This window comes from Mastigoproctus giganteus, chromosome 10 (assembly GCF_048544385.1).
Source record: "Mastigoproctus giganteus isolate SK-2022 chromosome 10, ASM4854438v1, whole genome shotgun sequence".
NCBI lineage: Eukaryota > Metazoa > Arthropoda > Arachnida > Uropygi > Thelyphonidae > Mastigoproctus > Mastigoproctus giganteus.
The window spans coordinates 32,913,996-32,979,409 of record NC_143584.1 but is presented as its reverse complement, the minus strand read 5'-3'; the positions used below and the strand labels follow the sequence as shown (position 1 = coordinate 32,979,409).

Below are 65,414 nucleotides of genomic sequence, written 5' to 3'. Positions count from 1 at the left end.
TCCACTGGTGTGAAGCTGGTTACATTGTACTCGGACTGTACACTTGGAGCGAAGAAGGCAATGATGAATAATAACCACTGTCCTGTATAAATTAAGTCCCTCATTTTTATTCTGTTTCAGTAGATAAATCAGTCGGTTATCCCAATGACGTAGCAGTCTCAGATTTCTTAGAGATCTGCAATAGAAAAAGTAAATAACAGCAAAACGTCAGAAATTCGTACGTCAGTGATATAAATTCTCTTAATAAATATGCTTATTAAAAATTATCTGTTTCATACAAATAAACATGACATTCAATTTATGTTTGGAAGGCTGATGGAAAAATGCTGGTGTTTGAAAGTTTAACAAGCTTAATTGATGGTACAGTATTTAGTTCAGCGAGCTCCCACCTTGTTCTTAGGGAGGCGCTGATTTGTCACCAATTAGGAATGCAGTTAATCTGTTTTTGGGAGGGGGGGGGCTGAATTTCAAACCTACAGCACACTAGCTGACCTTGACCTGTAGCTGGCAGCGGCGACTGGTGCTGGTCAACGGTCAGCGTTAATACAGCTTCATTGTGTCCACTTGAGATTCTGCAATATGAAAAAGAACTGCAAATAATAAATACCTTGGTGGGTGCCTTGAAGTTGGTGTCTTCCTCTTTGTAGTCACTTGAGGAGCACAACGACACTAAAATCGCCGTATAAATTTAGGCATAACTATACTGAGAGCAATACATATGGCAACGTATGTGTTGGTTACGTGAATCGCCTGATGACCATTAAAGAATTTGATAATAAAAATAAAAGTAGATAGATATATAAACGATAATTGAAATCGAAATAATAATATGCGCATATTTGGTGATTATTTGCATATATTTCTAATAATTTATGAATTATTACACTTGTGAAAAGGTGAATTAAATAAAAATACATATAGTACTTAATGCTATTGATATATATATATATATATAACAATTTTAATACCAACTAGATAAATTGGAGAATTCAGCATAAAAGTATTAGGAGTGAAAACTATACTCATTAGTTTAAAGGGCCAAGTTTAGGTGAAATATTTCACAACTTATTACACATATAATAATCACAAAATACTCATATTATTATTTTCAGGCAATACAAAATATATTACCTGAAAATAATAATAAAAATTACCTATTTCCATTATCGTTTTTATAACCATCTAATTTTATTTTTATAATCAAATTCTTATGTAGTCAGCAAATTGTTTATTCTTTCTGAAAACTAAAAAAAAAAAAAAAAATTACTGCACGTACTACTAAATGTCAGTACAGTATATAGTCAGTCGCGCATGCTCAGTCAAGTCGGAACTACCAGTCACAATACGATTCACGCCAGGTTGGAGCTGGCGGTGACTCACGACACTGAAGTGCAGGATTACCAATACTGTATTTATTATTGAAGTATATTATTAGTGAAAAATAATTCTCATTCGGAATAATACATTACTAATTGCTTTCAAGAGTCAGCCTGATTTTAAAAAACGATAGAAGGACTATACGCTATTTAAATTTAAAAAAATAATATATGCAGAAATGACTGGAATGGTGTGATATATTTAATTACATCTGTAACTGTAAATCGATTAATTATTTCAATGTTAAATATAATTACTAACTGATTAATAATAATTGCATCGGCACTGTTAATATTAATGTAATTAGTTATTGATTAATTTGTTATTAAGCTGTTTTTATTACCTTTTCTTAAACACTGCTTTTGTTTGGTTATTTTTATCGCTTACATGACCTTGAATATAATTTATAAAGTGGTAAAATTGTAATATTATGCATATTGCATAACAAACACTTTTTTCTAGTCAATACTATATTGAAAACGTTCAGTTTTTTTTTTTTTATTAATCATAAAAACAGCAAAAAGCCTTACATTTGTGAAAAACAGTTTGATATATAATAACACATAAATAAAAGTAAAGTAAAACCTATAACCTTCAGCAAAGTTAAAATATAAAGATTTAATACAAAACTTGAATGGCTATAACAACAGTTTGTGATATTAATTTTTAGTACTGGTTTTATTAATAAAAACTGAATTTTATTTTCAATTAACAATGCAGCTATTCAGTTGAAAATTTCAAATTTAAGACAATTTGTCCTAAATTTGGAAATGTGAAATAATTTGTTCCCTCAAAGGCTTAGGTGGACAATTGAAGTTAATACATCACAGTAGCAATGGAGTATCTATTTTGCATTGAAGAATCGAGTGTAGGAGGCAATCAAACATATTCCTTCTATCTCACAACATGGGAAGGTTTAAAATTTTCCACCAATCATTATATTTATGCATAAAATAGTCTAAATCTGATTTATAAACTAAGAATCTGATGACCGATTTTTGAACCCGTTCAAGCGTATTAATATTATTTATACCAAAAGGGGTCCACACTTGTGTTGTGCATTCCAGAATTGGACAAACAAATGATGAATAAGCAAGTTTTGGGATATCAGGGCCAACAAAGTCAAAACAAGCCTTTTTGATTAAGCCAAGTAATTTAGAGGCTCTGGCAGTTACTTTATTAATATGAGTTGTCTAAGAGCCATTACTAGTTCTTAAAATCCCTAAATCTTTATTTTCATGAGTTCTTTTAATATGCAAAGATTCTAAAGTGTAATTGTAATAGATGGCAAATTGTTTATGAGGATCTGAAATGGTAATGGCATGACATTTATCAATATTCACATTTAGTCCACGATTTTTAATCCATTGGTATATCAACTGAATGCATTTTTGCAGCTCCTCACAATCCAAAGATTGACTAATTTCATGTCATCGGCAGTGTAGGTAAGGAAACTGAATTTAGCTTTCTGTAGACAAGAAGATATATCATTAAGACCTATTACACCCAGTTGAGCAAGTTTATTACATAGAGTTTTATTGGAAACTGAATCAAAAGCTTTTTGAAGATCTATATAAATGACTTCCAGCTGTCTTGTTTTTGTCATGGGCTTCCCTAACATTCCATTGTAAGTAAATTTGTGATTGTCAACCTTGTTTCAATAAAACCATGATGAGATTTATTGTGGAAGAAGGCAGTAAGCTTGATAAACAGTATGTTCCACAGTTTTGGTCATTGGGCTAGTTTTGTGGACAGGCCTAAAAGAGGCAGGATTATTCTTATCACCTTTCTATATAAGGGACAAATTGTAGTTACCTTGAGATTGATGGGTAAATTCACAGCTTTGAATATAGTGTTATTAAAGTTTGTCAATAGTTTACTTAATACAATATAACAATTTTTCCAAAAACCCATTGGAATATTATTCAGAGTGGTGTTATAGTTCAAAAGAAATTTACTAATAGTTGCAACTCAGTCTGGGGTGATTTCAAAATTACAGATATGATCATTTCCCAAATTATTTTAAAAAATATCCGTTTCATTGTTTATATCATCATTTGATGAATATAATTTTTCAAAGAAATCCACGAATTCTTCAATTGTAGATATGATGTATTTTTTTCTGTTTTTGATTGCTGTTTATATCTGTTCCAGTGATTCCAAAATAGACTGAAATAGTTTTTCTTAATAGCTGAGGATTCTATTGAAGATAAATATTTTTTATAAGCAGTTTTAATTCTATATTTCACTTCTTTTCTAAAATAAGAAAATCTGTAATCAATGAGACTATTACTAACTTTGAATTTATTAAACTAATTTTTCTTTATTCTCAAAACTCTGATTATATCTTGAGTAAACCAGATATGATATTTAAGTTGCTTAACATTTTTTATCTTAATAGGAACAAACTTTTTATCTTTATAGGAATAAATTAACAAACATCATAGAACAAATGGTTCTTGTATGATGTTTGTTAATTTAAGATATCTAATAGTTTAAATTCGTTCCAACCTAAATGAGAGATAGATTTATATCTTTAGGTTTATTTGACTGGTTATCTAAAGTTAAATTCAAATGTAGTGCAATATGATCAGAGTTAAAATAATGTTCGGCATAATTCACATCAAAGTTTGAAAATTCAAGCTCTAGTATGTTTTTCCCTCTAGTTGCTAGTGAATTTCTTTGAGTTAAATTTAAGTCTTAAAAACATTAAAAAGATGATTAAAGAGATAACAATTTACCACAAGAAATTATTAGGGTCCCCCTTATTAGAGTCTGAAAAGGTGCATTAAAATCTCCCATCACAATGGTATTAGTATCCAAATTAACAGAGTTAATAATTGACTCCATTTGGGCCTCAAGTGGGTTATTGTAGAAACTAGAACAGTTATCCAATTTACATGTTTATTTTGTTTTTATTTTGCAAGTATACAAAATCTAAGAAAAAATTTAGAACTAACTTACCTTTGTAATTTGCAGGATAGAAGCAACTTGCCTTTGCAATTTACCTAGCGGGTTGACAGTTACACTCGTAACCTGCTTGAACTAGCGCTTATTAAACGAAATTATACACCAGGCATACAGAAGTAAACGCTTCCGAGAATAAGAACCTTTCCTCCAACTAAGCGATTCCTTTGTTTCCTCACTGTCCTGGAAGTTTCTTGTGGATCACACTTTACTGCCGTCAGATCTTGTTGCAAACGAGACGAGAAGACGCCAGGACTGGTCCTTCCATCGTCCGAAGGGGGGTGGTAGGTGCTTGTGCGGAAGTTCCAACTCTGACCTTCATATCGCAGTAAACAGCAGAGAGGGAACTAGACAATCCTACGCCTGGGGCAAACGAAAGTCCCCTTTATATATGGGTAGTCAATCTTTATGAATTTACAAAAAATTGCTGTTGGAACGATGTATGATTTGCATATATTTATTAATAAAATAATTTTAAAATACAATGAACATAACGAAACAAAAATATCAAAAGGAAAAGACTTTGTTTCTAAATAAACTACAAAGAAATAAAGAAAAAATCACAGATAGTTTATGTTTATATATCTAGAATACAATAATATAAACAAAATATCGCGAAATATAGTGCTTTTAATGTTTTTAGTTTTTTTAGTTTAATATAAACTAAAAATAGGCAATGAAGAATTATTATTTAAATTGAATTTTTCTCTCTTTTGCCTAAGCAAAATCATCTATAGTTTTATTACAATTTATGTTTTTGCAACCTGATTTTCAATGGATATGCAGTAATTGATATGTTGGTTAGTCGTTCTTAGTCCAGTTGTTGATCTAAGGTAAGTTTTAATCAATTTAAGTTTACAGAAGGATCTTTCACAAGAAGGTACTGTAACCGGCAGGGTAAGAAAAATTGGTAACGTTATTTCCATGTTTGGATAAGATTCTACGTGTATTAGACAATACTCATGAATGAATTGGAGAAGTTGAAAGGAGGTTACAGAATTGATAAACATGATTTTGAAACTTTCCTTTTCCGTTGAAATATCTGACGCATTTAAATCTTTGTTGTATTTTAATGCAAGTTCGGAAGCAGCCTTCTGCAAGTCAGATTTATTAATCAATGCGAGTGAAATTCCAAATAGACAACCAAACTCTGAAGAAATAGTATTCAGTTTTTCAAAACTAGTGCTTAAGTCACTCATAAGAACAGCCAAAACGTATTTAATTTCAATACGAAATTGTTTTCGGCAAATAAATTGAAATCGTCCAAAGATTCATAAAGCATCATTCCGTTTTTTCTTTCATCTGGAAATGTAGTTGGTATATTCATATTTTTTTCTACTGTGGTAGAAGCATATCGAAAATATCTTGAAATTCACTTTCCGTATTTCTTGTAGATTTTTTTTATCAATCTGCTTATAAATTGTGAAGAGTTACGTATTCAAAGCTTTTTAGCTTGCAATGCTTTATTTACGCAGTCAATTTCATTACGAAGAATTTTATTCCATACAGCCAATGTCAGGATTACGCCTTAATCTTCTGACTGGCTATGGAAAGCGTATTCTAGCGCACTTCTCGGTATGTGTGATAGGTGGCTGCATAGGTTTTACTGACACCACTAACTTAGCAGAAGAATAATCCCTTCAACCCTTAATTCGCACTTTATAATTGCCTGAAGCAAAAAAGAAATATCTGATACACCGATCCCCTTTTTCGCCTTATTGTATTCAGTTATCATTTCTGGTTTTACTTGTTCATTTCTTCCTCCACACGCCTTCATTTCATCACCAAAACATGTTGACAACATCTCTCTTATCATGCCACTTAGTGATCACAATATTATCTTTTTGCATTGTTATTTTTTCACCCCTTTGTAATTTCTTCTGGATTATTTCCTTGGGAACTCCCAATCTATTACTACGAAATGTACCACACAAATCTGTATTATTTGATTTCAGGTAATTCGCAAGAGGTACGCTAATATAATAATTATCTGAATCGTCCTTCGTTTATTAGTCTGTCTAATAGCTTTATAACCACACATACAGGTTTATCGATAGCTGGCAGAGTTTGACCGTTGTGAACATCGAAAGACCAAATGTAACCATCTTTTGTACACAACTTGTATACTTTCAATCCACATTTGTTACTTTTTGAAGGGTCATATTGCCTGAATAGAAGCCGACCTCTGAACAATGTCATAGATTCGTCCATGACAACAATATCCCCGGGGAAGTATAAATTACGTATATTTGTAATTACTAGATCAATCAGAGGTTGAATTTTATACAACCGATTACAATATTCTGCTGTATTATCTGCAAAATACCAGCACCTTAGTAGGCCAGTAAAACGATTATAAGTCACATTTTGAGGAACAATGTCCCAATTTGTCTGAAACGTAAAATAATGAACCAATGTATACTCCCCACCATGACTTATGGAAGTGAAACTTGGGCACTCACCAAAAGAATGGAAGAGAAGCTGAGAACTACACAGCGAAGAATGGAACGAATTATATTGGGAATCAGACTGGTAGATAAGAAGAGAAACACGTGGATTAGGCAGCAAACTCAAGTAAAGGACATTCTTATCAAAACTAAAGAACTAAAATGGTCTTGGGCAGGGCACATAGGCTGAAAGACATGATGACAGATGGACTAAGAAAATAACAGAATGGTATCCAAGAGGAGCTAGAAGAAAACCTGGAAGACAACAATGGAGATGGACAGATGAAATTCATGAGTTTGTGGGTAGTAAATGGATGTCCATTGCACAAAACAGAAGGAACTGGAAAGTTGCTGGAGAGGCCTTCATCCTGCAGGGGATTGAAAATGGCTGATGATGATGATGTCATTCCAAAATTATGTAAAAATGGATGATAGTACAGAGGGTCTGTTTTCCAATAATACTCCCACCTCGGATATGAAACAATACCTGAGAATAGAATGAATCCAAATTTTTTTTTTTTTTTTTTTTTTTTCATTTCACTTTCATTAGCATCTTTTCATCGTTGCTTTCTTCCTTTCACTGTTTCTTGACTTCATAACCTGATGAGCATATAAATTTGTCTGGTTCACCATATGATTTATGGCGTCTTCATTTATAAATTTATAATAAATGCGGGTTAGAGAAGCTTTTCCATTATATTGTAATTAAATCAAAAATGAAGGAATTTTAAAATGCATAACTGCACCCTTAAAATGCTGCACCTAGGGCTGGGAACCTCTCGTCCCACTGTAGTTCGGGCTCTTGTAAACAGTACACTTTCCCAGTACAGCTGTGAGTAATGGGACGGAAATTAGAAGGATTTGCTTGTAAGTTTTAATAACGTTCAGAGTTTAACAAAAACCTTGTCTAAATTCATTGTGGCAAACAACCACCCTTACATAACAAAATTTACTGCAAATGAACTCTTACATCAGAATAGACTCAATAGTAAGTCGTTTCTTGAAGAAAAGGAAACATCACCCATTCTCTTTTCGTGTTTCTCGGACATTGTAAGCTCAAAACAGAAGGTTATTGCAGCAATCATAAATGCATTCTGAATTGTTTTCTCCATGTCGATGTATCCATAACACATAAAATTTTATTAGAAAAGTCTATTTATCCAAGGATGTTTTCCAAATGTAGTTGGACATTCATTACTTTCCTATGTCCATTAAATCTTTCTCTGATTTTTTGAGCCCTCAATTTTTTTTTTTTTTAATTTTTTTAGGAGCATTAGCAACTAAGACCTTATTGCTCTGTGTATATCAGTGTAAATATCAGCAACTAAGGCCATATTGCTCCGTGTAAATTGTCTGTAAATTGCGTTTGCCTTCTCAGGTCGATTTTATGTTAGCTAGGAAAAAAAAAAAACAGAGTTTCCGGTGATCAAAAAATCATGCAATCCTCGCATGAGACCAACTAACCCATCCATATTGTGAAAAAGTCCATAAAAATTCCTCACATCACCAACGGGACTCGAACTCAAGTCTTTTCCACCCCTTCTGGGAAGGAAGGCGATCCTACCAACTCTGCTACCCACAAGGGAAACCCACCCTGTACAGAACAAGGGCAGAGGTGAGAAAAATTTATAACCTGCTTGCCAGATATGAAATGAACACATTCGGCAAGCAGGTTATCCCACTTAAGAGAAGTAAAAAATAATATGTAGCTGAGATTTGAGCAAAGCATTCTGCAAGGGCATTTTCAATTTCCATTGGAGGCTGTCTTTCCAACTTGGAATAGGCATTGATTCCAGGGGATAGATTTGCTATTCAGTTTTTTTTATTTTGTTCCAGATTTTTCTACTGTCGTATTTGCTGTAATGGTGCAAACAAATGAAATCCACGATTCTTTTTTGTCTAATTCCGCACATAACATGCCTTAGCTTTAAGTTTCTTGAAATTAATCAGGTTGTCAGTTGTTGGGTACTTACTGAACGTTCTATGCCTTATTCTGTAATTTTTAGCATCATGGCATTCATCATTCCACCAGATATTGCATGTCTGTTAGGACCAACTGAGGTTTGAGGTATAGCACAGATTGCAGCTCTTATTATCTGTGTGATTAACGTCATCAGTAGGCTAGCTTTTGATGACTTGATCATCAAAGGAAATTGCAATGATAAAGGCGTTCCAATCTGCCTTGGAAAATTTCCATTTTATGCGGCTGACTATATAAGATTCTATTTGTTTACAATTTGCAAATAACGGGTAATGGTTACTGTTCTGTGGGTTACTTGAAACTGCCGGGCGAATGATTAGAAACAGTTTTGGGGAACATATTGATAAATCTATGGGAGTAGATGCTCCTGTGGGAAATTGAATATAAGCGTCAATTAATGATGCGAAATTCTGCTTGTCAGGAATTGTTCAATGAGTTTCCTCGTTTATCTATCTGAGATGATCCCCACATTGGATGGTGCCCATTGAAATCCCTTAGCAGGATGAAAGGAGTTGGAAGCTGCTTAATACGATCCTCCAGTTCTTTCAAGTGAATTCTTTGTTTTGGGAGAGGTATATAGAGATTATGGTTAACGAAAAACTCAAAACTAAAAACCAAAACCAAACGAAACTATTATATTAAGGTCACCCAGTAATTTCTTACATATATCCATAAATGTTTTTATGTCTGTAAATTGCGTGTTCTCTGGTGGATTGGCCTGGTTTGCTGGCCGAAAAAATCTTGCTATCTACGCCTAAGACCGACGAACTCGGCCACGAAGTGAAAAAAGTCCAATGAAGTTCCTTGCGTCATCGATGGGATTCAAACCAGGACCGTTTCCACCCAGTGTGGAGAGGACGGTGGCAATATTACTCAGCGAAAAGCTACACATTCTCTTGTTAAGGTAGTTATGTTTCTGTCTTGTTAATAAATGGTATAGTTTTTAATCACCGATGGGCCCCAGTTGGTTTCATGAAGGCTTATTGGAATGTGCTGTGTCATTAGATCATATTTATCAAATATGTTGCTGCGTAGACTTCTACAGTTCCACTATATAATGTTCTCCTTTATTTAGTTTTACAGATTGAAAATAGTTCTGTCTTTTTTTTATAATCAATTTATATCGAACTAGTTACAGTGTCCAAGTCCATGTCATCTTCTGTATGTAAATTTAAGGTGGGCAGGTTGGCTCTGTCGTGTTTGCAGTTGATGCTTTCAATTTTACAGTTTCTGACAGAGTATCTAAAGCAGATTGTGAAACTGTTAGTGGAGTGTTGCAAGCAGACCTTGTATTTTTGCATCTTGTTTTCCTACTTTCCAGAGTTCGCTGTTGTTATTCGTGGTATTACGTTTAAGTGGCCATTTTTCTGGCATTTAAAACAACGAATTGGGTTCGGGATGTAAGGGCGAATTGGCAGTTTAAATAGCCAGCTTTTACTGTACCTGGCAATTTTGGAGTGGTAAATGTTAAAATGATGGATTTAATAGGAATGAGATTTCCATTTTCCCCCCATTATTATTCGTTTGGAATCGATTACTTTTTGACTGCTGAGTTGTTGAATTTTTGCTTCGTCAGAGGCTGCAAGAAGGTCCTATTCTGTGATAGCACCTTTAGATGAATTTAAAGTATTGTGGGGAGGAATAGCTACTGGCAGCACACCAAACGTCGTTGTTTATAGCAGCCATTCAGAATGTTTTGATCAGGAAGTCTCCTGATTGCAGTCCTTTCATCATTTTTGGTAATCCGGCGGTGGAATCCAAATATTTTTCAATTAAAAATTGTGATAACTTGCCCACAGGATGGGTGTATAGGGAGTGTATTACCAGAAAGTTTGTGTGATGGCACTATATTTCCTTTCGAAGCCTTTTGGGTTGGTTCAAGTCATTATCAGTGGATGTGTCGAGTCTTTAGCTTGAATAGTCATTTATGTAATCATGGTTACTCCTTTTTTCTCTAGAGGATAACTTTCCTCCCAGATTACCAGCCGCGCCACATGGAGGCAGGAACGATTCCATCTAGTGGCCAAGCGGCTGGAGAAGTTAGTTTCAGTTTGTTAGTGAAAAGTTGTATAAATATACAGTACTAAGCCAAGAAAGGGGTGATTTTCCTTTCTGGGTTCTATCCATACCAGGGTGGTGTTATATCCATACGTATGCTAAGTAAACGTAAACACCTATAATCATACAGTTTCTGTAGGATGAGTAACGTTTTCTACATTGAAATTCATTGAGTTGGCACCACAAAATAAATACAATGCACAATCGTATACACTTTTATTACACAGAATATGGATTACAAGTATTATTCACAGAATGCTAGTATTTAGAAATTATTATATAGTACCTAAAAATTTAATCATTAATTTAAAAAATAAGTATACATAATTTGCTTTTATTGGGACATTTGCATTTTCCATGGTAGGATAACTCTTTCTCCTGCGTTTTTAGTCTAAGTACAGTGTTTATACAAAACAGATTTGAACATCAAGCTTATATAAAATAGATCTGAACACTACGCTAATGAAAATAATAAATATAAATAAAATTAGTAACAGGTTAGACCTTTCTTTCATATAATTGGGCCTTCTTTCGCATATGCATAAAGCGCCTGTGGTCTTCTCCAGGTCGCTGTGGCTGCTTGTCCGTCCACCAGTCTAACAAATCAACTCCAAGTGGTCATATTTTGAAAAAAAAAAAAAATATATATATATATATATGTATATATTTGCGCCTTTCCGAAAGGTTTTCAACCCATCCCAATTTTCATTAAAATCAAACCAATAGGAAGTCAGCATTTTTAAAATAAAATGTCCGCTTGTATATAAATCAGAGGATGTTTCAGATGTGTGGGCATTTCTGATTCGATACTCCTGTGAAATTTATTTACAAATCCATATCAATTCAGAACGTTCGAACGAGCTTCAAACTAGAGGAAAGATTCGGATCGATAATAGATATTGACATGTGTGTGGTTGGTCCCTGAAAGAGGTCTTAAACGGAATTCAGATTCCTTTCTGGTTCGCCTCCTATAGAAACAATTCGATAAATTTTAAACGCCAGCTCGAACCCTTTTCAAAATTTCAGACCTTATTTACAATATCCTTAGGGTTGTTTTAACTGCCAAATGAACCAAGATTTTTTTTTTTCTCCCTTGGGAAAGAGCTGAAGACCAAAGACGCTGTTTCCACTTATAGAAAATTTCACAGTTTTTTTTTATTTTCTTTTGTCTGGCTATCTGCATATAATAACTCGACTCCTAATGGATGTCTCTCGATGGAAGAGATTAAGCTCGAAGGCCAACCCCCCTTGGGTACATCCCTATCCCTTTCCTTAACAAATAACTGCTACAAAAATCCCCATCTCACGGCTATTCATCATAAGATGATACTTGGTTAACACTTTCTGATTATGGAATAGAGACTTTTAACCCCTAAGTTACATTATTTGATAATTGAACGTACCTGAAATGTAGCGCAATGCGTACATTACCTAATTTTTTACTAACGAGCGTGTAAGTAGGCTTGATATCTCGTTAATATCTATTTATAAAATATAAATGAGCGCATATTGACGCGATGGAAGGCTGTCATATTTGAGATAACAGATATTACAAAAAGGCCCTTTCAATACATGGATAAGAATGTTATTGGAATTCAAATTAAGCATAGTTAGGGGATATGTTCATCGCAGTGTTACAACTCGTGCTCTTGAACGTGAAGCCAACAAATTACATAATAAAAATACTTCTCAAGGTCTAAAAAATGAAAGACCATCTTCATCCTAGTCTACCATCTTGGAAAATTTACGTGGACTAGTTCTGTCGTCGATTGTCTTGTTTAAAAGATGGAAGGGACATTAGGAAGAGTAGGTTTGACAAATCGTATCACACACATGCTCAGAAAGCCAAAAAAGTTAGGATTCTGGACATACCAGTAGTTTAGAAAATCAGCTGGAGACTCTAAACAGCTCTTGTTCCCTACGGTGAATACTACCTTTTTTTTTTATGGGTTGCAAAACGTTTTGTAAACGTAGCATAGTGTTTCTCTGTTTAGTACGGCATCCTACCCACTTTTGTTCAAGCATATTTAAAATCAAACTACATCGATTTGTAAAGGGAAATCTTTTCATGAAAATAATACATAACATTCTAAGAATAGAAAGGAATCTAATTTCTCAGCATGTGGTTAAGATTGCAAGAAGCAATCACCTTGTGAGAGAAAGTAGGACAGTGGCACATTATGGAGAGTTCTGTTTTTTGTATTAGCAAGAAATTCGGATCACAAGATTTGGTAATTATTAGCTGTAAACTGAGAGAGAGCGAGATGAGAACAGTAGTACACTTTTTTGCTATGTTGACGATCATAGATGCGTTTATCAAAAGCATTATCCTTCTCCAATGATAAGAAAATCATAGAATGAAGCCATTTTAAGACACGTACCACGTTAAACAACTTTTAAGTTACCTTCGTGGAAGATGGCGAACTGATGGAGGGGAAAATGGTTGTCGCCACATGGAACCCCTCTCAATAGAAACCCATGATAGCATTTTTTTCCTTATATTTAAAAGAAACTGTTAAAGCACGGTGTGTTATCTACTACAAGTTGAATAATCTACGCATTGCGTTATGTTTCAAGAACATTCGATTATGAAATAATCTACTTACTACATTCAAATCCTTACCATTGAGATGAATTTATGTTACATTTCCTTTTCTTGAGGGGAAAATCGCAGAGCATATAGAGCACCCTATTCACGTGATATTTCGTATAAAGATCTAGGGGAATAACCTGAAAATGTCCTGAAATTATGAAAAAGATTACAATTGATGATCCACATTTATGGCAATGTTTCTGTAGGGGATGATAATTGGGAGTGAGATTGGACTTAAAAGCTCCCTAAGGATCTATAAAACATGCTCTGAAAATCTGGCTATGATTCAAATTTTCTCTTTTCTAGTAATTCGCTACCATTCAAACTACTGATGATTTATGTGGGAAGAGGTAGGATTATCAAACTGATATTGATTCTGGAACTTTCCGAGAGACGAACAGCACATATAGTAAAAATTTGATATCGATCTGACTTTTCCTTATTCAGTTATACCTAAAGTTCTGAAATAAATTCTCATTTACGTAAACCGATAATTCAAAATTCTACAAAACAAGAGCGAAAAATGTCCAATTTCAATTCGTTCTATGATTTCCTTCATGAGGTAAGATGAAACAACTGTGGCGAAAGTGACATCTGAGTATTTTAAGCCGGTGAAAAGTTTGCAGTTCTCCAGAACCATCCCTCTTCTTATACCACAGTAGATGCTTGGGAGTGTGTATTACTCGAAACAACTGATGGATATTGCCTTTTCACTTTGTGTAAGAAATATGTCCATACTTTTTTTCTACACGAGAAGCCTATGAAAATGAATAGTCCCTGTAAAGTATTCAAAAACAAATAGATGTAAAACAAAGCTGGGGTATTTGTAACACCACTCAATATGCCGAACAACCACGTCAATCCCATAATGCAAGCTAACTTCATGAACATGAAACATCGGCGTTTCAGCACCTTTGTCTGGTGTTGATCTGTCTTCATTGAAGAAGTCAGGATGATGCGTGCGCATCCTACAAAGAAGAAAACATTAAGTGCCATGACTGTGATTAGCGGAGCGACAAAAAAGACAAGCAAAGCATCCCTGTACTTGAACCAGCACTGCTCACTGAACGATGGACGGTAGGTTTTTGGGACACCTTCAACAAAATCCACAATTAAAGCAGCAGAGATAACCATTAGTGGGATTCCAAAAGCATATAAACAATAAGCTGCTAACTTCTTCTTTGGTAATCTATGCAGAGAAACGCTTAAGTTCATTGTGGCCAGTCTTAAAGACCTGAACACGTGATAAGCTATCGTATTCATCCAGAAGAAAGAGCTCAAGAAAAGGTACATTACAAAGTATCCAAACCAAGCACACGCCTTAGTGTGTTTTATTACTGATATAATGAGAAATGCTACGTATGCTAGCAGCAAGCAACCACTGAGGAACGCCAGGCAATATCCAAATAGATTTCTGACTTGTTCGACAGTTGCAAATATTATTAAATGTAACACCAGAGATACGATGGAGATTATCAAACCAATGAGGGTGATGTAGCCATGATCTTCGGTAAACTTTTCTTGTAATTCGACCAGAGTGAAGTTCGGCGAAAAACTGACATTGGGAAAACAGATCACAAGTTGACGACCATCGTTGATGTAATAGTCTCCACGATTATAAAGTCGGGCATAATCGGGGACAAATACACTTTGGTTATCTAAAAGCAAGTATTCCGTCTCTTCAAGGAGCGCATGGAGGCAATTTAGTAATTCTTGACTAAACATAGGTGCTTCCTCCACTGGCGTGAAGCTGGTTACATTGTACTCGGACTGTGCACTTGGAGCGAAGAGGGCAGCGATGAATAATAACCACTGTCCTGTATAAAATAAGTCTTTCATTTTATTTTTCTGTTTTGCAGGTAAATGGAATAGGTTCACATCGGTTATCTCCAATGACGTAGCAGTCTCAGATGTCTTAGAGGTCTGCAATAGAAAAAGTAATCAACAACAGCATCAGAAATTGGTACACAAGTGACATAAATATGCATGTTGGATTATTAAAAATGATTCTCTGTTTACTTACGTATAAATAATTTTAATGAGTTACCTCTTAGCTACTAATACCCCATGTCACATAAATGTGACACCCAAGTGCCACACACAAGTGAGCAGTGGCTTCTGATCCCTTCATCTCGAAAACAAATTTCCCTCTGAGCATCGATCTATTTAAGAAATATCGCGAAGTATAGAACCAACTTACCTTTGCGATTTACCTAGCGAGTTGACAGCCTTGTGGTAACACTCGTAAGTAAGCGAAGTTATATACTAACAGCACAACAAGCTAACCACCCACGAGAACAAAACTCTGTCCTCCAGCTATCAATTCCTTGCTTCCTTCACTGTCCTGGAAGCTGCTTCAAAATTACGCTTTACTGCCGTCAGACCTTGATACAAACAAGAAAAGAAGACGTCAGGACTGGTCATTCCATGGGCGGAAGGGCGTGCTTGTACGGAAGTTACAACTTTGACGCTCATATCACAATAAACAGGACATCTTCCCAGTACAGCTGTGAACTATGGGACGGAAATTAGAAGGATCTGCTTGTAAAAACATTCAAAGTTTAACAAAAAACTTGTCTAAATTCATTCTGGAAAACAACCACACGTACAAAACACAATTTACTGCAAATGCACTCTTACATAACAGTAGACTCAATATCAAGTCGTTTCTTGCAGAAAAGGAAATATCACCTTTTCTCGGTTTCTCGATACACTGTAAGATAAAAACAGGTTATTGCAGCAATCATAAATGCATTATGAATTGTTTGCTGCATCCATAACACATAAAAGGTTTATTAAGAAAAGTCGTTTATCCAAGGTTTTCCCAAATGTAGTTGGACATTTCTATGTCCATAAAATCATTAAACCTCTCTCTGACTGTAAAACTTCAGACCGATTCCAAACTATTGAGAAGAGTGGGGTACAGCACAACACAGCACAGATTGCAGCTGTTATTATCTGTGTTACACGGGTAATGTGATCAGTAAAATCATCAATAGGCTGGCTTTTGATGACTTCATCATCAAAAGGTTCAATTTATTTGCAACAATTTGCAAATAATCGGGTAATGGTCACTGTTCTGTGGGTTACTTAAAACTGCCCACTGAATGATCAGGAACAGTTTTGGAGAACTGTTCATTGATCTATAGTAATAGATTCTCCTCTGGGAAAGTGAATATAAGTGTCAGCACAAGTATTTAATAATGTGAGATTCTGCTTGTCAGGAATTGTTTCAATGAATTTTCTTCGTTTATCTATCTAGTGAGATTCCCCATATAGGATGATGCTCATTAAATTCTCTTAGCAGGATAAAAGGAGATGGAAGCTGCTTAATAACATTCTCCAATTAGTGAAAGTGAATTCTTCGTTTAGGAAAAGGTATACAGAGACTATGGTCAACATAAAACTCAAAATAACACGTATCGAGCCTCTAATGTGGTCTGCAGTGGGATCAATGCAGACCACATTACAGGCTGTAGTGGTCTCCAGTTTTGTAGGAATCTTTTTGTCTACAGAATGGCTACGCTTTTTCTTGTTGAAATAGCAATGTTTGTGTCTTGTTGATAGATACTATAGTTTTTAATCACTGGACTCACCTATGAGATCAGATTGGTTTCCCAACAGCAGATGCTTATTGGAATGTGCTGTTTGATTAGATCATAAATATCAAATATGTTGTTACGTAGTCTGCTTTTTATAATCGATTTTTATCTAACTAGTTTCATCCATTCTTTTTTTGGTAAGGTAAGGCGTCCAATGTCTATGTCATCTTCTGTATGTAGTTCTACGATTAGCTAATCCTGCAAGGTAGGAACATTAATATCCATATTTGCTGAGCACGGTTGGTCTGTCTTGTTTCCGGCTGATGCATTCAATTTTACAATTTCTAGCACAGTATCAGAAGCAATTTGTGGAACGGTTAATCGAGTGTTACAACCACAAGTAACTTTACATTGACCTGTAGCTGGGTGCCATGGGGAAGAGAGCATCGGTCGAGCCCAATCGGCAGTTGATATAGATGGAGGTACTGTGACTGTGTTCTGTGTTGTATCGACAGGTTTTTCTGGGTTGCTGGAACATAAGTAAATTTTGGCATGTCGAGCATAATTTGCTTCCTGGTAGATAAACTTCTGTTCGACCTTTTATTTTTAATCTTTTTTTCTACCTTCCTGAATTCTCTGTTGTTGTTATTAAGTTTAATGACACAAGGGCTACTGAGGCCAAATTGCGTCAGCTCATAGTTTATTTCGTATATCTTATACGAAATAAACTATGCATTAAGATATAACTAAATTGTTATATCTTAGCTGGATGGATAAGTAAAAAAGACAGTCTACAAGAAAGTGATGGACCGTAAGCTGGGCGTGACAGGATGAGCACTGGGATGGATCTTCTCCTAATAATAAAAACAGGTGTGTAAGATGAGAGTGCCCAATTTTCAGTCTTGCCAATACCTTTTCTTCTCGTCTGTTTTATCTAAATCCAGAAAGCCACGATTTTGGATCTTTCATCTGATAAAGTTTGTTGTTGGTATTACTTTGCCAGATCTGTGACAAGTTATCGTAAAATGCCTTGAGAATTATAGGCTTATAATCCATATGACGAACGTGATGTTGTTGTAAGAATGTGGGAAGAAATTATTTAGCTGCAAGATCCCCAGTCTCATTTCCTGGAATTCCAGAATGCCCCGGTATCCAACAAAATGTTACTGATTCATCAGACTTGCTGAAGGAGAGTAACCGATAGTGAATAGTTTTCAGTGAAGAATGATATGAAGAGAAATTTTCCCTTACGTCAAAAAGACTGCACTGAGACAGACAGAGAGAGAGAGAGAGAGAGAGAGAGAGTCAATACAGGTCAGCGCAAGTGAAATAGAACATTCAGCAATCTGGTTAAGTGCTACCTTTATGGAATACAGCTCAGCAGTGAAGATACTGTACGTGGCTGGTAATGAGCTGTAAGTATAAATGAAGGGAAAACTTCTGCAGTACCTACCGCGCTGTTAGTTTTCGATACGCCAGTGTACATTGTACAGGCATTGCAGTTGAGATTAGAATGAGATGCGTGCGACTGTTTGATATTGGAAGAAAATAAAACATCCTTCCTCCATCGAAGAAAGCGGTCATTATGAGAGGCATGTAAATGTATGCAATGTGGTACAGGAAGTTGTGTCCTGAGAATTGTCATTTAGATCAACGTTCCAAGCATGAAGATCTTTATGTTGATGTTGCTCTGGAGGTTTAATGGCACATCAGCTGCTAAGGCTATAATGTGCCTATTCACTAATTATATTAAGACATGAGTTTTCTCTAAATCAAAAGAAAATCAGAAATAATTGAAAAGCCCAGTTTGCCTGAGAAAGTCAAAAAATTCAGAAATATTTGCCTTATCACCAATCAGGTTTTCAAGAGTAATTGGTTTATGTAGATTAACCAGTGAGATCAAGGATGAAGTTCTCGCTTGTTTATAATAGGGGCAGCCAATAAGAATATGTTTTACAGTCAAATTGTTAGAACAATGTGTACATTGTGGTGGATCATCTCCTCTCAGTAAATGAAGGTGGGTCAGATGTGTATGTCCTATTCTTGCCCTTGAGAGGACTACTTCTTCTCGTCTCGATGTACGGACACTGGAGCGCCAAATTTTCGGGTCTTGTTTAAACTGAAAGAGTTTATTATTAGTCTGGGAGTGCCACAGGGCTGTCCATTGTGATAGGCAAGCAGCATGAATGGTTAGTGCATAATCTGATGCTGGAACAGGGATGTTGGTTACATCTAAGGTAGTTGGATTTTTTGCAGCTTTATCGGCCAGTTCATTTCCTAAAATACCGGAATGTGCTGGAATCCAGCAAAAAGTGACCTGTTGATTGGGTTCTTTAATTTGCAGTAATAAGCTTCTGATTTCATCTAGAACAGGGTGAACTTTATCTGAGGAATTACATAACGACATGATTGAGCTGAGGGAATCAGTGTAAATGACAGATTTTAAGGAAGAGTTAAAATGAAGATTTTCTAAAGCTAGTTTTATTGCGTATAATTCAGCAGAAAATATACTAAATTCTGACGGAAGGGAAGCTGATACAATTGTATTTGGAAACACTGCAGCTGCTCCAACATTTGAATTAGATTTAGAGCCATCTGTATAAATTGGAGAGAAATCAGAATATCTTTCAATGTGAACTGCGTGAATTTGGTTGATATTTGCTGCTTGCAAGGAATTCTTTCTCCATTGACAGAGGTAAGTGTCACAGATTGGAAGAGGAGGAGGAGTCCATGGAGGTTGAGTATAAGTTGCTACCTGCTTTACGGAATGGATGGAAATATTCCAAACTTGCACAAGTTCAAGAAGGCGAAGACCAGCTGGTTTTACTATGCTAGGTTTGTTTCTGTATAGGGTTTCTAACGGTGGGTTAAAAAGGTATGACCGAATGGGATGAGAAGCACAGCTTTGTATCTTGACAGCATATTTGAGTAACAGTGTTTTCCTGCGTAAAGTTAGTGGGGGCTCATGAGCATCAATGTAGAGACTATGTGCTGGCGACGTTCTGAATGCACCAGTTGCAATTCTCAAAGCACTGTGCTGAATGGGATCAAGCCAGCGTAATGCACTCTTTCTGGCAGAATCATAGATTGGAGCACCGTAATCGAGACGAGATCTGATTAATGCCCTGTATAACCGAAGAAGTGTGGTACGATCTGCACCCCATGTTTGGGCAGATAAAGCTCTGAGTATGTTTAACTTTTTTAGACATGAAGTCCGTACATTTTTAATATGATCTAGGAAATTTAACTTATTGTCAAGGGTTAATCCTAGAAATCGGATGTTGCTGGTGACCGGGACAAAGATGTTAGAAATTTGAAGTTCAGGATCTGGATGAAGTTTGCGTTGTCTACAGAAATGGATGGCAACTGTTTTCTGTTGTGAGAGCCGATAGCCGTTGAGGCTCGCCCATTGTTGAATTTTATTAAGTGATATCTGAAGCTGTCTTTCAATAGACCTCATGTTTTGAGAATGACAAGAGATGGAAAGGTCATCTGCATAAAGGTAAGTCTCAACTGTATTTGGAAGCTGCTTAGTAATACAATCTATTCTCAGGGCAAAAAGTGTGGCACTCAGTACTGATCCCTGTGGAACACCTTCTTCCTGGATGAAAGTTGGGGAAAGGGCATGTTGATATCGAACTTGAAATGTTGTTGTATGTAGAAAGTTCTGAATGAATATAGGAAGATTGCCTCGTAGTCCGAGAAGGTAAAGATCACTAAGTATACCATACCGCCAGGTGGTATCAAAAGCCTTCTCTATGTCTATTGAAACCATTACTAGATGTTCATGTTTGACAAAAGCATTACGGATGGCAAATTCGGCCTTGACCATAAGATCTAAGCATGATCTGTTTTGGCGAAAGCCATATTGACAATGGCTCATTAGATGTTCCGACTCAATGATCCAGACGAGTCTTCTGTGGTTAATTTTCTCAAGGATTTTACTGAGGCAGCTTGAGAGAGATATGGGTCTATAGCTATTTGGGTTTGATGGATCTTTTCCAGGCTTCAGGAATGCCAAAATTGTAGAGTGATGCCAAGATGCTGGATAAACATTTTCTAAAAATATGCGATTGTAAAAGACCAGGAGGCAGCGCAGAGCTTTGTCATCAAGATGTTGTAGCATGACATAATAAATTCCATCTGGTCCAGCAGCACCATTGCGAGCTGTTCTAATGACATGTAAAAGTTCAGAATATTGCAGAGGTTTGTTATATGGGAGAGGACGGGTAGTTTGAAAATGAATAGCATGCTTTTCTTTAGTGATTTTAATTCTTTGGAAAGAGGTAGTATAGGCTGACGTTGCTGAGATTTCTGCAAAAGTATTGGCTAAAGCATTAGCTATATCTACAGGATTAGAGAGATCTTTTCCATTCCAGGAGAGGATTGGAGAAGGTATGGTAGGAAACTTACCAGACAGCTGTCTAATTTTTTTCCATATTATTTTGGGATCGGTATTTCTGTGAAAAGTGGATGCAAAACGGGTCCAGGATTCTTTCTTTGCCTGTTTTTGTATGAAGCGTGCTTTTGCCCTTAATTTCTTATAATTAATGAGATTGACTGTGCTCGGACATTTCCGAAACAAATTCCAGGCTTTATTTTTTGCTCTCTTTGCTGTGGTGCATTTGTCATTCCACCAGTAATTATAATGCTTTCGGCCCGGCGGATTTGATATTGGTATTGTGTCTTTAGCCACATTTAGAAGATGCGACGTGATGTAATCTGTCACATCATCAATGTGCTGGAGGCGGATTTTTTCCTCATCGAGGTCAATTGATGATTGAAATTTTGCCCAGTCTGCTCGGACAAATTTCCACTTTCTGCAGGGTTGAATTGAAGGAGTCTTTGCTTTTAGAAAGTTGCATACTATTGGGAAGTGGTCACTGCCCATGGGATCGTTTATTACATACCACTCTATGGCTGGGACTAGTACTGGTGAACAAATTGAGAGATCTATTGCTGAGGTGTGTCCTGTTGGAAGCTGTACGTGTGTCGGTGCACCTGTATTGAGTATAGTGAGATTTAGTGCATCCAAAAAACTTTCAATTAGTCGGCCTCGTCTATCCAAATTAGGAGAGCCCCATAATGGGTGGTGCCCGTTAAAGTCCCCTAATATACAGAGAGGTGGAGGTACCTGTATAAAGAGGTCTTCAAGATCATTTAAAGAGTTAGTACAGTTTGGCGGTAGGTATATTGAGACTAGTGTTATTGCACTATGGAGAATTATACGAACAGCAACAGCTTCTATATTAGTTTGGAGTGGGATATGTTTAGTTGGGATCTTTGAATTTACTAAGATTGCCACACCACCATGGGCAGCGCTAGCGGTATTTCGATCTCTTCGATAAATGCAATAGTTCTTTATCGAAGGAGAAATTTGTGTGGTTAGGTAAGTTTCCTGTAAACAAAAGGCAACCGGAGAATATTGATTAATTAGGTATTGAATATCGTCTGTGTTTGAACGAAAGCCTCTGCAATTCCATTGTAAGATGCTGTGGTTCATTTTGGTTTAGATGAGGACGATTCATCTGACTGTTTTTTGTTTGAGGAGGATTTTTTTCGGTCTCTTTTCGGGAAGGTAGGGCGACCGGTATCCATAGTATCGTTTGCATGAAGTTCTAGTATTGGTTCTTCATGATCTGGGTTTACATCTACTTCCATACTACCAGTGGATGATTCAGGATTATTGTTGTGTTTAGTAGTTTTCAGTTTTTCTTTGTCATGCGGGACTGTCCGAGTCTCAACTGGGATACTGATTGGAGTGTTGGTCGATTCAGTGGTTTTAATTTGATGTGTGTCTTTGACAGGGCTTGATAATGTGTTTTTAACCCAGTTAGATAGAGATGTGCAGGGAGGTATGGATACATCTGTTTGAGCTGCTGTTGAATTAAAGCTTCGAGTGTGAGCTGCATATGAACGACTGGGCATGGTCGACATAACCTGTCTGCGTGCCTCAGGGTACGTGACTTTGTGCTCTATTTTATATTTTTGGATTTTCTTCCCCGTTTTCCACATTTCACAAGATTTGGAAAAGGCTGGGTGACTTTCTTTGCAGTTTGGACAAATGGGACTTGAGGCTGAACAGTCTGTTTGTGTATGCTCCTTGGAACCACAAATTGGACAAATGGCATCACCTCTACATGCTTGTTGCGAATGTCCATATTTTTGGCATTTAAAGCAACGTAGAGGATTAGGTATGTAAGGCCGTATTCGGCAGTTTAAATAGCCAGCTTTTACTGAGGATGGTAAATCTGGGGTGCTGAATGTTAAAATTATGGATCGGGTTGGAACAAGGTTTCCATCTTTTTTGGTTTTTATACGTTTTGCACTAATTACTTTTTGATTGCCCAGTTCCTGTACTAGTTCCTCTTCAGATACTGTAATCAGGTCCCACTCTGTGATGACACCTTTTGACGAGTTTAACGTATTGTGGGGAGTTACAGATACGGGTAGCCCAGCAAAGGTTGTTGTTTTAAGCAGCCATTCTGAATGTTTTGAGGAAGCTGTTTCGATTAGTAGGTCTCCGGACTGCAGACGTTTAACCATTTTCGGCGTACCAGCAATGGATTCCAAAAATCTTTGGATGACAAATGGTGACAATTTGCCAACAGGCTGGTTGGAGAGCGAATGTATTACAAGGAAGTTTGGCATCTCATTGCTCTGCACTTCTCTTCGGAGCCTTTTTGGTTGGTTTAGGTCATCATCATTTGGTATGTCTGGCCTTGAATTTGAAGGCTCTAGAGGTGGATAGTCATTTATATCCATCGTTACTCCTTTTCGCCCTGGAGGATAACTTTTCCCCCAGGTTACCGGCCCCGCCACGGGGAGGCAGGAGCAGTGCCGCTCGGAGGCCAAGCGGTTGAAGTGTTAGTTAATTAGTAAAAATATAAATTGAGGAAAATGTAAAGAAAGGTGTATTTCCTTCCTGTGTTCTACTTGTTACTTTTCAAGTATAGAACTGTTTTTTAAAGTAAAACTGTTTATAGAAATGTGAACGTAAAATATAATTTCAATCACTTATCAAGAGCACTTTATAAATCGCAAGAATATAGCTTGGCCTCGAAATACGCTTGGCACCCGGGGCCCTTTATGTTGAAGCTCCGCAGGTTAGTTTTCATGTGGCATACTCTCATAAAAGGAATCCCACCAGGTATTTTACAGGTACTCCCAACTAGGATGCGAGGAGAGACTTCGGATCTCAAAGTATAGTGAGATAGCAATGTTTTTTTCTGAGAATTTGTAATGGCGGATCATGTGCTTCAATGCAAAGGCTTTGGACTGGAGAAGTCTTGAAAGCTCCTAGGCCTGTCCTCAGAGCATTGTGCTAGGTGACGTTTAGCCATTCTAATGGGCTTATCCTAGCAGAGCCGTATGCTGGAAAACCGTAATCTAGGAGTGAACGGATTACAGACTTGTAGAGGTGAAGTAATGTACACCGATCAGCTCCCCCATGACATGGACGAGACTGATCGAAGTATATTCAAATGCTTTAGACAAGCTGTTCTTAAATCAATGGTATGAGCTTGGAATTTCAGCTTGCTGTCTAATATCAGTCCAAGGAATCTAACGGTTATAAGATGTGGGGTTGGAGTTTTGTTTATTTTTACTTAAGGATCAGGACGGAGAGTCCGTAACTTGCAGAAGTGAGTGGCAGCGCATTTCTTTTCTGATAACACTGGTCAACAAGGTTTTGCTAAGATGGGTGAAAGCAAACATATTTTTATTAATTTTTATGTGCTGATTACGACTATCACAGTACAAAGTTTCTATCAAGTCACATTCTTTCAGAAAAATGCAAAAACACTTTTAAAAAAAACATAAAATAGCTTCAAAATCAACCAAAATCGTCCAACATCGTACTCTGTACCTTTCCTGGTTGAATTTATTGTAACAAAAGAGACATATCTGTGTTGTTCAATGGTATACTAATATCTCTTTTTAGTTTTATGGCACTGATGGGTGGCCGGTCTGAGTTATATTGCTGTAATCCTTATTATGCAGTAGCATGTGTGAACCCTACTATATTTCCGGATGCTAGGCGCCTCTGTGAAAGACAACTTGCTTACAAGCTGTCTTTAACCCTTAAATATACATTTTTGCGGTTAAATTCGATCTGTGAGATCGAGTGGTAGGTTGTAGTGTTTTAAAGTTCCGTTTTGATCTTGTGGAAACTCGTGAAATGGAGCAAACACATCGTGGGCGCAAATTTGCCAAACAGTTTTTGCTATGTTTGTGGGCTATGTTACAGTGAAGTCGCAACGTCGATCAATCACAGACAAGGTGTTGTTGTTGCTGGTGTGTTGTTTAATGGCACAAGGGCTGCTAAGGCCATATTGTGCCTCAGACAAGATAAAACAAGCTTATTATTTTTATTTTGTTTGTCACATGGGTGATCAGGATAAAAGGTGGGTACCGCATATGTGCTGTATAACGTGCTACGTAAATCTGACTGAATGGACGAAGGGGAAGAACTCTAAAATTCCTTTTGCCGTTTCGATGATCTGGCGAGAACCAAAAAGTCACCCCGAAGATTGTTACTTCTGCCTCACAAATACTAAGGGGTATAAAATAAAACATCTCAACCTTCCGACCGCAATAAGAGCAGTGCCACACAAACCGGAACTTCCTGTTCCTATTTCTTCACCTATTTGCGTAAAAATCACTGTTCTAGAAGAAGAACAGCAAGAGTCAGTCATTAGAGCCCATACCTGCCCCCTCAATGTTTACAGATCTCTTTGTTACAATCCTGAAAATGACAAAACCCAACACTTAATTGAGCAAAGTGAACTTACTGATTTGGTTAGGGATTTAAATCTTTAAAGCAACTGGCTGAGCTATTAGGATCTAAATTGTAACAGTGGAATTTCTGGCATAAACCACGAGGATTTCTGTGTTTATGGGATAGTTAAGCAATAGAGCATCATTATATTGTGAAGGAATGGCTCATCAGAGAAGAATACGTTCCCGGGATAATCAACATCAACTGCACGCCTTTAGTGAAACCTCAAATGGTGCTTCTCCCCGCCTTTGCACATTAAGTTGGGTCTCATGAAAAATTCTGTAAAAGTTCTGGACAAAAATAGTGAAGGTTTCAAGTACTTAAAAAGCCAGTCAACAAAAATTAGTGATGCAAAGTTAAAGGAAGATATATTCGTAGTTCCACAAACTAGATGGCTTTTAAAGAAAAAAAATCTTTGAAATTAAACTTAACGCCACTAAATAGCTGATAGAATTGTTGCATAACTATCAAAAGTTCAGATGCCAAATAACGTTCAGGTATTCTCCCCAACTGCAGTGGAACAACTAATTCAAACGCCAAGTAATCTTGCAGTACTCCAGGCCTTTGCAAAAGAAGTTTCTGCTCGAAGAAAGAGGCTTATTCTGAGAGCTAACCCGATTCTTCCCCAGATCAATCAAGTCTGATGATAAAATTGGACAATAAGAAGATTCGTTTTACCAAGAAGACCTGGACAATAAGAAGATTCGTTTTACCAAGAAGACCTGGACAATACTTAGAGTTTTAAAAGTCTATTTATGATGTTAGAGTCTTGGTAACCACAATTGTTTAAGACCTGCAATGCGATGCCTTTGACAACGCATTGCGGGTCGCACCTGGAGCGTTGGTCCGTGTTTTATGACTAAATAACAGCTTTCTTACAAGTAAAGATTAGAAGCACAACTCTTTTGATCTTTATTTTTTTAAATCATGTTTTATTCTAAAACATAATTAGTCATGTAGAACTGAATGTTAAGAAATGACACCAAAATAAATGAACTCCATTCGGAACTGATTTCTTCTATTTAAGAATTTCTGAAACGAAAATTGCGCGGGGGAGAATCGTGCATTTTTCACAAAAAAATCATTACTAGAGTTATTGGGTGAATATGGTCATAAAGAATGATATCTCCATTTCTATGTTTCATAAAAATACATAAATTTTCTTCAATATTAATTCAATAATAAAGTCATCATTACGTTTGATCAAAATATCGTCCGATTAACTTAATATATGAACTGAATCTTTAAAATTCTTACACTTATTTCAACTGATTCATATCTAATGGTCAATTCTAATTAATATTTGATCTCCATACCAAGAAAATTGACATGTAATTTAATGATCACCGCACGATATACTTGGCATGATAACACTCTTCGCTGCTTTTGAAGCAAAGAAGAGTGTCATCATGCCAAGACTCCATTCGGACTTGTCAAGACAATTTCCTAGACTGTTTTATCACTGAAGATGAGAGTTGGGCGTTTCAATACGACCAAAAGACGACGTGCCAGAGTATGCGGTGAATCAAGGACCGTACAGAAGATCAGGATCAAGATAACTGAGATCATATTTTTGGACAAACATGTAGTCAGTGCTTTTTTTGGGACGGCACCTTTAGTAACAGTGACGTATAACATTTGGATGCAGTGGGTCAACTTCGATTGTAATATTCGTAAATTTTTTCACATGTTCAAAAAGTTTAAAATTATTTAACTAAATTTGCATTTTTCACTGTCTATTGTTAAGATATTTTCTACATAAAACTGTATAACGATTTTTATAATTCTAAATTACTCAGTCCTCTGTTTAACGCAGTCATTTTATAGCGAATTATTTTGAATTCTTGGAAGTTACATTTAAAATTCTTTCCGTTGAGCAAAGAAAATCTTCATGTGGCGAACAGAGAAAATTAACTCAGTACGCACCGTTCGCATTTCTGGCCTTCAGGCAATTTAGGCAATTAGTGCTGCTGCGCGAATTAAGAGAGCTAAAGGGATTACCATTCTACAACTTAGTGGTACCTGGTAAAAGCTATCCGACCACCCGTCCCCCCACATACGGAGAAGTCGCGCTGGTCAGCAGTGAACAGATTTAGGAGTATTCCCAATGGGCTCTGATCCACCTTCTACTGCAGTGGTGTCCAAACTTTTCCCGTACAGGAGCCAAATTCAACGTTTAGATTTCTTTATGCTGTTTTAGTTGACTTTCTGGACGGGACGTAGGTCGGACACCGCTGTGAATCGTTCGAGAAATAGGAGAGAGCGATTTTTTTTTACCCCGAAAGTTTCAAAGAAAAAATTCAAATTTAAGAACTAGTGACAACATCGATGACGAGAGAAGGAAAATGAGGATAACGAAGGTATTAAACCTTCTAAAACAAGATTTGTTGCCATTTGGTGAAAATTAAGTTAGAAAATTGTCAATTAGATTACAGTTAAATGAAAGAGATACAATTCGTAGATTTCGGGAATACCTAATTGAAAAGATGGTTTCGGAAGAATTGAAGCATTTGATGGACGCTCTGAGAACGATACCAATTTCATCGTGTGAATGTGAACGATGATTTTCCGAAATGAATCTAATCGCCAACCCAACCAGAGCTTCGTTGATGACAAAAAGTTTCTTCACTACTGTTTCTTAAAATTGTAGGCCCACCGCTGACCCGCTTAGATTCCAGCAAAATACGTCGATTCGTGGCTGCTTCGGGAACGTCATTCAGCAAAGGAACACAAATAAAAATAAATAAAAATTAGGAATATTCTACAAAAGCTTTATTATGAAATTATTTTTATGTTATTTATTTTTACTTATTATTTTTAAGGTCCGTAGTCTAACGAAGGTTGTCTGTCCGTCCATCACAGCATTGAATCTCTGTAACCACTCAACCTATTGACTCGAAATCTTGCATGGGTTTGTACATCACGTGGGCCAACATAATGCCATATTAATCGTTGTTGACAAAAAATTTGTCTGAGAAATGGAGGGGTAAAATGGAATCGACTTAATAATTTCCATATTAGATGGCATAAAATTAAAAAGGTTGGAGTAACACAAAATAAAAGTCTTCGGTTGTAAACGTTATTACAAAAGTATCTTAGAATGTCATGTGCTCAGCTGTGCTTAATGTGCTGAATCCTCTGATGGCTATGGACAGCATATTGATCAGCGGGAATTCTCGGTATGTGACTGATCGGTTTTACAGACACCGCTAACATTGTGGAACGGTAATCCCTTTCACCCTTAATTCGAGCTTTCAAATGACCTAAATTGCCTAGAGGTCAGAGATAAGAACAATGCGTACAAGTTGTCTCTGGTAATCCGTGTGGAAATTTTCTTCATTCAACGGAAACTATTTTATAATACATTTTTAAGATACTCCTTTTTTTAAAATTTGAAATGGGGTATTTGAAAAAAGCAGAAATCATAAAACACCCTGTTCAGATGAAAGAAAAAGTATTGCTAGATAAATATTTTCTTTTTGATAAAATAAATCAGGTTTATTGAATATGTATTGTACACAATTAAGTAAAACATTTGATGTTAATATTTAAAAAAAACTCTTGGAATAATATTTTCCGAATTAAACTAATTAAAGCACAGGCTATAATTCGGTTAATTTTTATTAAAATTTGAATAATTTTGAATTCCATGAACTTGTAAAAATCAACAAAATATAGAAATAAAATAAATATTTGTAATTATAATAATAATTAGAAAAATTATTATTATAATAATTAAATAGTTAAATAGTTAGTTAATAATTCTATAAAGGTCATCTTTAAATTTTGCGACAGAGAGAGAGAAATCATCTTCATCTTCTTTCCCAAGCTAAAAAACTGCAGTAAAAAGACAGACTTCAGGATGTTGAGGGCATAAAGAAAAGCTTAACGGACGAATTGAACATCACCTCTTTGGACACCCTCAGTAACTCTTTTCAGAAACTTTTAGAATGGTATAATAAGCGCATTCAATTAGCTGGTGATTACTTTAAATAAAAATAAAACCATGTTTGAGCTTCTTCACTTTGTGTTCTTTTCATACGCCTCATATAACGAAACGTTTGGATCAAAATTCAGAATTGATGTATTGCATTTGGGCCTCACTCAAGATATGGCATATTCTTTCCTTGCTTTATTCAGAATTTTTTATTTTACTAAACGAATCGAACAGCTATCACTTTAGTCGCAACTACAACTACAATTAAGTCTATTCCCTCGGTTCGTGTTTCATATTATTTTGAAAGATTTATAGGAGTCCATACTATTGCTGTTGTTGTTGTTGTTGTTGTGGGGGTTTCATGGCGCATAAGCAACTTTGACTATAATGCGCCTATTCATTTATATTAAAGGAAAAGGGAAAGAATCGTACTGTCTGAAATGTCCTTAATCAGAAAAGATTAAAAATTCTAATTTGCTTCAGAAAACGGAAGAATTCAGATATATTTGCCTTGTCACCTATCAAATTCTCTAGGGTTATTGGTTGTTGAAGGATAACCAGTGATTGCAGGGTGGAAATTCTGTCTTGTTTATAATGGGGGCAGTCAATGAGAATGTGTTTAACAGTCATATTTATATAGCAATGTGGACACAGTGGTGGATCATCTCCTGTAAGTAAATGAAGGTGGGTCAGGTAAGTATGACCTATTCTTACTCTTGAAAGAATTACTTCTTCTCGTCTTGATGTTCGGACACTGGAGGGCCAGATTTTCGGAACCTGTTTAATCTGTAAGAGTTTATTGTTCGTTTGGGAATGCCACTGCGCTGTCCATTCTGTTAGGCATGCAACATGAATCATTATTGCATAGTCTGAGGCTGGGACAGGGATATTGATTAAATCTAAGCTGGTTGGGTTTTTTGCAGCTTTATCAGCCTGTTCATTGCCTAAAATACCAGAATGTGCTGGTATCCAGCAGAAAGCGACCAGTTGGTGACGTTCATTAATCTTTAGTAATAAATTTCTAATTTCATTTATAACAGCGTGAAATTTATCTGAGGAATTACTCAAAGCCTTGATTGAGCTGAGGGAATCCGTGTAAATTACTGATTTTAATGAGCAGTCAGGAGGGAGATTATTTAAAGCTAGTTTAATTGCGAATAATTCGGCCGAGAAGATACTGAATTCAGAAGGAAGGGCTGCTGATACAATTGTATTCGGAAACACTGCAGCTGCTCCAACTTTTGAATTGAATTTAGAGCCATCTGTGTATATTGGTAAAAAATCAATATACTTTTGAGTGTGGACAGTATGAACTTGCCTGATATTTGATGATTGCAAAATATTCTTTCCCCACTGGCAGAGGTAAGTGTCACAGGTCGGTATAGGAGTTTGAACCCATGGTGGTTGGGTACAAGTGGCGACTTGTACGGAATGGATGGATACATTCCAAACCTGCAGTAGTTCAAGAAGGCGATGACCAGCTGGTTTTACTATGTTAGGTTTATTTCTGTACAGATTTTCTAATGGTGGATTGAAAAGATATGGCTGAATGGGATGCGAGGCACAACTTTGTATCTTGACAGAATACTTTAGCAATAGTAGTTTCCTACGTAAATATAGTGGTGGCTCATGAGCATCAATGTAAAGGCCCATACTATTGCAGAGTTCGGTGATTTTCCCTATTATTGAACTCAAGAATTCCAGTCCTCTCGTCTCGGTGACGAATAGCCTTTCACTCTAAGAGGATATTCAATATTAACCACGCACTGAAGTCTTACTTATTTCAAGCCATCGCGAGTTCTAAATTCTGTAAATGTGAGTGTATTCATTTTCAAAACGGTTAATTGTAAATTGCTCTGGCCTAGTGATCGTTTATTTCCAAAATCATCAGAATAAGAATCTCCTCATTCCTTTTCTTTCTTTAATATTGAAGCATTCTGATTTTTGGTATAAGTAATAAATCAATTTTTATTTCTAATCGGGGCTACACAATTTTAGAGGACTTAAGAGGAGTTAAGTCCCTAGAGGACTTAAGCCTCCAACTACCTTGTATTCTTTAATTGCAAAACTGGTTTGTTGTTCTGTTGAGAGAACGATAGTATCCCAAATGTTACTCACCTTATTATCCCTGTCTGTTTCCGTAATTATACTCAAGCATTTAAGTTAACTTTAAATTAAATTTTGTTGGTTTGTAGCAGTGGTTTGTTTTTTAATCTTTGGTTTGCTAGAGTCCACGAGGGTCAAGGATGCAGGTTTAGTGGGTTGATGTTTATTTCAAGTACATATTCTCATTTGTGCATAAAACATTTCATTTATGACAGTAGTGACGTTATGTTAGGATACTGATGAGGTCTTGAAGATTAATGTCATCTGTACAGTTTTATCATATCCTCTCCGAAGTGGACGAAGGTTATGGTAATGTCAGTGAATAATAATCCGGTTGGAACTCCACTATGGGGCCAACTCGTATGGAATTTGAACGAATGAGAGGCGTCCTTGCGGGGCAGATGGATGTTTGCTGCACAAATTAACCACCACTGAGTTTGAAGCAGAATTTTAGAAAAAAGAGGACATGGGGCTTCAATGTCAGCAAAAGTTACTAAAATTGTCTTTGAAAGCGTGAAGAATGGAGATTTGAACTTCAATTGGTTGAAGTGGTTATCTATTTTACAGAGAAGGATGGAGTTGAATTGGAACTGACCAAAAGCTGTTCATAAATTCTGTAAAAAATAGGGTGAATTATTTTTTCCATGAGTTTGAGTAAAGTTGATTCAGTGGCCGATTGCCACTGAATCAACTTTACTCAACTTTACTCTACTCCAAAACTTCTTGGGCATTTCTTGACTTTTCTGCGATGCTTCTATCTAGCTGCACTCAATTGTTTTATTTTATTCATTATTTCCTGACAAGAAGAAGTGCTTCCCCAAATGGAGAGCAAAATGTAACAAGACTACACGAGCCATATTGCGTTTGAAAGAGTTTTTCTATTGCACTTCTTTAGAAACGCTTCTAGCGCTCAATAGAAATTGAAGTGGCTGCGGGAATACTTCCTCGTGATTGTTAGTTCAAATTTCCAGCCACATAAACGAAACCAATGCTTGAATATACATCGGCCTGTTGAAACCCAAGACCTCTTCTTTTGAAATACTCCATTGGTCGAATTGTACAGATTGTCCAAGCCGCTAAGTGGATTTTTCTTATTTATTGATTTGAAATTATTGTTTTTCTAAAACTTTTGATTTAAATTTAGTAGTATAACATTATTTTGTGATTTTCTGATTAACTTGGTGTATTTATTCTTTACTCGGCCTTGTAATTGCATAAAAGTATCGGTAAAGGTTTTCCACGTGTTTCAACTCCGCTACGTTCGTAATTTTCCCGCCATTGTGATACGATAGTTGTATGCCGTACTAGATAGCGTTAGTTGAACTTCGTTAGCAGTTAAATTGTACGTTTAAATAAATAGATATAACGACTTAGATTACAAACGTAATATAATTAATTATATTTAACATAATTAATAACATAACATAATTAATTATAATTAATTAATAAATTCATAGAATCATGACTCAGACCAGAGCAGCAAAGCAAAAGGCTCAAGCTAATGGAAGCGCTGTGGCTCAGAGCAGAACTGAGGGGGGCAGTTGTCCGCTGACTCACAGCCTTATAAAATGCACTGTTTGCTTGATGTTTGCAGAGCAATCGGGTACGGGACATGATACTGCCAAGGGGGATGTCTTTGTGTGTGCGCGATGCAAGGAGTGTATCGATATCAGGCAACAACTCGGCGTTCTTGTGGGCCTATATGAGAGCTTGAAGGACAGGGTGGATGCCCTCGAAGAAACTAAATTGAGGGGCCCATCAAGCTCTCAGCTGCCCACATCAACGCCAGAGCTTGCACTTGGGCATCGCGTGACACAGAGACAACCCCCAAGGCAGAATGCGCTGGTCCCGAAGGAACTAGTAGTTGTTGGTGACTCTATTGTCAGGGAAACGGGGAACATGCTTTGTAAAAAAGATAGGTGGAACAGGACCAGGGTATGTCTGCCAGGGGCAAAGGTTGAGGACGTTGTAGAGCGAATATCATCTTTTAAGGGCACAAAAGGTGATATAGTTGTACACGTTGGCACTAATAATATTAAGAGTAGGAGACCGGCAGAATTACTTAACAAGTACAGGTCACTGTTGAACAAAAGCCGAGAATTAGGGTTGAATTTGAAAGTGTCTGCAATTCTGCCCAGACACGATAGGAGGGAGTATATGATGAGAGCCTTGTCGATCAATTCGGCCCTGGAAAGATTGTGCAAGGCTCAAGGGGTAGAATTTTTTTCAGCCTGGACTGTACTTGTTAACAGGAGAGATTGCTTCTACAGGGATGGGATACACTTAAATAGAAAGGGTGCACGAATATTTGCTGATGCTATCGAGGCAGTGTTAGGTGGGTCGGAAAACTGCTAGCTTGGTGGGAGACAAAGACCAATAGATTGACAGGAGCCACTGGCAGAGGTGAAAGAGATTCTTGCACTGCTTCTATTAGAATGAGCAGAAGCCTGAAAAACAAGATGCATGGTATTTCAGAGACTGCTGGGAGCCATTGCGGTACAAGTAAACACATGGGTTGTGTTAGGGTAGCTAAGAATAGAAACAGGTGCAGGTATACTTGCGTGTACACCAATGCTAGGAGTTTAGTAAATAAATTTGACGAATTTGAGGTATTGCTCAAAACATCAAAGGCAGATATTGTTGAGATATCAGAGACGTGGTGTCACACAGATATAAGGCATGCAGAACTGCAATTTGGGGAGTACAACGTCTACAGAAAGGATAGACAGGATAGGAAGGGGGGAGAGGTTATGCTATTAGTTAAGAAACACATAAAAACCAAGGAAGTGAAGCCAGTCGACATCGCTGGACAGTGCAGTGTTGAGTCAGTTTGGTGTGACATAAGCATTGGGAGATCAAAATTGAGAGTAGGAGTGTGCTATAGGCCTAATGACTCTGATGAGTATAATAAGGAACTGTACAGGGAAATAGAGTGGGCCAGTAAATCAGAGAGTCTTATAATGGGAGATTTTAATTTCCCAGATATTGACTGGAATTTGGGGGCTGGTTACTCACACACTAGCAGGGCTTTTGTGGATTTATTGGATGATTGTTTTCTACATCAGCATGTTCAGGAGGCAACTAGAGGGAGTAATACTCTTGATTTGATTATCAGCAGTGATTCTTCATGCATTAAGAATCTGCAGATAAATGAACCACTAGGTGGCAGTGATCACAGTGTGCTGAAGTGGGATTTACTGAAAGAGGTAACTACCATTAGGGGTAAAGGGAAGGGTTATTGCTTCCGTAAAGGCGACTACGATGGACTGAGACAGTAATTACATTCTATACAGTGGGACCAACTGATGATGTTACCAACAGCAAATTCAAAATGGGAAGCATTCAAAGAACTTATCTTGGAAGCTACTAGGCTTTACATACCAACTAAGAAATATTGTTCAGGGTTTAGGCCCAAATGGATGTCAGATGAACTAATGAGACATGTGGCAGAGAAGAAAAATGCATGGGATACATACAAATTAACACATGACACAGAAGCCTATGATAGATACAAGTTGATATGCAACCAAGTTACAAAGGAGGTTAGGCAGGCGAAGGCAGATTACGAGAAATCCTTGGCAAGGGATGCAAAGAAAAACAGCAAAGAGTTCTTTACTTATGTAAACTCTAGAAGGAAGGGGATGAATCAGATTGGTCCACTTGATATTGATGGGTCAACTGTTGATGATCCTGCTCAGGTAGCTAACAAACTAAATGAATATTTTGCATCGACATTCACACATGAGGAGTTATTCAGCGAGGGGAATGCCAGAGGTGTATTCAACTCTAGCAGTAAGCTACAGTATCTTGAAATAACTGGGAGTAAAGTGGAGGAGAAACTGTTGAAGATAAACACAAGAAAGGCACCCGGGGTGGATGGGATCTATCCAGTTATATTAAAGGAGGCAGCAAATGAAGTAAGCAAACCCTTAGCCATAATTATGAGAGCTTCCTTGGACTCAGGGGAGGTACCCATAGACTGGAAATGTGCAAATGTGACCCCAATTCACAAAGGAGGATCAAAGGCTGACACAAGTAATTATAGACCTGTGAGCTTAACTTCTCTTCCAGGAAAATTAATGGAGGCACTGGTTAAAGAAGCACTGCAGGATCATTTAGACAAGACTTCAGTTATAGCTCAGACACAGCATGGTTTTGTTAAGGGGAAGTCTTGCCTGACCAACTTGATTGGATACTATGATGCAGTCACAAAAGAACTGGATGCAGGGAATAACTTTGATATTATATACTTGGATCTTAGAAAGGCTTTTGATACTGTTGCACATGGAAGACTGCTACACAAATTGGAGCAGTGTGACATTGGAGGCAAATTGCTGCTATGGATAAAGGGGTGGTTGAGGGGGAGAAGACAGAGAGTGGTAATCAATGGACACTGCTCATCATGGACTAATGTTATTAGTGGAGTCCCTCAGGGCTCAGTGTTGGGTCCATTATTGTTTTCTGTATTTATAAATGATATTGATGATGGTATATCATGCTTAATGTCCAAGTTTGCAGATGATACAAAGGTTGGCAGGGTTGTCAAGGACACTACTGACACTATGCTGCTGCAACAGGATCTGGAAAGGTTGAGCAGATGGGCTTCGAGGTGGCAAATGAAGTTTAACATTGACAAATGTAAAGTACTACACATGGGAAATAGCAACCCCAGAGCAACGTATCAACTCTGTGGTACTACACTGACAGTGGTAGAGAATGAAAGGGACTTGGGGGTGATTGTGCAGGCAGATATGAAGTTCCCTGAGCAGTGCAGACGGGCTGCAAGAGTAGCTCATGGAGTATTGTCAATGATATACAGGAATTTTTCCAGCAGGGATAAGGAGGTGATTATTCCCTTGTATAAGGCAATGGTCAGGCCACACCTAGAGTACTGTATACAGGTCTGGAGGCCTCATTTCAAGAAGGACGTAGAGCTGCTGGAACGAGTACAGAGAAGGGCAACGAGATTAGTGAATGGAACAAAGGGGTGCTCTTACGAAGAAAGGCTTAAGTTTTGCAAATTACAGTGTCTGGAGACTAGGCACCAGCGGGGTGATCTGATAGAGGTGTATAAAGCCTTGAATGGTTTAAGCATGCTCAATGCTGATGGGATTCTTCCTCTAGCTCAGAAAAATCACCTGAGAGGGCATAAATTCAAATTGAGGAAAGACAGATGTAGGATAGACGTGCGGAAATTTGCCTTTAGCCAGCGGGTGGTTGGTTGTTGGAACAGACTTCCATCCCTTGTGGTGGAGGTTGATAGCCTAAATAAGTTTAAGGCTCAGCTGGACAGGTATTTTGAACGAACAGAGGGGTGAAGTGGAAGTGGGTTTTTTTTTTTTTTTTTTTGGCTGATGCTGCATAAGCTTGCTTTCTTGCATCAAATGCCTCTACTAATGCTAATGCTAATGCTAAATGCTAAAAGGTAAGATGAGGAGTGATGCGAAGAGCTGTAAGGAGACAATTACGCATGCGCAAGTAGAGTTCACTGATTCACGTGCATATGAATTGTTCTTGAAGATTGTGGTTGGTTTGTAATATTCCATTATGCAGATATGAGTGGTCGTTAAATGTGTCAGTGAGGTGAGATGGTTGCAGGATAGATGCCCGGAATTTTGCTTTAAGCTAGCGAGTATTGATTGTCGGCACAAACTGCCATCTGGTGTTGAAATTACCAATACTAATATAAAACGTTGTCCATAGATGGCAGCACTAGCAGATCGACTTTTTGATGCTCTCTGATACTCCCGCCTTGCATGCCTGGTCAACGATTTCAACTAAGATGGAACAGGAGACTACCACATAGACAAAGTGGAGTAGGATACAATCCTAATTTAAATAATTTGCTGTTAATACCCCCCGTGACCGGTGAGTAAAAATGTGCCATGCAATCCAGGTGCAAACCACTAAGATTCTCTCTTTCTGAACTCTTGCACCGATGGCAAAACCCTCTAGTCACGGCGCCAAGTTACGAAGCTGACCAGTCTCTTTGCCATTTATCTATATAAAGAGAACGAGGCCTTCTCTTCTCAGATGTTAAAGAAACATCTAGGTCAAGTTGCAGATCATCCAAAGTAACTGGTATTGATTTCTTCAGGTGATATAACTGTGGGCAATCCCTTGTAACATGTCTAGAGACCTGTTTAGTTCCGCTCTTAACTATGGTAGTGCGCTGGGGAAAATAGCTTGTAAGTAATTTGAGGATTGGTCTAGAAACCCCGGCCTCCCGGAACCTCTCCAGGGCACTCTGCTACCAAAAGGGTGTCAAAGGTCCCTTTGAAGTTAACATAGAGGCCAAGTAGGTATTGGTATTTTATATCAGTTTCGTTTTGCAAAGTAAGGAGTGTCTAGCATTGCATCCTCGGTCCCCTTGCCACGAGTAAAACCAAACTGATCCGGAGATGATAATGCTTTATTGGTGTGAATAAATAATAACCATTTAGCGATCACTTTTCCAGTGCCTTGCCCATAACTGGAAGCATGGGCAATGGGCCTGTAGGAAGCCAGGTCGTCCTCAGATTTCTTCGGATGTTTAAGGAATATCTAAAATTTGAAATTTACCAGGCTTTCGAAAAATCCCATATTGTAGACAAGAATTAAACAGCTTGAGAATAAAAAGAGAAGCAACTTTCCAGGCCTTTGAGGACTTCCACCTGAAGACCATCAAAATCTGGACATTTCCCAGAGCGCGTTGAATTTATTGCATTAACTACCTCTTCAATCGTGAAAGGAGGCACCTCTTGATTGCCCAATATAAGTCGAATTTTTAGATTTAATTTCCACCTGCCCCGGTCCTGGAGGTGGAAATTAAATTTCCACCTCATTAAATTAAAGGGGTCGTGGAATTTTTTAAATAAATTCCTTTTTTGTGTACATAAAAGCTAAAAATCTATTGTTAAAATTACTTTTTGTATACTATAGGTGTTTCTGCCTACCTCATCGGGAATACGTTTTAATTTGCTCACTGGCTATGGACACACAAAAAGCAGCTGACTAGTGCGAATTCTCAGTATTTATTAATACTTCTCAGTACTACTCAAATGTTGAGACGCACTGAGAAGTACTACTCAATTAATCCCTTTCTGTAATCCCTTTAGCTGGCTTCATCAAATAAAGGTTTAAAGGGCAAAGTAAAAGAAATTGCTCCAAATACAGAATTTATCTTTGCATTATACATAGGGAAGCATTAGTAGCGAAGGAAATGCAAACTGTTTGCAATAAGTTTTGAAAGATGCGATAAGTGTCATCAACTTTATTGGAAATAGAAGCTAAAATAACAAACTTTTCACTATTTAATGAAATGGGATCCGCTTATGAAACGCTTCTTTTATCTATGAAAGTGAGGTGGTTGTCCAGTTGTAAAGTGTTGACCTCAAACATGAAGTTTTATTGTTTTTATCAGATACAGATCAGAACCTTGCTCAATTGTTTTCAAATCAAAAATGGCTTGGAAAACTTAGCAATCTCGTTGATATATTTGGAAAATTTAATGATTTCAATTTAAGTCTTCAAGGAGAGGGACCAAATATATTAATACTCAGAAACTTTCAAAAATAAACTTAACCTTTCGAAAACTGAATTTGTTTTTTTCTGATTTTGTTAGTAGCAATAATATTGACATTTTACAATTTAGAGATTTCTCCACCGAACAATGTTAATTAAGAATTTTTCCATAAAAAGTTTCATTGGCTTCGTGATCCTTTTGAAATTTCTTCATGTCCCGAGATTACCATTCATCAAAAGGAAGATCTCATCGACCTTTCGTCTGACGAAGCATTACGTGCTCGTTTCAAGACTACTTGTGAAAAATTTTGGCTCTCTCTTCGAGATGAGTATCTAGAATTATCGAAAATGGCGATACAGAGATAGATAGCTGCCTTTCGGGTCTACATATTTATGTCATAAAATTAACAGCAATCAAAACAAAACAGCGTTCCAGACTTCATCCAGAAAATGACATGAGATTAGCAATTTCAATATTGCGTCCAAGTTCATCCTTTTATTTATATATATATATATTGTTTTTTGTTGTTTTTTTTTGTAATCTTAATTGAAGAATAAGAATTTAATTTGTTGTTTTTGCTATGTTCAATTAAAATATTAAACAATTATTTTAATGTGTAAATTAAAAAGAACACAATTTTTTTATTTCTTTCTCAGTACTCAAATGAAATTTTCTACTACATAATTTATAAAATGCCACTTTTCTTCTCTAAAAATCTTGTCATTCTCCCTCGGGATTTACATTGAGGGGTCGCCTCAGTTTTATATTTAATAAAAGAGATCGCGAGCGAAATAAGTTTGCTCCCCACTGGCTTAAGAGACCAAATTTTCTCCTTTGGCGGAATAAATTGAAATGTAGTGTCAAAATGGGCTTAACGAGGTCGGTAAAAGCACACGTTTTTAGGGTGGTAAATGCATCCCACAAAAATGAGGTAAACAAGTCGAAAGAGAGCCCTGGGGCGGTTAGCATTAAGCACAGAGCAGAAAACACTCAGTAGGGGAGTTGTGCTGACCTTGTCTACAAAAGAAGCTGACCAGAGAGTGACTCTCTCTTTGTCAAAGGTGAAAACAATGATAAAAATTATTAAAAAAAATTACCTGAATCTGACGAGCCGATCCGGCGAGACCAGCCCTGGAGATCCTCTGTGAGTTTAGTCTCCACGAGATGAAAAATCAAAATTTATAGCTTGGCAAAACCATTTAAAAATGCAAAATTTCAGGAGCACCTTCAAGCGCACGTTCACCACGGCACGCTCGCGCGCTTACATATCACAAACCCGTTATAAGAATAAGGCTCCTGTAGGGCAAGAACCTGGATTGAGTGCTCCTGAGAGATCTTAGTCAGATCATTAGTTACTGCTTTGCACCGCTGACAATTTAATTGTAAAAATTTAAGATTTGAATTTTATATATTTCCTGATTCATTACTTGTAGGCGTTCTATTATCCCAAGAAGGTCTTGGAACGAATCGCTTCAATGCCCGATATATATTGTATAACCTCATGGGTCAAAATGTGGAATTTTGTAAAACCATTAAATCATTTCCTTGATAGCTCTTGGTGATGGTTTCGTTTTAGCAACCTTAAAATAATATATATAGATTGTGAAACCAGTAAAACGAAACCTTTAGCTTTATATAAACAAAAGTATAACTTCACTGGTCGTTAAAAACATTATAGTCAAAATATATAGGCGGTCGAAACTGTTTCATTCAGCACAGTGGCTTGGGGCTCCTCCAGTTAGATCTGCTAAAGTAATTCAGGCAGTTGCAACTACAGTATCTCTAATTCAGCAACTCGCCCAAAGGTCCTATCTCCCTCTCACCCAAAGTCGTGTGATATTTATTGCCTATCGCACCGCGTTCTCCCAACAGCCCCAAAGTCTACTGTTTTAATCATGGTTATGCACCAGCACAGTTGCCTCGCCTTCCTGTATATAAAATATGAATATATATTTCCACACACACTTCCATTGTACCATTCTAATAGTTGTCCAGTTACATTATAAAGTGTATTGTTTCCCAACATGGAAATTTTCTACTTCATTTGTTAAACGTGTATCCCACTCTTTGACTTGTAAAGACCAAATGCAAGAACCGACATAGGTCTCAATTTCGCCTGCTCAATAGTTAATTATAAAAGCGCTCGTTCCCAGCCATTGCATAAAATAAAAACACCTGTCTAATCCCACCGGACCTACACAAGCTTAAAGTGCACGACGTTTATTAAAAGTAGTTTAGTTAGATCCTACTTTGGGATTATTGAAACAATTCATTAGACCACAAATATCAGCGAGCTAATGTTCAGACGATTCTTTTGACCTTCAAGCTAAATTTATGGCGAATAACGATACAAAACGATTTTGATCTGGTTGAGAATTTCTCATAAAATGTGTTCAGAAATAAATATTTTTATCGAAACTATAATTCTTTGTCTTCGAGTTTAATAGGAGATTAATAGGAGCTCTTGCACTACCACAAGCTAATCTTTAGACATCATTGCATCATGTTCCTGCTTTCCCATACTTCGTCCCCAATCACTCACGTTTTGCTTAATTTAGACCCAAAGACATTTGATGTTATAGATATCTCCAGGTAACATTGCCTGGAGATATCTATAACATCAAATCTGCAAATATAACTTCTACATCTAAGGGTGATTCAAAAGGGTGAACTGGGTAACTGCAGACCTGTAAGTTTTACTTCTATCCCAGAGAAAAATGAAAATAATAAAGTTAAAGAAGTAATGCAAGACCATGTTAACAGAAATAGAACTATAAGACAAGCAAAACATGGATTTGTTAAAGGAAAATCATGCAGAACAATCTGTTAGCTACTGCGAGATCATTACAAAGGAAGTGAATCCAAGGAATAACCTTTGACGTCATGTACTTAGATTTCAGTAAAGCCTCAGATATTGTTCTGCATGAACGACAGTTGTATAACTTTGAGCAATGTGGAACTAGGGAAAAGTTACTACTATTATCAGATGGATGGTTAAGTGGTTAGAGATAAAGAGTACATATAAATATTGACTGCACTTCACGGACGAATCTTATGCGTGAGGTTACTACAGAGCCTGTTTTTTTATGATATTTATTAATGACATCAATATCAATCATGGAATTTTCGATAGCAATATAAGAATTTCATCTTTCTGTTAAGTTTAATCTTTCTGACGATACAAAAGTGGTCTGTCAATGATATATATGAACTCATCGGGGATAAAGGGTCAATTATCCCATTGTATAAAGTTATGGCTAGGCATCGTATGGAACACTGCAAAATGAAGAAAATACCAAAAAGATTAGTTATGTGTTCAGAAGGGTACTTTTACCAAGAAAGATTTAATTTCTGTAAATTTCAGCGTCAAGAAATTATACGTTTCGTTGGTGAAGTAATTGAAGGGTTAAAAGATTTAAACAGATTGAGTAAATTAAATTTGTGCTGATGATATCAACAGCTACACACAAGGAGAAATATTTTTTAATCGGAAAAAAGATGGGTGCCGAAGATGGTTAGAAATTTGCATTCAGCCAAAGAGCACTCGATTATTGGAACAAACTTCCATCTAGTGTTGTAGAAGGCGTTAGTCTGAATCAATTTAAAGGTTCGTACAAATTATTAGACGGAATATGCAAATGAAGAGAGAAAAGGGGTTTTTTGGCTAGCGCTGTATGACGTTTGCTTCTTGCACCATTTTTCTCTCACTAAATACTAGTACAGGACTCTCCAAAGATTTAAAATGTGTGCGTAATATCTCTTCATTGCATTTTCTCATTGGTCTTAATGGTTGCGAACATCGAATTGATTTCGACAATTACTTTTCAACGAATTAATATTAAGAAATATTAAGTTGCATAATATCTTCCATCAAGGGATTTTTAACGATTATTGTTATGTCTTCTATAAGAGGGATTCACTGCTGGATCTCTGTGTTTATTAATTCAGCCAGTGATGCTTCAAATATACAATCATCATTTGTAAAATCAGGAAGCAACCAAGAATGAGTTTTGAAAGACGGAAAATGTCATCTAAAAGTTCAATTGCATATATTTTTATCCTTATAATCTCATCAAATATGAAATAACCGCATTTTTATAATAACGACTATATTATATACATTCAAAAAACTCACCTAATGTAATATTCGATGCTTTGCAAACAATAAGTTTAAATTATAACTCTTCTGAGCGTAGTAAGCCTGGATGTTCTCTTCAATGCTTCCATTATATTAATACTTTCATTTCATTCCTACATGATGCAATTGACTGACATCCCGAGGCACACGTAAACTTTTACATGTCTGTAGAGAAAGGTGAAGCTGACAAAAGGGTTTTCCGCTAACTGCGATTGCATTATGTCCTTTCGTGTGTCGTTGTGTGTTCAGCTTGCTATGAATGAAATTTATTTGAAGGATACGCTTTTAAATAACCTTGGGGAAGAAAGGATCTTGAAAAAATATTTCATTTGGAGAATGTGGTGCTCTCTAAACAAAAATATTTGTGCATTAAGAACAAAACATATACGAACTGAAACAGTTTTAAATGGGTTAGCCAGGGCCTCATTTTGTAGAACCTTGGTTAATTTTAATGTACACAAATCAGGTCTCTGCCAACTTATGTACAACAATGTTTATAGCTACTGTACGCCCTAAAGTCTTTGATCTAAATTGAATCGTTTTGAATATCTACATCTATTGACATTTCTCATATTTACACTGCGCATGTGCTTCTCACTCTGCCCCTGTCAGAGTGGCATTGATCAGGATAATAATTTGAAGTTTAGCCTCAACATCAGCGTACTTGAAACAGAGTTCCGGCACTGAATGTTTGAGTAAAGATTTTAAAACAATGGATGGTGAAATTGCTTCCGGTCAGATTACAGTTTCAATTGAAGATCTATTAAAATTGAAACCACATTGTGGACGCCGACACAAATTTATGAATTGTTACGGGTTGTGTGTGTGAGAGTTAACAGTAGATCGCAGCGCGATTTCACTTTGCTCTCAAAGGTTTCGTCAAGGTTAAACCAGTGTTGAAGACAAGGAAGGTAACCTCAGGTGGACCGAGAACATCGGCTGTAGCTATTGTCACTATGTTCGATGAAAACAGACATACAACCTGTGAAGAAACAGTGAACGAATCTGGAATACCGAAACCATCTGTTCGCTGAGGTCTTGGCGTAACTCCAAAGCCCTTTCTTCCACTACTGACTTTAGTTCAACTCCACCAAGCCTGTAAGTTATTATGGGGGTTATTATTCCCCAGGGGTATGACCTTGCACTTTGCCGGATTAAAGTGTGCTTCTGGTGCTCATACTGCATGATAATGCAAGACTTCATATCAAACAGTCTATGCAGCTTGTTTTATCAATTGCAAGTGGGAAGCACTACCTCACATCCTCTATATTTTTGATACGAGTCCTTGCGATTACTCTCTAATCCCCAAGTTCAAAGAACCGTTGCGTGGACAACGATTTTTGTCTTTAGAACCGTTGATCCAACGCTTCTAAAGACAACACATTAGACAGGCAACTTCAGCAGACTGTTAAACGGCATTCAGAAATTACTAGAACGTAAGACGTGAAAGAGACTACGTTGCAGATTTTTAATGTATTTATGTTACAAAATAAATTCATTTTAAATTAACCGCTTTTGCATTGCATTTGGGATAACGCTGGTATTTGATCATTGGATTGTCAGGTCTTCCACTGACTGACAGAGTGATTATTTATTTGTCAGTGAGGATACAATCTCTGAAATGGCCATAATGGCACACATTGCAAAAACATTTAAATGTGATTCACCTTAGAGACCAGTACTCTTTATTTGAAAAGCAAGACAAAGGCAACTGGAATTTACTTTATTTAAATAATAAGACGCTGCATTTTGGGCAAACTGAATTTTATTTAAGATGCAAATGAGACACGAAGGGGACTGCGTCAGTCTTCTGTAATGCGTCAGTTCAAATTACACTACCCAACAAAATTTTTTTTCTTCATATCTCTGGAAAGAAAGTTGGTTATTCTGAACAAAATTAATGTCCTGATTATGCAAATATCAATTTTTTACTTCTGTCACGTATACATCAAAAGATATACGCATTTTTTAAATTCCTTGTTTTTATACAATATCAACATACATCGTTGTAATTATTACACACTGTGCTGCAACTTTATTAGCTACACCTACCTAGTAGCATGTTGACCCTCCTTTAACCTTCAAAACAGCCTGAATTCGTCTAGGCATGGATTTAACAAGATGCTGAAAACGTTGTGCAGGAATGGAGTACCATGCAGACATGAGTGTGTCACGCATTTCCTTGAGATTCCATGGAGGTGTAGGCCTGCAGAGAACAGCCCTTTCCAGCTCATCCCGAAGATGTTCAATAGGATTGATATCCGCGGACTGAGCGGTTCACTGCAGCAAAGAGAAGTCATTGGCATGTTCCTGGAACCATTCCATAGTGATTCGGGCTTTGTGCACCGGCGCATTATCCTGCTGGAAGTAACCATCTGACTGAGGATAAACTGTCAACATGAACGGATGCACTTGGTCAGCAACGATGTTTAGGGACGACGTGGAATTCAGACGTGAATCTATGAGTATCAATGGACCCAACGTGTGCCAAGAAAACATTCCCCACACCATAACACTGGCACCACCACCTTGCATAGTAGTCGTCAGACATGACGGGTCCATGTTGTTTTCGACAAGTTCTGAGCCTTCCATCAACATGATGCACCAAGAACTTCAACTCGTTAGACCAAGCAACTGTTTTCCAACCCTCGATAGTCCAGTGCTGGTGTTGCTGTGCCCACGGGAGGCGTGCTCTCTTTTTCTTCATTGATAACAAAGGTACGCGATATGGCTGTCGGCTGTTGTAGCCCATTCGCGACAAAGTGCGACTAGTGGTCCGTTGTGATATTTTGTTCTGCGCACCAAGGTAGTATTCTGACGTGATGTCCGAAATTATGGCTCGTCTATTTGCTTGTCCATCCTCTTCTGACCTCTCTCATCAACAAGCGATTTTCTTCCACAGGAGTGCCGTTGAGAGGGTGTTTTCTGTTCGTTGCACCATTCTCAATACACCCTTGAAACTGTGTTGCATGAAAAGTTCGGGAGAACTGCCGTTTCAGAGATGCTTTGTCCAGCACGTCTTGCATCTACTACAATGCCACGTTCGAAGTCCGTTAGATCACTCCTTTTCCCTATTCTTGCTATGGTTTTTTAAGGTTGTTCTGCTGCATTTATATCTACAACTGTGATCATGTGACTTGCAACGTTGTGGAACAAACCATTTGTGTGCACAGCAGGGGTGTATCTAATAAAGTGGCAGCACAGTGTATGTTACTTAGACATGTTTCCCACTCAATTATTTCCTTTTATACTCCAGATTGCTTTCCCGATTACTGTTAAGGAACCAACAGTAATCTCCCATCATGGCAGAATCCCCACCACCTTGGTATCGTTTTCCCATTGCAGATACGTCCTGGTGGAAGCGCTCTCTTTGTTCATCACTGACATCTGCTAAGTTTTCAGGAAAGAAATCCAGATGGGGTGAAGGAAATACATTTTCAATGACATTCGGCACCCCATGTTCTTGTAACATTTCCGCAAGTTTTTCACAAGTTGCTCATAGTTCTCTTCTTTTCTCTTTTCGAGGAATCCGTGTACCACAGCCTTGAAAGATCTTCATGCAGCCAGTTCATTCAGGTTTCTTTGAAATTCTTCATCTTTTAGGCGCTTTCTTATTTGAGGACCTATGAAAATTCCTTCCTTTAGCTTTGCATGAGATAAATTTGGAAACATTTTCAGTAAATATGTGAATCCTCTGCTCTTTTTATTCAGCGCCTTAATGAAATTCTTAATCAGTTCAAACTTGATGTGTAAAGGAGAGAAGAAAAACTTTTTGGATCAACCAATGGAACATACTTTACATTGCTTTTCCCTAAAATATATTCATCTCTCTTGTCCCAGTGTTGTACGACGTAGGGTTTGGCTGTTGCACGACTGTCCCACAAACGCAGGAAATAACAGTATTTAGCGAAACCACCTTGCAACCCAACAAGCAGTCCAATCACTTTGAGATCACCACAAATATTCCAACCGTAGTCGTTGTAACGTATAGCAGCAAGAATCTGGGACATACTTACGATAGTATGGCCCAGATAAATATGAACAAAAGGAATTGATGGTAAAGTATTTCCGTTATGAAGCAATACTGCTTTCAAACATAGCTTTGACGCATCAATGAACAAACGCTATTCAGAGGTATTATGATCAATGATCAGTTCGTTCATAAGACCAACAATGTCTTTGCAGACACACATGTTGTTTTCAATTGCAAAATATCTTGAAAACTCTTTATTTCGCTTACGGCATATTGTAATGTTTGTATCTTCGGTGAGTAAGTTAGCATTAGCATTAGCATTAGCATTAGCATTGGCATATGATGCAAGAAAGCAAGCTTATTCAGCATCAGCCAAAAAAAAAAAAAAAAAAAAAACCACTCCCATTTCACCCCTCCGTTCGTTCGAAATACCTGTCCAGTTGAGCTTTAAATTTGTTTAGGCTATCAACTTCAACAACAAGTGATGGAAGTCGGTTCCACCAACCAACCACCCGCTGGCCAAAGGCAAATTTCCGCACATCTATCCGACATCCGTCCTTCCTCAATTTGAATTTATGCCCTCTGAGGTGATTATTCTGAGAAAGATGAAGAATCCCATTGGCATTGAGCATGCTCAAACCATTCAAAGCCTTATACACCTCTATCAGATCACCTCGCCGGTGCCTAGTCTCCAAACTCTGTAATTTGCAAAACTTAAGCCTTTCTTCGTAAGAGCAACCCTTTGTTCCATTTACTAATCTTGTTGCCCTTCTCTGTACCCGTTCCAGCAGCTCTACATCCTTCTTGAAATGAGGCCTCCAGACCTGTATACAGTACTCAAGATGTGGCCTTACCATTGCCTTATACAAGGGAATAATCACCTCCTTATCCCTGCTAGAAAAATTCCTGTATATCATTGACAAGACACCATGAGCTACTCTTGCAGCTCGTCTGCACTGCTCAGAGAACTTCATATCTGCCTGCACAATTACCCCCAGGTCCTTTTCATTCTCCACCACTGTCAGTGTAGTACCGCAGAGTTGATACATTGCTCTGGGGTTACTGTTTCCCATATGCAGCACTTTACATTTGTCGATGTTAAACTTCATTTGCCACCTCTCAGCCCATCTGTTCAACCTTTCCAGATCCTGTTGCAGCAGCATAGCGTCAGTATTGTCCTTAACGACCCTGCCAACCTTTGTATCATCTGCAAACTTGGACATTAAACTTGATATCCCATCATCAATATCATTCATAAACACCGAAAACAACAACGGACCCAACACTGAACCTTGAGGAACTCCACTAATAACATTAGTCCACGTTGAGCAGTGTCCATTGATTACCACTCTCTGTCTTCTGCCACTCAACCATCCCCTTATCCATAGCAGCAATTTGCCTCCAATGCCACACTGATCCAATTTGTGCAGCAGTCTTCCATGTGCAACAGTATCAAAAGCCTTTCTAAGATCCAAATATATAATATCAAAGTTATTCCCTGCATCCAGTTCTTTTGTGACTACATCATAGTATCCAATCAAATTGGTCAGGCAAGACCTGCCCTTAACAAAACCATGCTGCGTCTGAGCTATAACTGAATTCTTGTCTAGATGATCCTGCAGTGCTTCTTTAACCAGTGCCTCCATTAATTTACCTGGAACAGAAGTTAAACTAACAGGTCTATAATTACTTGTGTCAGCCTTTGATCCTCCTTTGTGAATTGGGGTTACATTTGCACATCTCCAGTCTGTTACATTTGCACATCTCCAGAGGTGAGTAAGTTCCACTTACTCACCTCTGGATCCGAGTAATTCTGTATTTTCTGTATCTTCACTATGGTATTTGGCAAGACATTAATTCTTCTTGTTCAATGTAGTGTGGGGCCTTTTCTTTTTCTGGCTCGTAGTCCAAATCATGTGAAGTACGTGGTTCCGCGACATCTGCTAAAACGAATTCTTCTGTACCTTCATCACTACTTCCAATAGCCCAAGATTTTGGTAGCACAGGTACTGGCAGTTCCTTACCGTGTGGCTCTGGCCTAATTGCTGATGGGATATTTGGATATTTGATGCAGTGCTTGCTATTTTTGGAAATACCTTTTATTTTTGTCATGCAGAAATTGCAGTCGTCGAAACGATTCTTGGGCTTGCGCCACACCATAGGGACGGCAAAAGGTAATGCTCTCATCTTGCCATATAACCACAGCCTTAAGTTCGTTGTACAAGTAATACAACAGATATGTGGAGCCCAATTTTTTTCTTGGTCACCGATCTTGCAGCCGAAGTACAAGGAATATGCAACTTTTGTGACATTTTATATTTTCTTCCTCTGAGTTTTTGGGATTAAGTATCCACTAACATAGCAGAAGTTGTCTGGGTGGTTGACGCAAGTTCTGTGCTTTGTCTTATCCATTTTAACAATGCATTAACCTAAAAGCAGTAAAAGCCCACATTCTAAAGTCGGTTTGGTTGTGTTGCTTGATGAAAAACATAAAAATTCTTGGTTCATGCAGGACATCACCACTGATTATTTCATTAAAATTTCAGTCGTCTTTCTAAGCCTTAAAGATTCTCCCGAAGAAAACTTTATTGATATGCATTAGGGCTGGGAAATTTAAGTACATAAGGTACTTACTAATGAGATCTTTTAAAGAACTATTTCGAGGATTTCAGTACATTCTGCTTCCAAAAACACAACAAGAAATGCCCTTTTTTTTCTTTCTGAAATTATAGCTGTTTGGTTTTCCCAGTGGGTACTCGAAGGTAGAGCTCCGCCCACAACATCATTATTTCTTCAATTTGAGGACAGCTAAGATTCGTCCTTGAGTAGCATCCTGCTCGCTAGACCTTTTCTCTGGTGTCAAGTAGTTAACATTTTACCACGACAAGTTTTGGCAATTATTTCCTCATCGATAAATGCATAATTCCACTAATCTAAATTACTCGCTTCACTATGGTATTAATATTAATTATCGTACAGTACATAAGAAATATTTAGATTGTAATAAGAACAAATATTGGTAAAGATAAATACAGCAAGACAGTAAAGATGTCTTTGAATATAAAGAAAAGCGTATTTAGTCATCAGAAGGCGGTCTTGTTGTGACAACAGTAATGTTTGAGAAGAGTACAGTATTTAATAGTGCATTGCGTAGATGGATGTATCCAGAGAAGAGCAACTATTATAACGTTACTTTGCATCAAAGTCATTGTTTATGTCCAGAGATATACAATAAATAAATATCGAAACAGAAATAATCCAAATATGATAATCAGTCCATTGAATTTAGCTAGTTCAACGTTTAGACCATTGAAAAATATTCCTTTTAGTTTAAGTTCTCTGAAAATCGAAACAAAATTTGAATTAAAATTACCTGTTTTAATCTGTATTCGTTTTTCCTAAAATTTTGTTGAGTTGCAAGTTGGTAGATGTGGATTTTTGCAAAGTAGGTTGCATTTCCATTGTATAATCTTATAGGTAGAGCGTTAAGTATTGCATAAACAGCGGTTGTTAATTTTAGGCTTTCTCAGATACCTAAAACGCCCATTATCTGAGGTCTCCATCAGCATGTATTAATGCAACTCTTAATGAACGGATTTTCATGAAATTTTAGGTTTCGCCATTTGAGATTTCATTAAAATCGAACAAAAGAAACTCTTAAAATTAGATGAAAACAGATGCGGTTGTTTTTTTCATATATATATATACAATGGATTATCCAGACATCTTATTTATATTCCTTATAAAATGTTGTTCAAGTAGGGCATAGCCTATTTCTGTAAATAACATTGAGCAACCGAGGTTTGCTACATAGCGCCCTTCCCTTGAACTTATTAAATTTAGGACATAAAGGGCTAAATTTTCTTGAGAATTTTCACTTATATTAATCGCGAAAAATGGAAAAATGCAATTATTCTGCGAAGAGGAAGCGTCTGATATGTACCGTAGCCCATCCCTTAACTCATTTCTTTCGAACGTATTGTACACCAAAGGGCAATCGGAAATCCCAGGACGTCATGTTCTTGTGATGTAATGTGTATTTCTTCTCGGATTCTACCGTAAAAGTAATATTAACGAAATACATGCCTCTATGCGAGGGGGGGGGGGAACTCGCTATGCTAAACGTAATCTGATGTGAAAGAAATGTAGGAGGTGTCAGAGACAGGTTTACCAAACAAGAACCGTCAAGAATAGGATAAACTGCAATTGGGTTATTTAGCTTTAGTACACCACTTCCTGTTACCAATATCTTGGATACCACCTAGTAAATGTAATGTGACACTTCAGTCGTTATTTCATGTGACCACGAAAATGAGCCTCGATAACAAATTCTTTCTCATCGCATCTTTGAAATGACCAGTGGAGATGGTGAGGTTCAAAAGGGAAGCGGTTGCGTAGTTTAGTGCAAGAACATGAGACATTGGCAAGCTCGCATTCCCCATGAGAGAAGGTAGACTTCCCCTAGACTGGCCAACTGCTCCAAAGAATATGTCATTCATATGAGAACAAGAATTACATGACGTTATGCAATAATTCAACATAACAAATATGGGATTAACCTTTTTCGCTCTAGCCTTAGGGGACCTTCCTCTGTTTTATTTCCCCCACCCCGAACCTTCACCTTTCTTGCTATTGTTACCTCCAGTCCTACGCTACTGTTCCTCTTCTTGCCCTAATACAAATCATTCTTTCTCACTCTCGCCTAGGAGATGCTTTCCATCTCTTTCCTTCTCCACCGTTGCCTCTTCTTCTTCTCCTCTGTTCAATGCTTCTAATTAAAAGCCTCTCCTCCCATCCTGTCCTATAACTCTGCCTTCCTCTACCCACTGCCGCCCTTTTTCTTCGCTCAGCTTTAAATAAAACCATATTCTTGTAGGAGTATTGAAAAATTCATAAAACTAGTATCCAAATCTTCTTTCCAGAAGCGTAAGAATGCCAACGAAAATCTCTGTATGATTTAATATAAAACTTCTATAATAAATATTTCCAGGGCGATTTTTTATGAACCTTATTTCTTTAACCATGAACCTTATGGAGACCGGATCATACTAGCGTAGTCCAGTGTTGGAAGGACGGTAGACTGAAATATAATCATTATGCTAAAAATTATTAAATTCTTAAAATTTTCTTTTTTAACATCCTTAAACTCGAAGCTCCTAATATCAAAAATATAAAGAGCTTCTTTTTAGCAAATCGGATATTTTTATAAGTTTTCTAAAATAATATTTGCTAACATATCACAATGAATTCTTTATATAATATTTTATTTGTTTATTATTCGATCAAAAGGAAATATAACTCCCAATAGCCAGTAAATCCTTTAAATTTTATTGCGTTAATATATAAAAGTCTGACTGCGATAAATTACGTTTTAACAGTTTAAATAGAATTAATTATATTATTTTTGTTAAACAATCGGTACGTTTATAAAACTTTGGCGAATTAAGTACTAAAACATCTATAAATATGAAATCAGAAGTAATAAAATACTAAAGCGTTTATAAATGATGTTTTTAATATTTTAATTAAAATTATTATTCCCTTTTAAAAACAACGAAAAATTAGACATTTCATTTACAACTTCTAAACACCTGATTTCGCTTTTGCAATCATACCTTCCTTAGTTTAAAATTCAAAGATGAATTAGAAGTTTGAATGTTTTTTTCATTTTTAGTATTACGTAAAGAATCACGTGTTCAACTATTCAGTTACGCATTGGCCATCCTTCATTTTTTGACCAGGAAGTCCACAAGAAAGAGTCCTACACTTCTTAAAGAAAGGATCATATAATTCTCCTTCGCTGCAGCTCGAAACTTTTCCTACTTCGGAGCCATCAGCTTTATTAAAATCCACTAAAGCAGCTAAAGATGGCAGTTCTGGGGTATCGAGAGGTAAAGCAGGCGGTGGAGCACACGTTAGATTGGCTAACTGGACACCATTACAAAGAGCGCAATGGAGGTTGCGGTAATAACGAATTTCAGACAGGTAAACAACTCCCATATTTTGTGCGCATTTTTTGACTGTAGAAATGTCTGTCCAATGAGAGGGGCATTGGGATATAATATTTGGTTTGCAGTATCTCACGATATCCTTCGCTACAGTAGACAGAAAGATGTTTATATCACATGCAAGGAATTCAGAACTGCTGTTGCTTCCAGAAATGCAAATCCCCCAACTATTTATCCGAGGATCGTAAAGTAACTTATCAAAGATCGAATTATTTACAAATTGATTAAAAACTACAGGATGTAACAAGGGACACGAGACTTGGAGTGTCCAAAAGTGCACTTGATGATGATCGAAATTGCAAAGGGAACAGAAGTAATTTCGGTACGTTATTCGACTTCGAATATTGCTGACGGGAACCATATCGATCGGGTCGCTGAAGAAAGGTGCTGTTTGCTCACATTTCTGTTTGATGATCGGATCTCCTGCCCATAATTTATTACACCTGTTAATCACGTATACGCCTTCACCGCGATTCACTTTCATACATCGAAATCCTCCCGAATCCTCGACAGAATTTCTTAAAAGATGTACGGAATCACTACAACAATCGTCATGCAGGATACACAAAGGGTCACAGCGACAGCTCTGATCGAGTTGTTGCCTGTTTTTGCCTTTCTGGCATGAAAGTCTTGAGGCGCATCGTGGATCCTTTTCCAATAACTCACCGTATGAATCGTTGGACCTTGCCATGACAGCGTAAATGAGTAGAAAAGAAACAAATCCTGTTCGCAGTAGACGATTAGCTGCAAGGGTTTCCATTGCCGTTGATTATCTGCTCGGGAGTTTTTGGATGGTTATTAAATCCCTGCTTCGTTAGATCTGCAAATAGACAAGAAGCCCGTTGAATAAATTCTCTTTGCAACTCATTTAATAAATGAAATTTGGTATTTGTTAATTAAGAATTTTAATAATTCGACATTTTTATTTGACATGTTTTGATTCGTAATTTTTACAGTTATATTTACACGATTGAATATTGGTAGAATTTATAGTTTTGCCTCTGCGCTCATTTTAGAGAATATGTAAGCGTTTTTTTTTATTGCAGTATGAGCAGATCCCTTATTATTACAATGATGTAAATTAGTAACCCATTCGAGATGATTACGTTGAGATTTTAAAAATATAAATAATTATTAGCGCACAAATATAACGTTTTCTCTTATATATCCTTGATAACCTTCATAATATCTTTGATTTACAACGTCACGTAGTCATTGACGTAATTTAATTAGTTAATTTCGTATTTAAAAGTTACCTCATTAATTGGAAAATTAATGAGTTAATTGAAATTGAAATTCCAAAGGTACCAAATGAAGTTATCATAAAGTAGCTTCCTGGATTGTTTCAAATAACTTCACGGTTGCTGGCAAAATGTGTTTTTTTGCTCAAGAACTGCTTTGACAGATAGTTACGTCATCTCTTTGAGCCAGGTTCCTTGAGATACACCTTGTAGTACTAACGACATCCAACATTTTCTTCAGAAAGGTAATACAGAAATTGTAAAATATGGAATTAATGATAATTCTCACATCGGTTGTGCGACCAATTGTCGACATACGAGTATTATAACTTTCTGCTGCGGTATTCGTTATTTTCCTTTGATATATTACTACAGAAACGAATACTTGATATAAAATTATAAACTCAGTGAGCAGTTTCTAAGAACATCACCTGAGAAATACGCAAAAACTCCACTGAACTCTGCGCGAACTTTATGGAATGATAGGGCAATGAAGTTGGTATTAAATTGTTCATTGAGTGCGTATATAAATAACATTTCTCAAGTAAAGGTGCTGGAGGCATAATTTAGGACAGGAACTCTTCGGCTTGCAAGCTTAATCGTTCGTAATCAAACATTATATGATTTATTATAATTTACTGATAAGATAGCCCCAAAACTTCCTCATTAAATCCTTCCAATAACTAAAAGAAATGTTAGTTTAGTTCAAAGAGTAAAAGGATACTTACTTGTGGTGAGGGAAAATCCATAAAGTTTCCTGCAGGACTGACAGTTTCTTATATAACACAATGTAGCAGCAGAAACTCCTCTCTGTGTAACCTGAACCTGTTTTGCCTAAAGGTAAAAGCTGTCAAAGTTGTAGACGGTATGATGGTTCAAACAATACCTTGACAGTTTCAAAAGGCCCCGATGGTGTAACATTCGTCACGAATTAGTGGCGTCGTAATTGGCATTTTGGAATACAAGGTATTCTCCAGTTAGTTTAGTGTACTCACTGGCTTCGTTGGATTTAAATACCACCATGGAGACGCGTATATTTATTCATCTATTACCAAGAGAGTTCTCTGAGATCTCACTTCATGTTATTCTTCTACTAAATTCACCATTAACCCTTTTTTTATTAAATAAACAGTTGCTAAAAACATGCAAGCTGGTAGGGCTGGAACTATAATAAGAGAAACCAGTTTATGTATTTTTCTTGGCCTCATTCAACTTCCGCAATATCATCTGACCTCCAGTGAAGAGATTCCTGCGGCGCAAAGACATTTACTACATCTTCCAAGAAAAGAATATTTACTTATGACAGGTATATGGGTTGTATCCACGTGCTGAAGTATTAAAAAGCCTCCTACAGTTCTTTTAATTTTTAAAATGATTTTCTAAAAATTGGCACACTTCAAATTAAATTCAACACACAGTTTTACAAACTACACTTTTATTAAAAAGCATAAACCTTACAAATGTTATATACATAATGGTAGCATGTCCACATACATACAATGAAAATTCTAATGGATTAAAAATATGATTAAAAATTGTGCAAAGTTGACTCGATACTATTGGATATTTATTGATTTGAAATCGATATAAACTTAATACTAACTTAATAAATTTAAAAACAAATAAAACTGTCATTGATATGATAAAGTTATTTAAAATAAATGCGATGTGAGCAAAGATTTAATCCTATTTTGGATAGAATGGGCCTTTTTACAAATGTGCGTATGAAGGTAAATTTAATAAATCCTACGACCACAACAAAAATATCCCTTTTTTCATAGATAAGATAAGATGGCATTTTTATCAAGATGACAAATGTGCCTATAAGATATGCTCGTATTGGAGGTAATCGGATATTTTAAGAAAACTCTGCCAAGTGCATAATTTTCGGTTCAAATGTAAGGATTCCTTCAAGAACATTGACTTTAATGGATTTCGAATTAGAGCAGGAGAAATGTTCGTACCAGCGTTGTTTTGTACTGTTAACAGTGCAAACTTAAGAACCAAAGTTGCAAAGCAACGACCTATATAACTTTCTAATCTCTAAAAATAAGAAAAAAAAACGTTTTTTTCAGAAATATTATGTTCCCTTGAGCCTAACCTGGATTCCCATCTACCAGTTAGTTTGCAAAAAGCTGTGTATTGACTAGTCCTGGGGTGGCTTGTCGTGTCTAAAAGGTTGATGTGACATTGAACAGATTAAAGTTGTCAAAATGGGTCGAATTCTCCACTCGAGCAGATCGGGGATCACCGCTCCATCTTTCAAGAATCTCACCAGATGCCACTCTGGCGAGATTCTCGAAAAGATAAGCCGAAGACGTCAACTCTTATTACGTAGCATATTTCTTTCTAAGTCCAGCACGTATGTAACTATATTCAAGTATTTAAGAAATAATGGTGCCCGCACCGGCTTACCGATGTAGAAACCTTTTCTAGTTTGGCTGACTAGAAAAGTTCTATTGGTGAACTGATGAATGATAATGTGATCTTTATCATTCATCTGTTCACCAATAGAAAACCACCTGTTATTTTTATCTTTTTTGTTCAATGTCACATATTCTTTTGGCACACCCAATATTTTAGCTGAAGCACAGTATATTATGTTTCTTACCACAAGCTGGATGAATGGCAATAGAGACGGATGCTCGAAACCGAAATTTTCTCAGTTCGCTCATAAAAGTCGTTGCTTTTTAGATCTTTTTTTATACATCATGGATTATTACTATTTGCTAAGACTCTGGAAATATATTGCACTGCGCACATTAAATAACTTTTTTCCCTACTCATAAAATTCTGTTAAGCCACCTTATATTATCTCTAAAACGTTTCATGATAATAATTTTTATGATGATGTAAGATGAATTATCACTATCGGTAGTGACAACCATCCTCCACTGCAGGAGAAGTTTGGAAATGATGCCCCCGTTCATACAACAGTGGTTATTTGGGAATCTGTATTACTTGATACAACTGATGGATGTTGTCTTTTCACTTTGTGTAAAAAATATGCTCTTACTTTGGCTGTGCAGGAAAAACCTATGAAAATAAACAGTCCCTGTAAACTATTCAAAAGCAAATAGATATAAAACAAAGCTGGGGTATTTGTAGCACCACCCAATATACCGAACAGCCATGTAAGTCCCATAATGCAAGCCAACTTCATGAACATGAGACACCGGCGTTTCAACACTACTGTCTGGTCTTGGCTTGTTTTCATAGAAGACGTCTGGATGATGTACGCGCATCCTGCGAAAAAGAAAACATTAAGGATCATGATTATAATCAGCGGAGCAGCAAAAAACACAAGCAGAGCATCCCTGTATTTAAACCAACACTGTTCTTCGAATGATGGTCGATAACTTTTTGGTACGCCCTCAACAGAATTCACTATCAAAGCACTAGCGACAAATACCAATGGCATCCCAAAGGCATATGAAGAATAGACCGCTAATCTTCTCTTTGGTAACCTATTCGGCGAAATTCTTAAGTGCATTGTGGCCAGTCTTAAAGACCTGAACACATCATACGCTATGGTGTTCATCCAAAAGAAAGAACTCAAGAAAAAGTACATTACGATGTAGCCAAACCATGAGCATGCGTTAACTGATTTTATTTTTTGCACGCTAAGAAATGTTAAATATCCTAGTAACAGGCAGCCGCTGAGGAAGGCCAGACAATATCCAGGTAGGTTTCTGACTTCGTTGACGATCGAAAATATTATCAAATGTAACGTCAGAAATAATATCGAGATTATCAAACCGATGAGGGTGATGTAGCCATGGTCCTCAGTAAACTTGTCTGGTAATTCTTCTATACTGAAGTTCCCCGTAAAATTGAGAGTGGGGAAACACACCACAAGTTTGCGGACATCGTTTATGTAATAGTCTCCGGGAATATAAACTCGTTTATAATCAGGCACAAATACACTTTTGTTTTCTAAAAGAACATACTCATGTTCTTCAAGTTGCGCATGCAAACAGTTCAGCAACTCTTTACTGAACGGAACTGGTGTTTCCACGTACACGTCAGTGGTCGCATTATCCTGGGAGAGTGTACTTGGGATGACAAGGACGAAGATGATAATTAACGGCTCTCCAAAATGAAGCATTTCTCCCGTTTAGTTTACTGCTTCTCTGTAATATCAGTCCAAAGAAACAATTCCAGATGGTGTCACAGGGCTGCAATAGAAAAAGACATCAGCAATGTTTTAAACAATTGGTGCAATAAGTGATATAATTATTATAAATTAATTTCAGTTTATTTTGTATATATTTTAATTAAGATTCATCTTTCATAAAAATGAAATTTTACGGAACCTGTACATTAAAACAAATACTACAAAGCTAATTTAAAAAATTATATAAAGTACTAATTATATAAAGTACTAATTTCAAAAGTACGAAACCAAATACAGCCTCAAAATTGCTATTATGAATAAGACGTTGACATGTCAATATACACTCAATAACCATTGAATTCTGATCACACCGTCCATAACGAACTGTGCCACAGAGTTCGCAGTATAAAAAGCCGAACAGCTTCGTACACCCGAGCCATGGTAATTTGCATGTGGTTGTACAAATCACAGCGATAAAGTAGCAGCTATAGGTTAATTCTTGTGTGTGTTCTGTGGTCGTTCTGTTTGAAAAACCCAAGTTTCTGGGAGAAAAAAAACACGTTTCCCTCGCCTGACACCGACTAACTCAGCCACGTTGTGAAAAAGGCCCAAAATAATTCCTCACGTCATCAACCGGACTCGAATTCGATTCTCTTCCACCAAGTGTGGGAGGACGCCGTTTACAGGGGCGGAGTGTTCGTAGTGAGCGAATGGTGCAGGCGTTGTATGGACTCAACGGCAGGTCACTGTGCCACAGCTGCCATCACAATTGAACAATATCCCAAAGAACAACGCACCGCACACTCAAAAGTGCGGGATTTCACAGCGACGACCAAGAGACACTCACTCCTTTCGCTTATTCCGGAAGTGGTATGTTGTAGTCAACGGCGAATGCTTTAGTATCAACAACACGCTAGCTGAAGTTTGGAGGAATAGAAGCTGGTGTGCTCGTGGGATCAGTCCAAATACCTGGTGCAAGCTTCTTGTGTGATGTAATCAACACGAGTCCATGGACCCATCGTGCACGGTGCCCAATATCCAGGCAGGTGACGATAGTTGCTTAATATGGGACATGTTTTTCTGACAAGGACTGGAATTCCTTTTGTGTGTGGACCAAACTTTTCACCGGTGAAGGCTACCAATAGCTCTTAGGAGACCATGTACACCCAGCCATGTTGCATTACACGATCACGATCTTCCAAAACGATAATGAGTCGTGTAAATGGGCTTGCACAGTACCCGAGTCATTCGAGGAACACAGTGAAGGTATTACCCATCTTGATTTGCCTTTAAATTCACCTGAATTCAACCCAATTGAACACTTGTAGAATGTTTTCCTATTACTATGGACAAGCAACAGTCATGTATTCCGACACTTTAGAAAAACTTGCAGGCAGCATGGCCGCAAATCCCTACCAACGTCTTCGGACATCTAGTTGAGTCAATGCCTAGTCGAATTGCGGCTGTTATCCGTGGGAACGGTGGCCACAGTACGTACTGTATTAGGTTGATCGTAATTTTTGATTACTGAGTATACAGTATGGACACACACACCAGGCATGAGATGTGGCATTTAATACCGGGACTAGTGCTGTTGCCGTCATTTTTGATGAACTTGATAATAAATGGAAGTGGTACGTTGTAGTTCGAATTTCCTCCAACAGATCTTAGTAGATTGTCTAGTAGTCTGACAGGGTGCGAGTAACAAGTTTCGAATTCGAAGAGTGTAATTTCATTTGTGGGGCTGTCTGCAGGCTCCAAGGCCGGAATTACTGAAGTGCAGTGGAGCGGTTCCTCCAAAGGTCGGGAGAACCTGAAACAGTGCAATTACTGTTGCTCGAGAACCCAGTAACCTTATTTTAGCGCATCACACTTCCTGATGGTGGCATTGGCAGCAGTATGATGATCCCATCTCCATTGTTTCATAACATCTACTCTTACGTTACGCCTTTATTTATTACATTGAATACATGAGTTTGTGATAATGCAATTCGACTAGAGACCGATGGGGATAATACACATACAAAAGTAATTGGGATAACTCATAAGGTATATGATTCTTATCTTTATATGTAGGGAATGTTAAAAAATAAAAAGAAAAAAGATGAACTGCACATTGATTTGGGAATACCTTTGAGAAAGAACTCTAATAAATTTATTTTTCTAGCTGAATAAGAAAATTAATCGACTTTCCCTGACGCGTCGTAAATACTGCTGTCCAATCTTTAACAAGTCAACTCAATGCCTGTGAAAATCTGTTTATTGGATGGATTTATTGGTTTAGCTTTTCATATTTTTCCAGTTAAATTTTTAATTAAATAATTTTTTTTACTTCTTTTGGATTTAGAATAGAAATTTCTGAAATGCTTTTCTAAAGCGAATAATTTGATAAGAATTTCATATATTCGCCAGCAGGTAGGGGGTGGTAACGAACTAAGCCAGCAATATTCCTCCTTTCTAGTACAAGGTCTTAAGGAAACCTATTTAGGGGAGTAATTCAAAGTCTTTATAAACCGGTTTTCTCCTGTGTAGCTGATTTATTTTAAATGAAACATTGGAGGAATATTTATAAACATAAAGCAGGCCATGATCGCATTACACATTTCATTCATTCACCCTGAAACTATCCAGGCCATGCAAAGTTTCTACGCATTATTTGTGATCGTCAAATAGATAATGCTTTAAAAGCGAGAGTACTTGATCAGGTAAAAGAGAGAAAGTGTAAAGCTGCCTTGATGTTTTACTGACGAGTGCGCTGCTTTTCGTAGGTTGTCTCCCTTCGAAAAACCAGTTATTTTCAATGAATGATTTCGAGGAATTGTGGGACATTTCAGCAGCCGCAGGGTAGATGACTACCAGGTCTCTCTTGGGATTTTGTAGCATTACAAAACTGACAATGGCTACCGCTTGTCTTTTTGAAGCCTCCTCTATGCCAACATACTTGTCAGCATGCATCGATTTCATAAAATGTGAAACCATCCTTCATTCCAAATAAATCTAAATATTTGTTCCACTATTTTAAAACTTTTAAAGCCTGTTAAGTTCTGCTTTTGTTTTTGATTATAGCGTTTCAAACCCAGTAGAAATTTATCGTGCTACAGATAAATCAGTTCTTAAATAAAAAGTCTGTGTTAATTCTCAACGATTGACTTTGCCGATTTAGGTCAAAATTCTAATTCAAATTCTAGTTCCGGTTTCCTTCTATTCATATATCAGGTTCTCCAATGGCATAATGAACTTCGACTTCCTTTTTAAAGCTACAAACGACGTTCAAACTTAGTTTTTAGAGTGCTAGGTGCCTCCAGCAAGTAAGATGCAAAAATGTATATTGATAGTGTATTGACTACGATGATAAATACCTCAAATGTAAATTCATGAAAAAAATAATCTCTTTTAAATATGGAAGGAAGTTATAATTATTGTTTTTATTATATCCTTATATACTATTTTTCATTGATATTTTGCCCCACTAGCCAACTGGCAATTTCCTGGAAATGTTGCAAGGTGAACTTTCGCAATTCAGGATGAGAATCGTGTCCAATGGGCATGCCTGCTAGTCGGTTCAAGAGATGGCAGTATAGTACCCACCTTTCATAAATGGTTGCACGAAAGCAATACGTCACATAAAGTTTTTCTGGGAAGGGAGTGGGGTATACTGCAGACACCAATAACGATACTTAATAACTCTGGCAACTTTGCCTCAAATTTGGATCAAATCGTCCCACTGAAAAGCGAATAATGATCCCCACTTTTTTTTAGTTTATTTTCCTTAAATATCATATTTGTTCTAGTACAGAGTGAGGCCACAGACCATACGCATCAAATTCATTAGGATCCCTTTGCAAGTAGGTCTGATGAATACAATTATCGTTGCAAGCAATCTACGAAATATTGGCACTTAACCAAAAGAAGAACGTAACAGCATCAAGTGACAAGTCCGTGAGTAATGGCTGAATGAGACTGGAACAATTTTTTTTCACAAAAAGTATTGATTGTGGCCATAAATATCATGGTACAAGTAAAATAAAAAGTTCAAAAAAGGTTGATTGTTGCAGGGTTTTAGGCACATCAGCCACTTAGGCCATAATATTTCTGTAAAATGCGTGTGGTCTGTGGTCGATGTGTTGCTTGCCGGACGAGGAACCGGTTTCTGGCGCCTCCGTAGCCAGGTGGGCAGGAGGAGCAGTGGGTCAGGGAATGACCACCGCATATCCCCGGAGCAATATGGCCTTAGTTGCTAATGCTCCTAAAAACCAAATAACAAACAACAACAACCCGTTTCTGAGAGAAAAAAAAAAAAACCATGTCTGAGACCAACTTAACTCAGTTACGTCATGGAAAGGGCCCACAAAAATTCTTCGCGCCATTGGCTGGATTCAAACTCAGGTCTTTTTCACGCGATGTGGAGAAAATCCCATTATGTGTGATTATACCAACTGTACTACCGACGAGGGCATTTCCAAACGTACAAGAAAGTAAGAAAACATCTGATGGAATCTTAACATGCAAATTAAAAATATTCATAATACTGAATATTTTAGTTTTGCAGGTTGAATGTAAATACGAGATTATTGAGTTACTCAGATATCTTTGTAAATAATTTAAATCATCTAATGTGTTTACTTAGAACCAAAAAAAGGATAATATTTCTCAACACTTACGTGGGTTGCAGTGCTAATCTTAAAACGTCAATTTGCTGAATTCTGTTATCAGTTGCAATTTTACACTAAATATGCTTACTGTTTTAAGAAACAAATACAGAAATATTAATTACACTCATAAACTCAGCTCCTGCTGCATCTTATATTTATGAAATTAGTTAAAAGTTAGTGGCATTTGTCCGGTTTACTCTCTCTCCAAAATCCTCTCATCAGATTCGATCAGTCGCACTAAAGAACCAAAAATTCAAACTGAGTCACGAGCAATCAAATACATTTGCATGAATTACCTAAATCAAAGGCTTAGCAGCTGTATTCGGTTCAAGTTCCAATTCCATCTTAATTTGTTCTCCTTCCTATGGTCACCTTATCAGTACAAAGGTTAAAGTTCACTTCTGATTAGTTGCTTTTCGCGGACTCGATTATTTGTCACGTTCGAATAAGTTTTAAAACAATATTGCACCGCAAATATACTGCATTTATGTTTCTTACATTGGATCCAAAGAAAATTTAACTGTCATATATCGAAAGGAGAGAAAAGAATGTAACTCTCTTCTCCTTTCAACATCACCTTCCTCAACGAATTCTAACACAACAAAAATTCACCATACTACCAAACCAAGCCCACCCCACCAACAACCCCATACTCTACCCATCCCCCAACAATACAACACTCCCCTACAAATTCCCATCAAAACTCTCAATCCTCCCCTCCCACAAAACTCATTTTCTACCATCCCCCAAACAACCCTACTCTTAACACATTTCAAACTTAAACATCTAACACCATCCTACCCCAACCCACCCCAATCAATATCATTCAACATACCTACAACCCCTACAAAACCCCTACCTCTTCCAATCAACATAAATCCAAACAACACCACCCCCCATCATCCAACCCAACCCAACAAAACCACTTCAACCTCACTATACCCAACTACACCCATCCCTCCAAACTATCATCCCATACAAATCCATAAACAAATAACCCAAATCACATAATCCAAATCAACATACCCTACTCTAAAAACTCTCTACCAAACCCCAACTACAACAACATCCAATCTAACCACAACATTTCTTCCCCCCATCACAACCATCTATTCCCTCTCCACCCCCCCACTAACAACCACCATCCACAATCTCACCCCCTTACATAAACAACTTCCTATTCCACCCCTACCATAACAATCCATTCTCCCCCCACATAATATCTCAAATTCCCCCACTATAATCAAACCTTCACCACACCCTAATAACACACTCCCCCACTAAACTCAAAACACACCCCAATAATTATACACCCCACTATCCATATCCATTTAACCCCCCTCCCAACATAAACCCAACAAAAACACCCACACCCACAACTCAACCCATCAACACAACCAACACCCCCCTAAACCACTACCAAACCCAACCATCCCAACACCAACAACACCCTCAACCAACCACAACAAAACACACCACCCCACCCACCCATCAAAACAACTCCTATAACCTCATCTCAATCCCCCCTACATAACCATAACAAAAAAACCACCTATAAATTCCACCCCAATTCAACCCCATAATAACACTCTTCACACTTCCATCCACAATCCCCTCAACCAATAACCCATCATCTTCAACCTTATAATACAACCAATCCCCTCTCACTCAATTTTACAACCCTCCTCATTATAACCCAATCCCATCCCATCCTATAAAATACCCTCATTCAAATACTCCCACTAAACCCCTCATCACCTTACACCCATAAACTCAAAACACAATCCAACTAAAAACAAAAACTATCCTTACTCCCCTAACATACCCCAAACTCAACTACTCCCCCCACAAAACACACCCACAAAACTACAAAACACACATAAACATACTCCAAAACTAAAATCTATACCCCAAACAACCTAAAACACCCAACCCACACACAAAACAAACCACTAATAATAATAACTCTCTATCAAACAACTACTACAACCTCC

General features: G+C 37.2%; 2 protein-coding genes across 2 annotated transcripts; both read right to left on the bottom strand.

Moving 5' to 3' along the window:
• Nucleotides 1-13,699: 13,699 nt before the first annotated feature.
• On the bottom strand, nucleotides 13,700-54,227 carry LOC150078954 (uncharacterized). Its single transcript, XM_090382899.1, has 2 exons — nucleotides 53,115-54,227; nucleotides 13,700-15,346 (listed from the first exon to the last, which is right to left on the bottom strand). The coding sequence occupies exons 1-2, from the start codon at nucleotides 54,168-54,170 to the stop codon at nucleotides 14,072-14,074; spliced, it is 2,331 nt and encodes a 776-aa protein (XP_090239025.1). The 5' UTR covers nucleotides 54,171-54,227; the 3' UTR covers nucleotides 13,700-14,071.
• Nucleotides 54,228-56,704: 2,477 nt separating this feature from the next.
• Nucleotides 56,705-58,825, bottom strand: LOC150078953 (G protein-coupled receptor Mth2-like). Its single transcript, XM_090383466.1, has one exon. The coding sequence runs from the start codon at nucleotides 58,757-58,759 to the stop codon at nucleotides 57,578-57,580; it is 1,182 nt and encodes a 393-aa protein (XP_090239592.1). The 5' UTR covers nucleotides 58,760-58,825; the 3' UTR covers nucleotides 56,705-57,577.
• Between the last annotated feature and the right edge of the window lie 6,589 nt (nucleotides 58,826-65,414).

Excerpts from the sequence above, each read along its gene's own strand:
- LOC150078954 (XM_090382899.1), bottom strand. The coding sequence starts at position 54,170 with ATGGAAACCCTTGCAGCTAATCGTCTACTGCGAACAGGATTTGTTTCT. Across the intron at positions 15,347-53,114 it reads AAATGAAGGATGGCCAATGC|ACCTCTAAGACATCTGAGAC; the intron begins GTAACTGAATAG and ends TTTCTATTGCAG.
- LOC150078953 (XM_090383466.1), bottom strand. The coding sequence starts at position 58,759 with ATGCTTCATTTTGGAGAGCCGTTAATTATCATCTTCGTCCTTGTCATC.